The sequence below is a fragment of the Eutrigla gurnardus genome (assembly GCF_963514095.1).
Source record: "Eutrigla gurnardus genome assembly, chromosome: 5".
Lineage (NCBI taxonomy): Eukaryota > Metazoa > Chordata > Actinopteri > Perciformes > Triglidae > Eutrigla > Eutrigla gurnardus.
Window position 1 is genome coordinate 30,081,455 of NC_139919.1, and position 72,089 is coordinate 30,153,543.

The window sequence follows — 72,089 nt, forward strand, 5'->3', positions numbered from 1 at the left end:
TGCTCCCGCAAACTGTGTTGATAAATCACAGTGTTAATGAAAAATAGGCCATATCGCAGCGCAGCGCCGCTAGGCTGCAGCGCTGTGCCCGTTTGTTGAAGCAGCTTCCTGCGGCTTCGGTTTCCTCTGCACCTCTCTGTCTGCCGCTTCCCTCTCCTTCCATTTAACTCCTCTTCATCCTGCCTTGTCTCTCGGAGGTGGCGTCGGCAGCCTCAGGCTTCTGGGGCTTCAGGCTGTTTTCCTATCTTTATATTTCATGTTGTAATTGTGGTAGTTTGGCATATTCATACAATATTCTCATACAATCTTATATATTGTTTTGATGGGTAGATTCAATGCACTTTAAATGCAAATATTATTATATTGTGGTTCATATGTATATGAGTGTCTTTTTTTATTTATTTATTTTTTCATTTTGGGATTTATTTTCAGTGTTCCATACATTCTGACTTGTTTTTGCAACCAGAGGAGTCGCCCCCTGATGGCCAGCAGAGAGAATGCAACTTTAAGCCACTTCAGCTTTGGCTTCACTTCTTCTTATCATTTCTTTTTAAAATTAAAATGATATTGTATGTTACCAGTAGTCGTACAATGTGGTAAAATCACATAAAATTTTGGCCGTAGTGTTCCAGGGAAACTCCTCGCCCCCGCCTCTGTTTTATACTCACTCTACTCCCCCTTCCTCTTCCTCTCTTCCCCCACTCATCCCCTTCACTTCACTTTCATTAACTGGCTCGCAGCATCCAGTCACTTAATCTCTTTCCTCTCTGTCTCCCCATCTCTTCTTGCTCTCATCTGTTCTGTTGTTTCAGCTTCCCCGTCTCCCTGCCTCTCTCCGTCTACTTTGTTAACCGGAGGTGTCGTGCCGTGTTCGGTTCTGTGGTCTTTGTGGGAAGCCTGCATGGTGAATGGAGCTGCTGTGAGGAGGTAATTAACCGCTCCTCATTTAGACAACAGGCTCAATCAGCGGGACCGAATGACGACATGTGGGCTGGCATGCCGACTGCAGAGGGCCCCGGGCGTGCACACACACACACACACACACACACACACACAAAGAGCCAATAATGCAGAATCTACATTCATCCTGATGATGCATCGTTATTTGTTATCATGAGATGACTAAAATCTACGCATGGCAACTAAGCACATTAGCGGTTCCACTAACTGGAATTGTTTCTAATTGAACTACAATTTTCAGAAATCTAGAAAACATGCAAACATGCGACCTGTCGATTTCCAGGTAAGCCCCGCCCACTAAAGCATCCCCTGCTTTCTGGTCTGGTGGACTCTAAATGGACCATAATGTACTAAATGAACATCATGCTGGATTGAAGAAGACTTGAAACTAGAGATTGAAACTCATGTTTTCTCATAGACTTCTATACAACCAGAGAGGAGTCGCCCCCTGGTGGCCAGCAGAGAGAAGTAGGACCATTTTCTCATAGACTTCTATACAACCAGAGAGGAGTCGCCCCCTGGTGGCCAGCAGAGAGAAGTAGGACCATTTTCTCATAGACTTCTATACAACCAGAGAGGAGTCGCCCCCTGGTGGCCAGCAGAGAGAAGTAGGACCATTTTCTCATAGACTTCTATACAACCAGAGAGGAGTCGCCCCCTGGTGGCCAGCAGAGAGAAGTAGGACCATTTTCTCATAGACTTCTATACAACCAGAGAGGAGTCGCCCCCTGGTGGCCAGCAGAGAGAATGCAGGTTTAAGGCACCTCAATGTCAAGACGCCGAGGGCCACTGTTTAATTCCGTTTTTTTCAAACAGGTGGAGCCATGTGATTTAGGTGATATGAGATCAAAACAATTTGCACCAATACCATCTATCCATTTCAGAAAGACGGCTTTAATGTTCTGATTTGCACTAAGTGAACATACAGCAGGGATCATCCCTGCACATGCATGATGCAACACTGCTTTGAGTTATTTGATCCTAAGATCGGCAGATCAGCACCAACTGACCCTCTGAGAAATCCCTCTATAATCAAAAGCCCCCTAAACTGTGGACTGGGCTTGAGTGAATCACCCCAGCACTCCTACTGGCCACACTGAGCTCTGCCGCACTGCAAGACAAGGAAAAAATAATGCCGTCAGGCCTTAAAATACAAGGACATCTGTGCCAGCAGCTAAGAGGGCAGAAATGAACAGGTGCATTTAGTAATAAAACACTGAGGCTTGGTAGACACTAAAAAAGGCAGCATACGACCGTTACCCTCCAATTCCAGAGCAATCTTTTGATCAGACCTTTTTTTTCTTGTTAGCTGCTCTCAGATTGATCTGCCAAAGGGGCCAAGCGTGGCCTCCCCGGCACGACCTCTGTAAAATGAAATTCCCTGATGTGCTGATTAGGGATACACAACACAAGAGAGGGTCACGGATGCTTCGAACCAGCTGATCTGAACCCGCTCTGTCCTGCTGTTACACCAAGACCTCCAGTTGTACATTTCGTATCAGATGCCAAAAAAAGGACCATTTCAACACAAACTAGATATATCGGAGTCAGCTTGTTTACCTGCATTTTGGCTGAAACTCCACTGAATGTGTAGCATCAAGCTGAAGTATCAACCTTCCGTTTGGAGACGTATGAAACAGGATCGACAGGCGGGACAAAAAAACAGAATTTTATTTGATCGGTCAAAAGATTATCTCACGACCCTCTCCAGCTCTTTGCAGAGTCGTAGAGGCAGATTGATTTGCTGGGTAGTGTAATGATATTATTGGTTTAAAGTTGCTTGGTATTGGGGGATATGATGGGGATATGATCTAAAAGGGTTAAAAAAGCTTATCTTTAATGCCAGGATTGGCAATCTTGAGGAAGCAGCAAGGGTATGCACCAGATTTGACCAGATTTGTTTCCCATTTTGTCAGAGCATTTCTTAATTTTTAATGTATCAAACAAACATTTTTGAAAAGCATGAGTTCCCCAGTAAATGTATTATGTACCTTTTTATATGTGCAGTTAATGGTGGTAAGAACTTGGGTACTTGTACACGTGGCCCGGTCAAGGACAAACATCTGATTGGCAGGGTTGGAGGTTTTCAACCTACACCTCGAGAGACCGGAGCCTTAATCCAGACACACTATGAGACGAGGGTCAGCCTTTAACAGCTTGGGTCAGGGTTCTGTCAGATCTATAAACACATGCTGCAGCCATAATGAAGACAGGAAGGAGGTAGGATAGACAGAACAGCTTCCATCCTGCAAATGTAGATGGAGAATCGAAACTCCGGGAGAACAGCAGGGAGAGAGGGAAGAAAGTTAAATAATATATTATCATTTATCAGAATGAGATCAAAATAGACCAGACGTCAGAATCATCATAACGATCACTGAAGAACGCAAGCCTGATTTGTTTGCATGGGTGCCAAAAAGACGCGAAAGGACAGTGTGAACCCAACGGTAACTTATGGGACTTTAAGAAGAATTAGGAGAAAACTGGTAAAAAAGTTAAAAATAAACAAATATAGTCCAGAAAAGTCAAGCCAAGGTTTAAAATGCTCCTCCTAAATGGGTGGGAGGCTGAAGTGCACTGACGGCCGCAGAGCCTGGCCAACGTCTCCGAGGGGAGCTGGACCGGTTTCAGGACTGGGCTCCGACCAAACACACAGATTTCCATCTGTAGCTGCTGGCACATTCATCACATCTCTTTGTCTCAATTAAAACCAAACAGAGTCGCCCTCTGTCCTTTTTCTGTGCTTTCTGTCTAAACAAGGGCATCATTGTAAGCCAGCGTACCTGCAAGTGTAACTGCTGAATATGAATAGCCTACGCCCATGTACGACTTTATCATCAATAAATCTAGCCTAAGAACTAATATAATTAGATCTATAGAGCTGGATGGATGGAAGTGTCTTTCTTGGAAAACATTTTGAGTAACTTCTGCAGCTGCATTTAAAGCTCGTCCACACTTCCCCTGTCAGACGGACAAAAGGGAAAGTAGGAGGTCTGAGCCCTGCAGCTTTAATATTTGAAGACAGATTTTCATTGACAGTCGTTGTTGGAGGAATAATAACTTCTTCTAAAAACCCAGCTCGCCTTGCTCCGCTAAACTCCACATGAGCTGTGAGAAGCTGCAAAGGGCACTCCGGAGAGGATATTAGTCATTGTCAAAGATCTGATTTAAAATGCTGAAGTGGAATATTTTCTTGAATATATAAAGCAGTTGCCATGATACTGAAAACAATCCCATTAATGTTGGTTCTAAAGGTGAGCGGTCTTATAGGCTTTTCCACCCAGAAGTTCAGTTTGTCGCTGCTGCCTGAAAACGTTGTCTGTGTAAAACGTCTAATGCAGAGACACAGAAAAGAAAGTGTGGGCATCTTTAAATTTATACTCATTATACTCAGAACTTATAGGTTATAAGTTCTCTTTCTGTCGAACAGGCTTTAGACAGTAACGAATGGTGTATCCAAGGCCGGGACTAATGCACATGACCTGTGATTTACTCTGACATCGTGTTTCGCCTTTTACCTGCTATTCAGTTGTTTTATACACTGAAAGCACAAATCGATGATTTCATCTGTTTAATGCTTATAAATCTTATACCGGTAAGAACTGGCAGGCTCTTCTACTGTAGCACCACTCAAGCCTTTTCATTGATTTCCATTATATAAAGTTTTTCACTTAATTTTTTTTTATATATATATATACAAATCAGGCTCTCGCCTTAATTATCACTTTTCTCCAGAGGTGGGTAGAGTAGCCAAAAATTGTACTCAAGTAAGAGTACTGTTACTTTAGAATAATATGACTCAAGTAAAAGTAAAAAGTATTGTCACCCTGTGTTACTTGAGTAAGAGTAAAAAGTAATGGGTGAAAAAACTACTCAAGTACAGAGTAACTGCCGAGTAACCTCCTTTATTAATCAGGTCAAATAATGTCAAATAATGCACGGAGAATTCCCTTAGACAACTGAAACAGTTTATAATAAACAATAATAAATAAATAACTCCACTTGTTTCGGGAGACACAAATGGCAACGCATAATGTAGCTGTTTTTTTTTTTTGCCTGGAGTGTGAACATTTCTTTTATGTGGGGCCAGGGGTGTTGTGCCTCCTCCTCTTCAGCTTCTTCGGAATTGCATGCCGTCTCCATCGTTTTGTTTCTGCGCTCTTTTCCGCCTGTTTGCCGCGGGGAATGTGTGTGCGGTCATGTGATGGCTTAGGCTTTGCCTGATTGGTGAAACGGAGTTAGACGTCGCTAGTGGCTACATTTGATTGGTGAGATGCAGTCATGTGATAGTCACAGAGCCTCTGGGAAGTCCCGACCTTAAATCATTGCTCTGGTCCCCACATAAACAAAACAGACCATGCAGCAGACGGATCGATAAAAAAAAAAAGTAGCGAGCAGAATCAGCCCAATGTAATGGAGTAAAAGTACCGCTCCTTCTTCACAAATTTACTTAAGTAAAAGTAAAAAGTATGCTGCTTTGAAACTACTCATAGAAGTACAATTTTTCCAAAAAGTTACTCAAGTAAATGTAACGGAGTAAATGTAGTGCGTTACTACCCACCTCTGCTTTTCTCCATATGTCATGTAGGAAAAAAAAAATTAACACTGTAAAAAAACTACTTTACTACTATAAGGTAATAATTTTCAATGCATTTGCATTGGAATTATTCTGTTACAAGAGTTTTCATCCATTCAAACTATCCATATACATGGTTTCCACTGAATTTATTTTTCTTTTATATTTTTCTTTTCTATATATATATATATATATATATATATTGTACTTAAATCTTATATCACTGCAGAATTGTCCTTTTATAGGACAAGCTGGTCTATTTTCCATTGTTTTTTTTTTGCGTTCTGACTGGCAGTCCAAGGACAACATACTGAACATTACTGATGAATAGCTAATCAACGCGGTTCTTCTATGCCAATGAATCCCATCGTCCTCGGTCTTAAAACGTATTCAGCAGTCGTCTAATTTTCCCGTCCAGAAGCTGATAATCATTGTGGGCTTGGATTCATACGTGCACAAACGTACGGCGAGCCTCTGACTATGATGTATTCGCCTCTATAAGAACTCCATCACCCTATTTGGATGTTTATATTCATTCATTCACTGCCTTTTGAGATCCTGCTCGAAAGTAATTAAACCAGTCATCGTTCTGCATAATTAATTATAAAAACACTTGCCTCCTCCGTTATTATTCTACAAAATATCAACATAAAATCAAAGAGCGACCGTTTAAAGAAAACTAATGAATCCACCTCACCTGCCTTGTGGCTGAATTGCTTTGCATTTTTGCTTCTCTTTGGAGGCTTGTTGTGATTTATTATTATTATACGGTAAATCTCTAAGACTAAAGATCATTTTCAGCCCGGATCCCCAAAAAAAAGACATTAATCTACGTCTGCAGCAGCCAGAGTCAGAGTTAATAAAAAGAGTGCGTTTATAAAAATAATAATAATCAGCAGTCACGACGGCATCACTGCGACTCTAAATCAACGGCTCTGACTCAAAAAAGAAGTCACTTCTGACCATCTGTAGACTTTGGCACTGACCAGAATGATTCCTCTGTTTGACTTTGTTGTCTTGTCCAAATGGGAAATCTCTCTCTCTCTCTCTCTCTGTAGTAGTGTCCAATGACTCTTTCTCTGTAGACAATCAGCAATCACAACAGCCAGCACCCAAAATAAACCTCAACCAGATTTTCCTGTGCGTCATTAACCTCAAATGAGCATCAATATGGTATTTGGACACATGCAAAAAGGCTAAAATTAGACAAGGGAATGGGATATTTTCATCTCACATATCAGTCGGCATGAATAGCAAGAAAGTTACAATTATAACAGAGAACATCTGGTACTATTAAAGTACATCAAGGAAAGTTGGGAAAGCAGTACTTTCCTGCTTATTCCCCTTTTTCTTTGCTGTGATATATAGTAATGTATGCATGTTAAGATCAAGAGTCCAGTTGAAATCTTGACTTTTCTTTCGTAAAGTGGTGATGTCACCAAGTAACTAATTTGCATCAGTCCAACCGCTATTTGTCACGTCTTCAATAAAAGCTAGTGAGAAGACAAACATAAATGTCCCTCGTCTGGAAATCTTCCAAAAGTTGATTGGGCGTTGTCGGGATCATGTGACTAAAACGACGTCCGATTAACTCAAATCCACCGACGAACACTTTTCTCCTTTTAAATATCTCTCCTCTATTACCTCCCGCTCTGTTTTTCTCTCAACTTTTAAAACCGCTCATTAATTTAGATGGCCTCCTAAAGCCTCGATGATAAAAAAGAAATATATTCTCCGTTTGAAACGCGTCCTCAGGGGGAAGAGACGGGGAGCGAGGCTGCAGAGTTTGGATGGATGGATAGGCTGAATTAGCAGAGGCCATAAAGTTTTACTTCTCTCTTGTGGACAACAGAACAAGAGGACGGATTGATGGATGAAAGCGAGAGGGGCGGATGTCATGGGGATGAGTGATTGGATATGAGGTAGATGATTGGAGGGTAGCAAAAAAAAAAGATGAGTAAAGAGGGTCATTAGTGTTATGTTTCATCTTTATTTCTTCACTGTATGATTTTGATGTGATAATGAAAGTCAATATCCAAAACGTACATTGTTCCTTCTGGGTATGACGACTCTCGATGTGCCAGACGGTAACCTCCAGTTCTGTAAAGTACGTTAATGCTGCATTCTCTCTGCTGGCCACCAGGGGGCGACTCCTCTCTGGTTGTATAGAAGTCTATGAGAAAATGGTCCTACTTCTCTCTGCTGGCCACCAGGGGGCGACTCCTCTCTGGTTGGATAGAAGTCTATGAGAAAATGGTCCTACTTCTCTCTGCTGGCCACCAGGGGGCGACTCCTCTCTGGTTGTATAGAAGTCTATGAGAAAATGGTCCTACTTCTCTCTGCTGGCCACCAGGGGGCGACTCCTCTCTGGTTGTATAGAAGTCTATGAGAAAATGGTCCTACTTCTCTCTTGATGTATTATCTCAGTAAACATTGTAAACATGAGTTTTTGGTCTCAATCTCTAGTTTCAAGTCTTCTTCAATCCAGCATGATGTTCATTTAGTACATTATAGTCTTAGAGTTAGGAAGAGTTCACATGGTTCATTCCAGCGATACTCATTAATGAACCACATCATAATGCGCAGCAACATCACACACCTGACAGGTTTACTAGTCAGACGGCGGAGAAGCAGGAACAAACAGTCGATATTGCATAATGTCGGGTGAGCGGGCGTCATATCAAGCAGATCCACGAATCCACATCGACCGCTCCGGGAGAAGTTTGGAAGGAGTTTGGTTTTTACAGCTTGAGGGAAATTCGACCCCAACAAAAACAAAACACAGCGTTATACACGACATCAATCACTGACGTTCAATGAACTTCAGTCAGGATTTTGTGATGAATTGATGCAATTTAAATACAAAATACATGAGAAAGTTACAACTATTTAAAGGTGAAAATCAGTTTTATTTTTATTGTAGGAGCTTTGGTTTTGTGCTAAAAAGAAAAGTGTACTGGATAATGTGAGAAGAGCAGCACAGAAGGTCACAAAGTCAAGCCAACTAAAGTACACTCATATCTCAGCCTTGAGAACTCAGTTATGATCTGCATGCTCATACTTATGGAATAAAATAGTTCCAGTCGAATTGTGCCTGGGGGGGGGCAACTGAAATCCTCATCTTCCACTCCATTTACCAGGTTGCAGCTACATGCTCCCTTCACATTCACACATGTTGCCTCTAGAAAGCCATGAAATGATTCAATTATAGCAACAACAAAAAAATGACCAAGAGGGCTTAACGGTCCCCAGAACAGGACTCGTTTGGACTCCCGGCTGCAGCATCGTCACCTCCATGAAGCACCGCATGACACCCAGGTGTTCGATTCCCAGCTGAAAACACGAGCCGACACCTGCTCGGCTCCATGAAACCAGGTGCATGAAACCAGGTCTCCGTGAAGATCCTGCTGGTTCAACTTGCAGCCGCAGACTTATTGGCTAATCTGTCCGATTCCATTCCCTCTCCGGGATTACCAACAGGACACGTACATATTTGTTTTGTGCTAATCTCACACAGACTTCATGGCTAATGAAACTCCTCTCGGTCTGTTTTGGGGGTCTTGTCGGATCTCACTGACTTATTACAGGATCAGTGTGTTTCTCTGACGTTTTGTAACGAAGCTTGTACCGTGTGTTTTCTTTAATAATAATCCACTCGACTGCCTTGTGGTTTTTAGGCAGGAACTCTTGTCGCTACGCTAAGGAGCTTTTAATGCTATGCTTGGATTTTCTGCGACAGCGAGCTGACAAAAAAGTAGCCGGGAACACAAAGAGTGCGGGGATCACATTAATGCAGCAAAATACAGCAAAGGATAACATCGAGAGTGGCCTTAAGCAGCAGGGAGAGTAAAACAGGAAGGATACGGCCCGATGAGGCAGAATGTGAAACCAGCTTTTAGTCTGGAGGTCTCGCTGGTTCAACAAACACAGAAACATTATGTTCAAACAGCTAGAATTACAGTTGTGTTGCAGTTTGAGCTGATCCAACTTAATCATTCATTTTTCACTCGCATTAATGAATTATAACCTTGTTTTTATGTCAGTATTTTCCTGTTATAGTTATAGTTATACTGGTGGTGCCCGATCAGTGTTGAGATTCACAACACAGATGTTTTAATCAATGAATTACTGCTCTACAATCATTTCTGTACAGAGGCCAGAGAACAAAAATGGAATCAAACCGATCATGTCTTCTTGTTGGTCAAGATACCCAAATGTGTTTTGGATGTGTCCCCTTCTAAACAAAGCATCTCAATACTTTTCTTGATGAAGACCAAAAGACGTGCTGAATGGGGCTTTAGCTACACCGAAAATAAGTGTCATCTATCAAACCTTCCATCCATCCCTGTCTTCCACCTGTTTCTGTTCTCTCTCTACCACCCTCTCCACCTGTTTTCCCCTCTGACCTTAAACACCACGCGTTCCCGAACACGTCACTCCATATTAAGTACGACTCCGATTATCTCCAGCGTTCCCGATGGGATGAGGAAGGCACATTGTAGGAAGATGACAAAAGAATGAGGAGGAGGACAATGCATGTAAAGTATGAAAGGGGTAGTAAAGAAAACAAGCTCCAGCCAGTACTTCGTGTAGTGTGTGTGTGTGTGTGTGTGTGTGTGTGTGTGTGTGTGTGTGTGTGTGTGTGTGTGTGTGTGTGTGTGTGTGTGTGTGTGTGTGTGTGTGTGTGTGACCAAACTGGTGTAGCAGTTCTTTCTTTGTGTCTCGCTGGGCCTTTTTAAAATGATTCATGTTCCAGGCTTTAGAAGCAATATTCACTATATCCTCCGCTCTGCTCTGGTTCTCCTTGGCTGGCTTTGGATGGAAAAAGCTCCCTCGTTCCCCATAATGCAATGCTCCGACCCAGACGGACCGTATTTGTTCGGTTGATACTGTAAACACACGTGAAAACACAAAATGATATAATGGCTTATTTGAAATGATCAAAGTCCAGAGACTGAATGCATTCTTTCTTTAGAAGGAGCATCGTCCATGTGTTTTGTCTGCTCTGTATTAGCTCTATCATGCTACGATACGAAGCCTCTGGGGTGTCACAGGGTCCGCGGCTCCATTTTTCTTTTTGGCCGGTTTCTCAGAGGCAAAACGCCTGAATTTGCTGCGCTTGGGGAGACACAGGCAGCGTGTCAGACATGGATTTGGTTTAATGTGTCACGAATGGCTTCATTTCATCCTCAGCCCTCTGAAAGTTAGAGTCCGCTCAAAAAAACTTGAAATATAGAAAGGCATAAGCTCTTCGTATCTAACCTATAAAGAAGACTGTTGTATCGAACGGACCGCGGGGCTTAGGAAGAAATGATCAAACTGAGCCGGCCCTGACTCTTCAGCGACGATGCATGTGCCACTGCTGGCCATCATTTGTCAGGGAAAAAGGAGCTGCTTCATATTGACAAGAAGATTAAAACTTGAATTCCCTGTGTGTGTGTGTGTGTGTGTGTGTGTGTGTGTGTGTGTGTGTGTGTGTGTGTGTGTGTGTACAGTGTGTGTACAGTGTGTGTACAGTGTGTGTTGTCACTATAATGCATCAAACAATGCGGCTTGGTAGGAGCTCTGGAACTCCAAACTACGATGCTATACATAGCCTTCTAGCATCACATGCACAATGTGTCATTACACACGTATTACACGCACAGCGTCCTTTCAAAATAAACCTCTGTCTTCACAATAAGTTAGGTTTTAGGCAACACAACCACTTAGTCAGGGAAGTTAGCCACCAAATAATAGACTCGAGTATTTAGGCTGGGAACCCTTAGCATTATGCATATTTCTTCTTGTTTAGCTGGTCGTTTTGCTAGTCCTCTAGCTGATAATTTAGCTGGTTGTTTAGGTCGTTGTTTAGCTGTTTTTTAGCTAGTGGTTTAGCTGGTTGTTTGCACTGTTAGGGTTGTGTGCACCGTTATCTGCTAGCCGCTGGCTCAGCCGTCGCTATGTCGAGAAGGAATAGGAACGTTCCCAATTTTGTATTTATTCCATTTAAAGTGTCAGTCCATAAGATTTGATATGCGTTGCTTCTAGCGGCCTCTGTGGCGGTAGATGGAACTGCAGGCGAGCCTCTGGTACTCATCTCCTCACCCAACAGTGTGACTGTCTCTCATCTGCGTGATGCCTTCAAATGCTCCACACTGAAAGGAGGTCCGTGGTTTTCCCTTGTTGGAGGTCACTTCCATTAGTTTGTTGTTTCTTTTTCTTGGACTGGAGGTTGAACGGTCTTCTTTCTCTGGCTGTTGATCCTCCATTGTGAGTCAGCAGTAATGAAATGTACCTGGTCAAACACTTTAGACTAGAGGGAGCCTGACTCAGCAGTTGGAAGTTACTGATTTCCCATTTCAAGTAAACGCAGCATACTTCGGTGAGTAGCTCCACCTACAGACCAACCGATGCTGACTGACAGAAAAAGCTCAAACTCATTTAGAATGTCTTTGAATGTGGCCACAGACACGGAGATCCTATTTCTGGGCAAAGCAGCGAGTACAAACACTTTCATTAGTGGTCACATGATCAATCACCATTGTTTTAACTCACTATTTGATAGATAAGAACAAAAAGACAATTAAATAGATGAAAATGTTACGGACTGCCACTTTAAAACCAATGTTAAAGATAAGGGTTGAAGATCAAATATTCAGTCGTGCACACAAAAACCGCCTCCAGATCTAAACAAGAAAAGCGCTTTTAAAGCGACGATGGATTCTCATGAGGTCGGACTTGTCAACGCGACCATGATGTGAAGCCTCATTATCCTCAGAGTGAGAGTGATAGACAGGCAGAGACCGCCAGAGAGACAGGCAAGGAATGGAGAGTCGCTCTGCATCCTGGTCTTTGCTTAATGCCGGTTTGGAAGAAAGGCACTTTTTGTTTACACAGGCCAAAATAATTCCTTGTGTCAGGCTTCATAAAGCTTCTTTACTTCGCCCTGTTCCTTTCACTGAACTCCTCCCAAGGTGCTTACTGGATATCAGAGCAAAGCTTTTGACGCTGACATCGTCTTAGGAGCTGATTCTGTGGTTAACATCCGTCTGCAGGTAATTTTTCTTTTACTGCTGAACTCCAAAGACAGCTGCTGTGTGGATGTGAGGCTCTGCTACCATGGAGACCGTTGTTCATTGCATGTTTGTTGTCTTTGAGTTACTCTTGCTTGCTCATTTGTGTGTGAGAGTTACAGCACATTCAAATAATGACAAAATCTGGAAGGAGGGTTAAGATGTGATGTAAGTGGGACAAATGAAATAGACAATGGGGGTTTGTTTGACGCATCTGTCTGTAATGGAGCTTGATAATAAATAATTTGTTGCATCATTGCGTCAGCGTGCTTTATGGAAAACACATACACATGGAGAGGTGACGCATTCAAGATTGTAGTTTGTTTAGTTACACAATGAACAAATGCCCTCGTCATATTGAAGGAACAAAACTGAGTGAAACAATAACAAAAAGAGGAGGCTTAGGTTGTGTAGTATTATGTCATTTATATGCAGCAAAAACAGTCAGTCTTCAAGAAACGACATTTGCATATGAAATAATAAAATGATTATTCCTAAACTTTGTTTCTTTAACTTAAGTTTGAGACCAAATTTTATATTTTCAAACGTTAAAATGTTTTTCATTAAATGTCATTAAATGTCAATAATAAAATGAACTTTCACAAACTAAAATTACACAATGAAAGTCTGTGAAGTTGTCAATGCAGTGGTAGCGACCTGTCAATCAGCAGGTAAGCCCCGCCCCCTAAAGCATCCCCTGCTTTCTGGTCTGGTGGACTCTAAATGGACCATAATGTACTAAATTAACTTCATGCTGGATTGAAGAAGACTTGAAACTAGAGATTGAGACCATGAAAAATGATGTCGCCAGTGTCGCCCCCTGGTGGCCATGTACTCTCCTCTTACTTTGATCTCAACAATGCCGAACCTGATTTGCTTCGATATTGGAAAAAACTCATAAATAGTCTAATATTTAATCTCTTTTGAATGTGAACGATGTCACAACACAGAACAACATCTGTAAGTAGTCCTATTTAATTCAATTTGTCGCTCACAACACATGCACACAGTGAGTTGACAGGCTTTTTGCAAGAGTATTAAAAATTAACTTTCCTCTTCTGGGCAAATTCATAAACAGGATGTCAGATTAGGTAACAGAAAAAAACTCTGGCATCCGAGCAGATCAACAGATTGACAAGCACAAGGGCGAGTTTGGGACTTGTTCCATATCCTTTTTGCTTGTGGCGTCTGCTTCATATTCAGCATCTCATTGGAGGTTCTAAACTTTTCCCAGGTAGTTTATCTTAGCACTCGTCTCCCCACGCTGTCGTGCATCACCTTCCTCTCGTTTACGTTGACAGAAGGTGAAGGATAGCAAGCCGCCCACAGCAACACCTCCACTGTACCAACACAGAAGCAATCGACGTTCTGGTTCGACAAACTAAATGGCAGCTAGTTTGCAAAACTTTGGGTGTGAATCCGTTTCAGGATCTGATTACATGTTGTGTCCACTGTTTTGCTATGCTAGAGGCTAAAAACCTATAGATCTAAACCCTGAATTCCTCAATACGATAATCGGAGTGTTAGTTGGACTATTAATCAGCAGCAATTCTTAACATACCATCAAGCTTGAGTCTGGTGCACAATGTTAAAAGGGTTAGAAAGAACCTTGTTACTAAAATGAAAGTAGCAAAGTGAAAAGACGTGTTATTATAAAACAAAGCCTGCCGCTAACGCTACGTCCAAGATCAACAACGTACTGATACATAACTGCAAACTGTTCATCGTCATTCACCGTCGTTCCCTTTTGTTTATCTAATCAGGACTGTAGAACTCAAGGAAGATCCAATTTGCTGGGAGAGGAGGAGGTTCATCATCATGCTGAGTCATGTCCCCGAGGCTCCCTTTTATTGGATTTATCAATTAAACAATGAATGAATGCCATCAAATTTATTTTCATGTTCTGGTCATTTACACAACCTGTTCCGACATATTGATCCATCTTTTTTTTCCCTCTGGTCAAATCAACAACTGTTAAATGTGTAAAATGTTTCTCTCTAATACATAAAAAAAATGCATTTTAACAAATTCAATCAGGAAAGTAACCAAAAAGTCCCCTTCTCACTCTTTCTGCAGGTTTTTTGAAGTGTTTCCATGGCAACAAAAATGCAGCAGTGACTCGGTTGCTAAGGTGTGTGTGTGTGTGTGTGTGTGTGTGTGTGTGTGTGTGTGTGTGTGTGTGTGTGTGTGTGTGTGTGTGTGTGTGTGTGTGTGGGTCATATTAGGAGAGGTGAAAGAGTTTATTGTAAACACTTCACACAATAATTGGCATTCTACTCAAGTAGATTGCGTTATTTAACAACACAGCAGCCTGTTTGGACCCCGGGGCCCCGCCCCCAACAACGCTGCTTATTATGAAGAGAATATTTTATTTAAAAATCAACCATATAATTACATAGGAGCATAGGATGTTGTCCGTTATATCTTATCTTGTTATATCAAGAGAGAAGGAGAGCCTGCTGTGCACTTCCAGCCTTGTTAATTCCCATCAGGTCTTAGATGATACAAACTTCTGTATATTTTGAAGTGAATATGAGTCAGCGTCTGATTAACAAGGCAAGTTAGCGCATGAAAAACACTGAAACACCTCAACAACTATCAGACTAACAGACTAACAGACAATCGTGGTCCCCGGAGGATGAATCCACCCACTCCACTGTGAGGTCACGTCTGCCAATGTAAGCAGCATTTTACTAACAAAGGAAGTCATTTCCTCAGCGTTTAAGTGGTTTAAAGCTGGATTTAAGATGTCGCCCGACTCCACAATTTAACTTAACAATTTAACAATATATTCTGAAGGGTTTTGGACCTTTTCTTTCCTCTATTACAAAACCATTTCAAGAATTAAGCGAGGACTTGGCTCCTGCCGGGGAAGACTGTTGAGGATGAAAGGTCATGTTTAAACTCAGAAAGAGTTTGATGAATAAAGCTTAACTCAAGGTTCAACTTGCTGGTTAAACATTTCAACACACACACACAAAAACCCTTCATTTAATAAACTAAAACCATTTTGGAATCATGAATTCCTCCAAAATCCTTTTCACCTTTTTAATCCGTGTTAACATTTCCTCGAGGCGGCTCAAATGCATGTTGAATCGAGTCCTCCCGCACTAAACCATAGAATTTAAAAATTGGCATTAAGTTTGCAATTATCATCAGACTGAAAGAAATATAAACATGTGAGCTACATCATTGATGGAGGTTGCATTAGGGGTCTGGGATCAGTGTAAATCCATCACGCGTAGCTCGGGGTGACGTGATTGGCTAAGAGGTACCTGAGCTGCAGGCGACGTTACCGTGGTGATCACGATGAGCACCAACGGTCCATCCTCAGCATCGTAGCCGGCTCCCGTCTTAATCATTATTAAGCCGTTAGTTTTTACACTTTTGACCTGTGTGGCTTCTCATTCTCTTTTTTTTCTGCTGACAACACTGGGAATAAATCTTTTGTATGTATCAGTCAAGCTTCCTCGTCTCCACGCTCCACTTTTCATCTTTTGCTGAGCTTTGATGGGGATTTTAAAGTGTCAGCATCCTGCAGGTACCTGCTACATATTTAATATTCCTCCATAGAATAAACATCCGTTTTCTTCAAACATCATATGAAGGTTGAATTTGTGACCACGGAGCATTTTATGTAAATTAGCATTTTCAACAGTTCTAGTTTTTCTCTTCAAGAGCTTCAGTGTTGTTTTTCTGCTGCGGTTTGATAAACAATTATTCTGTGATTTTAAATCAGTCAAAGTTGTGTAAAGTGTAAAGTTGACCTTGAATTATGAAGCTAACTTTGTTAGCAGCTTCACACCAGAATCCACATGGATCCAGATCCAGTAAGGGTGCTTCTCTGCTGCTTGTGTTCATCAGATCCACCCGCCGCTCCTCCACAGTCCAAATATGGTCACTTCCGTCCCGTAGTAGTCCACCGTGGTCTTCATATCTGCATATGAAGGTACGTACAGATGCTGCAGCTCAGACAAAGGCATGATCATGAAGATCAATGCGCTCCCTGACACTCCGGATATCAGCGGCGACAAACGTCACCAAGAACAACATCAATAGCTGGAGGGAAGTAAAGTGCATCAAAGACGTCTGATGCAACACGGGGAACCATTGCTACTGTTATGAGCTGCACCGAGTTCAAACGGAAGATAAGACAGAGCAGATGAGAGACACGTCATGTTCATCAACCTGGAGAGAAAATATCATCCTGAACATCAGCATCCCCTTCAGGATCAACAAGGCGCTACTAGAGAAGGGGGACCGCTTACTTGTATCCATAAAAAAGTTGCTGAACTAGTTTCTTTAGAAACGTGTTGCCCATTTGGATGAGTTGCAAGCATCGTATGATTGGATTAAGCTGGGCAGGCGATGATTACACCAACCAGTCTTTTGAAAATATGTATCCATCACACATTTGGCAAGCCAAATTGTTGCAGCAGTGGATGCCGGAATGTTGTGTTGTGTCACGAAGCCGGGGATGAAACTAATGATTCCTATGGGAATGTTTTTAATGCTGCAGCTGTGGATGAGGAACAATAGATATCGGCAAATAAAAAAGTCCACAAAGAACCGATTCCAGGCACATCTGCATCTTGCTTTTCTCTCCTTATTGTAGAGCAAAGATATTATATGCAGTGTGGGTTAAGTGTACTGAGTCGTGGTATTAAACACACCTGTGAACACTTTCTTGAGTACTAAAGGCTCTACTGGGTGTTGTACGGACGCAAACGTTGGATTTGATGATACAAATTTAGAAATTTGCTCCAAAAAGGTGGATTATCGCCGAATTTGAAGACAATGCATAAACCTCGCAGGCTAATTATCTGCTATTAGCTGCAGCCAATGAGAGTGCAAGACGCATGCTGAGGGGAAAACTCGAGGGAGGGGTCACCTGTGTTTTTCAATTTCAATGGAAAAACACAGGGATTTTATAGGACCCTAATATTGGGGCCTATATAGTAATGTCACTCTGCAGTTTGTGTTCATCAGGTCCACCCGTCGCTCCTCCACAGTCCAAATATGGTCACTTCCTTCACTGGTTGCAAAAAATCCAAGATGGTCAAACCATGATGCCTCACTTTGGTTTCAGTAAACTTTAACATGATGAATTCAAACAAAAACAGTTGCTGAGGCAACAAACCACTTATTTAGGTCTAAATGATCTGTCGAGTTATTTAAAAAACGCTTCGGGACACAAACCCTGGTCTCCTGGGTGAAAGTTCTGTTTGTCTGACCCATCCCCCCTCCCTGGGTGGGACCGTTACGTCTTTACACCCCATCGTCTCACTTCTGGAGGATTTTCTCTGAACGTCTTTTAGACAGACGCCGAAGGGATGCATTGTGGGTATCGGATGCAGAGCATACAAAGCGTTGGCGTGATGAAAGAAGAAGTAGAACTCATAGATTACCGGACAGAAAGATGATGATGTGATGGTGATGGAGACTTGGATCGCAGGAGAAGAGGCTGTGAAGATAAAAAAAAAGAAATGATGTTTGATGATCAGAACTGAATGCTGTGGTGGAGATGATGAAACCGTCGGGTAAGCAGGACGCCTTCCCGTCGCCGTCACAGTCAGAACCGAGGTGACAGCAACGCCAGCCTTTTATCTCCGTCCTCACAAGTCCTGATGAAACCGGCCTCAACGTTCTCGCTGCTTCCAGTCGGTTCCTCCTCCATTTATTCTCCTCCTCTGTTTTTTTTTGTTTGTTTGTTTTCTGATTCACCATCTAGTTTAACATCCAAGTTAATTGCCGGTCTGAACAACAAAATGACCACAACTAACTTTATTATTTCTGAGGAAGATTTTTATTTATTTTTTCATCTGCCATTTCCCCCCATTCATCACAGATATAATTTAAGTGGAATCCGCCTGTCTGCGATAAACACGTTTTACATCATTTGTCGTCATTTCCATTCACTCACACGAGGCTGAAGATTCCTGAACGCCGCCTTTGATTCGAGTTACATCATTTCAGATTTCCCCGAAACATTTAGTCTAATAAATAATTTTTAATCGTATTCTGGGTTGCACACGTCACACGTTGTGATGGATTCATTAGAAACAGAAATGTACATTCATGGGACGTTAGCTGCATCATAATAAACTCGCAAATTTGCCACTTTTTTTCCCTGAATATTGCCCCCCCTCTCTCGGCTCCTTTTTGTTTTGTTTTTTCCTACAGTGGCCCTGATACGTCATCGAACTTGATCCAGTCTACGACGATGATTTTAAAGACTTTGTGAGATTTGACGTAGCGCCACCTTCCACTCTCGGTTTTATTTGTGTGTGGTGTGAGTGAGTAAGATGCTTCCTGACATTTCAGCAAAGGTTAATAGAGTCCTGCTTCACACTTTCTCCCAGCATGTCGAGAGAGAGAGGTGGGGTAGATAAAGATGTAGCCTGAGATATGAAGCGAAAGAAAAATGATAAGAAAATCAAACGTGAACATAAATAGCCTTCCTCCTGGTTGCATCTCATCATCTCTGTTCACAAGCCGTTCACACACCGGCTTCTACACACGACTTAATATTATCAAATACAAAACGATGAGTTGACTTTTAATCACCTTACTTTATGAAATAGACTTCACATGGGCTCAGTGGGGACTTTTTTTGGGGGAGCAATAATGATTGCAATTGGAATCATTAGCGTTTCTATTTATTGTTGCATTAACTGGACGTTGTTATTTCAACTGTTTCCATTAGGATGTAACGCATACAGAACTGCAGCGATTAGCCTGAGGAGGAGTATGAAATCATAAGCTAATTAAAGTCCCGAAATTAAAGCCGCTGAATAAAATATACATCCTGACCTCTGTGGGCCGAAAAGAAAGAGAGTGAAGAAAGAATGTCTCTTCCTGTTATCTCCCGCCGGTCATATTGAATATTTTATTGGTTTATTAGCGGGGAAGTCATTTCTTTTAATGATAGAAAATTTTTAAAGTCCCAGCCTGGAATTGGACGATATGGAGTGTCGGGTTTTAGAAACCCACTAATAAGGATCTCTAGCAACAAAATAGCCAAATCCTGACAGTAACAATCAAAAAGTATTTAATAAGAACTGGATAGCAAAAATCTATGAGTACAAATATACTTTGCAAATGTTGTTTGTAGCTCTACGGTGGCTCTGAACAGTCAAACAACTCCATTACTCCACGAAATGCACGAACGTCAGTTTGAATGTCAATGTCAATACATGGAGAAAATGCTGATTTGTAACTCAAATACACTTCGGTTCTCTTTAATTGGAAAACAAAAGAATTAGTCGACCATTGCTGAAGCTTCAGAAGATCTGAGAAGCTGAGTTGTAGAGTGACACTGGAGGGGATGAAAGAGAGAGACAGGGGGAGGCAGAGAGACAGGGAGGCAGAGAGACGGAGAGGCAGAGAGACAGGGGGAAGAGAGACTGGGAGTTGAACTTTATTATCACCTAGATTCTGGTGGTAAGATGTGACCCACAAAAAACGTAATAATATATAATAAACTTAATTATAGAGTGTTATTAATATTACATTCTCCATGAAATCTAATATGCTGTTTAGGAAAAGTAAACCGTCTCAGCTGGAGGACCTGTAGAACCTGTCTCACTGGGTTGTATCTGTCTCACACACCTCCACTTCTGGTGTAAACTACAGATATTTCCAGTTTTTTAGCCCCGTTACTTCAGTGATCATCAACTTTAATTCCCAGTGTTGGACGTGCATGTATGAAGCCAGTTCTCTCCTCTTAGAAAGGCCGATGATGCAACTAACGGCAAGACTCATTACAGCCACACGGCTGCTAATCACCCTGAGATTTAAACTCTGAAAGCAGAAAGAAAATCCAGAGATTGGCATTCAGACCCCTTCACTTGCATATTTGTGCTAAATTCGTTTGAATTCTTCTACACTTTTGAGAATATTTTGCCAATTCATTTTCACGTGAGAAACGACATCCATAATTTAGGAGGCGACTCCACCGGGTACCTTTTAAATTCCTTCCAATTAACCGGAGTGTAACCTGGTTTTGTCTGAACGCAGCTGCAAAAATATGAAATGTGTCTCAACGTACAATTCATGAATAATCCTCCGAGATCCCTTCGTCTGTTTATCCCTCCTATAGTTGTATTGTGTTTTACTATATCACAGATTATTTTATAAAATCTGTTTGCATGGGGAGAGTTCTACTTTTACAAAAGCCGGCTGAGTTGTGGGATATGATGCATGTTTTTAGTTTCTTTTTCTACATCTAAGTTCAACTTTATTATTTTTTACCTTGGTCTGATGGTAAAATGTGAGAACAAAGTATGTATAGGGCTCCATAAAATTCAGGGGAAAAAACATTATTAAAATTATAATAATTGTCACCGACAACACTAATCATCATTAGCAATCTGAGCCAACTCTATTGGACTAGATGGGCTGGAGTCGGGATGAGTAGTAGTATAACTAGGAGTAGTAGTAGTCGTAGTAGTAGTAGAAGCAGTAGTAGTAGTAGTGAAGTAGGAGTAGTAGTAGCAGCAGTAGTAGAAGTAGAAGTAGCAGCTGTATTAGTAGTAGTGGTGGTAGTAGTAGAAGCAATAGTAGTAGTAGTAGAAATAGAAGTAGTAGTTGTAGCAGTAGTAGCAGCAGTAGTAGAAGTAGCAGCTGTATTAGTAGTAGTCGTAGTAGTAGTAGAAATAGGAGTAGTAGTTGTAGTAGTAGTAGCAGCAGTTGTAGTAGTAGTAACAGTAGTAGAAGTAGAATATACTATTTGAGTATTGAAACTAAAATAATAGTCAGAGAATATCAGTTTAATTTGTATCAAACTGTGAAGTTACTTTCTTCCAAATAATGATTGAATAAAACTTACACTAAACATATAAAACACAACAGTGAATCCTAAAATAGCTCCAGACGTCGGTGCAGAAGGTGACAAAGTTTCCTCCACCTGCCCTTCTATCACCTCGTTACCTTCCTCTCCACACCTGGACCTCGTCATCATCGTCAGCCACTCACTCTTATCCACAGACCCTCTGCCAGGTTGTCTGTAGACCTCCAGACCCAGTGATCTGGTCCACAGCCTGGTGAGGGTTTTTGTCTGCGTCCTGCCTTCTTTTCTTACTTTTATCATTTAGTTGTTGGGACTGATTAAAGGGATTTGGACGCTCGGCTGCTTCTAAATTGCTGCTCTTTGCTTCTGTGATTTCAGAGTCTCCTTTTCTTCAGGTTCAGCAAAGAACGAGATTCATGCTCGAGTGAGGGAGATAAAAAATATAATTAAATTAGATTCTTAAGGAGAACGTGTTCCTTTTTATTATCACACATGGAGCCCTCTCTATTATCGTACAAAGAGATGGAATCAACACAGAAAATCTTTTAATATTTCTCTGTGTTCGTGTGTCTCAAGAATTTTTATCAATTCTATCAAGATTTGTTGCTAAATTCAACACTTTACCTCTTCTTGAGAGGTAAAGTGTTGAATTTAGCACCAAATCTTTAATAAATGGTCAAAAAAACATCTTCAAAAACTGACATTTTACTCTTTCTCAATATATAGAAAGAATAACATAAGAATATAACTCAATATATGTTGTCTTGTTTTATTTCCAATTTATTACTAGAACAACGCGACAAAATGGGTCTATGTGGGTTAAATGTAATTTATTCGGGTCCGACCAATCCCAATTTTTGATATCGTATCACAAAAGATTCATCTGTTGTACAAAAGTGTCTATTTATTATTTCTGAAAAGTATTTTTGTGTAAAGATCATTTGAAAGTACCTCTTTAACTTGTTTTTAATGCGGCCCGGTGAGAAGCGCCAGATCCCATTTCTTGTGTAGCGGTTCTACGAGGCATTTCTATTCTGAATATTCTTCAGCCTGTTTAATACTGTCTGCTATCCTCGTCCATCTGCTCACCCATCTGCTCTGATTTTGATGAAATTATGAAGGATCCTCCACAAGCATATTTCCTGCCTTCAACGATGATACATTATCTCCTCGCCAAGTCCTCTGATCATCGATGTGGGACATTTAGTCCTCAAAACTACACAGAACACTGCAGACTAAGTTTAGAAGATTAGTTTAAAGCTGAGTTTAGTAGAAAGAGAGATTCTCTCTATCCATCATGAAGTTGAATCACAGACTATATATATGAAGTGGATATCGTCATCAAGATTTTAGGCCTTGAGTTTAGCAATTTGGCCATCACCATCTTGGATTTGTTCAACCAATGAAGGAAGTGACCATATTTGGACTGTGGAGGAGCGACAGGTGGATCTGGATCCATCTGGATTCTGGTGTGAAGCTGCTAACAAAGTTTCCTAATTCAAGGTCAACTTTACAGCTAAGTAATCTTAGTAGCTAACTAGCATTGGTAATGTGGTAGCGACCTGTCAATCAGCAGGTAAGCCCCGCCCCCTAAAGCATCCCCTGCTTCCTGGTCTGTTGGACTCTAAATGGACCTGTCAATCAGCAGGTAAGCTCCGCCCCCTAAAGCATCCCCTGCTTTCTGGTCTAGTGGACTCTAAATGGACCATAATGTACTAAATGAACATCATGCTGGATTGAAGAAGACTTGAAACTAGAGATTGAGACCATAAACTCATGTTTACAATGTTTACTGAGATAATACATCAAGAGAGAAGTAGGACCATTTTCTCATAGACTTCTATACAACCAGAGAGGAGTCGCCCCCTGGTGGCCAGCAGAGAGAAGTAGGACCATTTTCTCATAGACTTCTATACAACCAGAGAGGAGTCGCCCCCTGGTGGCCAGCAGAGAGAAGTAGGACCATTTTCTCATAGACTTCTATACAACCAGAGAGGAGTCGCCCCCTGGTGGCCAGCAGAGAGAAGTAGGACCATTTTCTCATAGACTTCTATACAACCAGAGAGGAGTCACTCCCTGGTGGCCAGCAGAGATAATGACAGTTTAAGGCATCCAAACCGGAGGTTGCCGCATCGGTTTAATCCTTCTGTCCTAAAGGAAGTGGTTTCTGACAAAGCTCACCCTTTCATCCTTTTATATAAATAGACGGATAAAAGTTTATTGTCCACTAAACTGTGTGCAATGGAGTTTTAAATCAACGTGACACATATAAATGGAAAATTGATGGAGAATAAATGATGTGACAATACTTAAACACTTCATAAAACCACAGACCGCATGACATCAAACATCCGTTTTGGCGGCGGGAGAAGAACCAGGAGGAAGGGGGTGAGACGGGCACAGAGGTCGATCACCTTTATCTTTAAAACCCTGTATATGGGGATGTGGAAATGCCTTCGGAAAAATTACTTTGCACACCTCACTGAGCATCAGTCAGAGAAAGGGAAGGAAGGGAGGTAGGAGTCAGTGTGAAGGGTAGGGGAAGTCGAATTCAGACACCTGAAGAGGCAAGCAAAGACGAGGGCTGAAGCAGAGGCCGTAGTAATGCCACATGTTCCTTAGCCGGACCTGAACCTTCCTCCAGACCTCATACCAGGACAAGTTTGCTTCCTCATCAGAACGGGATTCAGGATCCTCTGAAGGTAGAACCACTTGGGCCACTTGAACTAAGAGGGCAGGCCAAGAGGGCCACATGTGTGTTGACTGCTTATTGACTAAAATATTGCTAGCAAGGAAAGATACGGTGTAAGTTAAATGCAGTAAATCAAACGTTCATGTTTGTGGTGTGGAAGCTACTGAGACAATGTTTTTGATATGACATGGTGAAGCGATGAGGGCCAGGGGTAACGTCCCTTAAGTACCACTGATTTCAAAAGCTTTCCAGCTCCTCCTGTGGGATCCCAGGATCGCAGAGAAGATGGGATGTATGATTCCCTTCGGGGTTTTCTGGGTATACCCCACGGCCTCCTCCCATTTGGACGTGCCTGGAAAAACTCTAAAGGGAGGTGTCTAGGACTATCCTGATCTGATGATCGAACCACTTTGACTGGTCCCCTCTCGAAGCGAAGGAACAGTGGCTCGGCTCCTGAGTTCCCTCAGATTCCTGGACCTGGGAGGGGCCACGATCCCGAAAAATCATCACAAAGCTATCGGCCCTGAGGGTCCACCTCCTGCAGGGACAGGCAAAGGGGGTCTGGTGCTAAGCCGGCAGAAGACAAGGACGGGGACCATGGTGGGTCGATCCCTGGCATCCGAGACCTGGAATCTCACATCTATGAGTCATTTTTGAATTACAGAGATCATCTGGATGGAGTTCAAGTGTGCAACCCTCTTGGTCCTGCCAAAATGAACTCATCTTCTTATTTATGGAGAATAGAGTGTAGTTAGAACTCCTTCACCCACAGATCAACTCTTTTCTTGGTATTTTTGTCTGTAATTTAAATGGCGTCTCATTAATGTAAAATCCCTTTTGTCATATTGACATTATGTTGCCCTTTCCCCTCCTTTTGATAATAGCACTTAATTAACCTTATGATTCACTGCCACACTTACACACATGGTGTCAGATTAGTTTTATCTTCTGGCTCGCTCCGTCACGTGTTCTCACGAATGCCTTCAAGGAACATAACATACATGAATGTAGAAATATATCTGTTCATATGTATATGTTGATATTCAATATGGTTTAAATGGCAAAATGAAAATCAAATAAAATTGCTTTGTCCACCCAAAATGCAGCTTTATTTGAGTTTATTTAATTGTCCTTTGTGGGATTTCTAATAATAAATAATTTTACTTAGGTCAAAAGAACCCGAGGGCAGTAATTATCAATGATAGCATCATTTTATTTTATTCATTTTTATTTAATTTTCAGTGCTGCTCTGTAAAACTCTCATGGCACCACACAGCCTTTGTTCTCTGTCATCTTTAATTTATGAGAGACGCAATTATTTATCCTTTTTTTACAAACGTGGGCCCGAACGCCACGACACAGTACGACAGTTAACTCGGTGTTTTTTTAGGACGTTTTCTATTTACAGAGCAGATCTTCGGGGACGGGGGACAACAGACCTGCTCCACTCTTAACTTTTAACTCCAAAATGTTTTTTTATATTCCTGGTTGTCACTCAGAAATAATTATAATTTGTACACTTTTTAAAATATGTATACATTTTTATATCTGAGAGCATCAGCAGGAACTTGATTTTACTTCAGATGGGAAATGCGCCCTTGTGCTTGTTTAATATTTAATACATGTGTCTTTGCTATCTTTAATTGAATCGGGGGAAAAGTCTTAACTTAAGTCAGAATTCTTGATCAGTGTGGCGACGCCGTCCCCCCGTCATGTTTGTTTTTAATCTCACACTGTGCCTTTTTTATATTTTAATTTATATCACATCTATTTACAGAATAGTTCTCTGGAGTGGAAACGGGAACATTGTTTGGGTCGCAGGAGGCTCGCCGCTGTGGTCTGGTGACGAGTTTAGACACCGAGAACAGAACAAAACTCTACTCTTGTATTTCTTTGCATGGAAATAAAACTTTAAAGCACAACATGTACTTAGGTGCATAATGTATCCACCAAGACTCAGAATCAAAGGGAAAATATTCAGATATTCTGAGATATGGAAACAGGAAACATTGTTTCTCGTTTTTTGTTCAAACTGTGCTGATTTGATGGACAACCTTTGAAGCTGCACTTTGTGTTTTATTTCATACAAACATGGGTTTCTTTGTTACCATGTCGACCGTCTGTCTCTAATCGTACAGAGTGCAAACATATATATATATATATATATATATATGCAAAGTACCTCTGAGAACGTATGAATGGGGTTTGAACCAGAGTGAACCGCTCACAGACTGTTTATAAAAGTCGACGTTGTCATGGCGACGTCACCCATTGGTTTGTGGGACCACGGTTCTGAAGCCTCGAGTTCAGCATTTTTGCAACCAGTGAAGGAAGTGATCATATTTGGACTGTGGAGGAGCGACAGGTGGATCTGATGATTGAGACCATAATGTTATGTTTACAATGTTTACTGAGATAATAAATTAACAGGGAAGTAGGACCATTTTCTCATGGACTTCCGAACAATAAGAGAGGAGTCGCCCCCTGATGGCCAGCAGAGAGAATGACAGTTTTTGGCACTTCAGCATTGATTGAATGAAAGTCAAAATGTTCACTCTCTTTGAGCTCTGTTTTGGTCTCCACCAACTCCAAATATCTGTTTTTTAGCTATTCAATGCTAAACTGTTTACCAGCTAGTCTGCAGTGTTTTTTTCTTTTTCTTGTGCAAACCTAAAATACTTTTTTCAGTCTGGAACTATAACGTTAGTTAATGTTAGCTCAGCAACTACAAAGGAGACTAAAAGCTACCGGAAGAATCTCTTGACGTGTCTGACATCATCAGCTTTCCTTGTCAGCAGTTTGTAATTATTACCATAAGCAGAACTACTGTATACACAGTCCATTAAATACAATTTCCCATTTGAATGTAATAATTGCAATATTAAAAATGGTACTTTCATTAACTTTCTGCTTCACTATCCAATGAAATTAAAGTGAGAAACGAGGTTAAAGAAAAAATGAGTTTGTAATGTGCATCATTGTGCAACTTGCTGCAGAAGCACATTTGTGTTAACCAGGCAATTAAAAATCCATTTGAAAATGCGAGCATGCCAACTCCGCCGGGACCCCAAGAATGGAAAAAGGAGGGGGGGGGGGGGGGGGGGGGGGGGCTCTGATTGCTTTAGACAGTGATCACAACAAAAGCACCGTATTGAACAGCATTCCCTCGGTACGTAGCGGTCTCATCTCTATATGTGCAATTTAGTAAGATGGGACACAGCGGTGCTCGTGGTGCATATCATGCATTCAGCTGTGTTAGAATATCGGTGGCCATTAGTTCCTTCTATATATACATCCTCCATCTTCTGTATATGCATATGTTTATGTGTGTGTGTGTGTGTGTGTGTGTGTGTGTGTGTGTGTGTGTGTGTGTGTGTGTGTGTGTGTGCATCAAACAATAGAATTATTAGTGCACATGTGCTGGTCACTTCAATACATCACATCAATACAGCATCATGGGAAGAGCAGCTAGTTTATGTTGCCTTGCCAAACAGGTTAATGTGTGTGTGTGTGTGTGTGTGTGTGTGTGTGTGTGTGTGTGTGTGTGTGTGTGTGTGTGTGTGTGTGTGTGTGTGTGTATATATTGTAAGTACTCAGTTCATTCTGTGCATGTTTATACAATACTTTAAAATGCATTTCCCCCTGATTCCAGAAGAGATTCACATCACAGGTAAATGGCCGAGGCTGCAGCTGCATGAGTCGTGCTAAGAGGGAAGGTTATTGCTTTAATGGACTATGGACTTTTACCATCAAGACTAATTGAACGTCCACATAAAAAGCTGGCAACTTTTGATGGACAGAAAAGCGGTTGACACACAACAAATCCTGCAATGACCCTTCAGTTATTGTAAGTGAGATACGAGGTATGATGATGACACATCTCTCCGCTTGTGAATCACTGCTTCTCCGTGGAATTACTGTTATTTCCATGTCACATCAACGAAGATGGGAGGAAACCTTAAAGCCAAACTTGTGCTTGCGTTAATGCTGGAAATGGAAGGAAAGGCTGGAGGAGCGGTTCAACACATCGTTAAACGGTAATTACAATAAAGAAAAACCTACTCAGGAATGACTCTTGACTCTGCTGATTGCACAGGTGCCTCCGCCGGAGCGTTTGTGGGTTTCTCTGCTCGCAGGTGGCTAATTGCTGCTCTCGATGTGTGTGTGTGTCTCTCTCTCTCTTCATCCGTTAACTCGTCCTTCTCCACTCCTGTCTCATTAAGACGTTTTCAAACCGAGCGAGGAGAGAAAAGCTCATCTTCCTGACTCATTATCTCCAAGACGATTAAACTCTTTGTTTGGTAATATAAATCACCTGTCTGTGTGTGTGTGTGTGTGTGTGTGTGTGTGTGTGTGTGTGTGTGTGTGTGTGTGTGTGTGTGTGTGTGTGTGTGTGTGTCTGTGTGTGTGTGTGTGTGTGTGTGTGTTTGTGTGTGTGTAATCCTGTCTGGCTTCAGTGAGATACATGCTCAAACATATATAGCAAATCCCCAAACATCTGACCTTCAATCAATCAACCATTTAATTCCTCCTAAGCCAAACTTGTGTGTGTGTGTGTGTGTGTGTGTGTGTGTGTGTGTGTGTGTGTGTGTGTGTGTGCGTGATTACCGAGCTCTTTAATTCTGAATGTGTGTGTGTGGTTTCCTGTATATGTGATTACTGACGCCGTTAACAGCCTGTGTTGGCATTTGGTGGTGTAGGTTGTTGGCAAAACACCTGTTAACAGAGACAGAGGTGTAAAGCCTTTCAGCACACACACACACACACACACACACACACACACAAACACACACACACACACACACACACACACACTGTGGAGTAAACAAAGCCATCCAGAACTCGGCGAGAGCAGCTGGGAACTTTATCGGGGCTCTTACTCAGCAGGATTTGCATATGAAAACATTCTGAGTGGTTTCAGGATCCTCCTAGCTTCATTAATCCATGTGTGTGTGTGTGTGTGTGTGTGTGTGTGTGTGTGTGTGTGTGTGTGTGTGTGTGTGTGTGTGTGTGTGTGTGTGTGTGGTGATGATGTCATCCTGAACCTGTCTGTCTGACATTGCTTGTCAACTGTAAATATTGTGTGTGTGGTTTGCTGTGTGTTTCTGGAAGCTGTTCTCTCTCTCTCTCTCTCTCTCTCTCTCTCTCTCTCTCTCTCTCTCTCTCTCTCTCTGCATCGCCCACACGTTGATGACAGGGCTGAGCTTTAATTATGGGATGGATTAGCATGCGGTGCTAACAAGCGTGCTCGTGCATTCCATCACAGCGGAAATGAACAAATCGGGGTTTTTTTTAGTTAGTAAAAAAATATGAAGCGTGAAACTAAGAACTTGTGACATGAGGTAATCATTGAAATCCTCATCATAACGAGGCATTACAGGCTGAAACAATACTGTTTTAATTATCACTATATGATTGTCATGTTTACCACGAGGTATGATAATAAAACGGGCCGATGCCGCATCTCCACTTGCTCTTATTCCACTTTATATTGGCAAAAATTATGAAGACTACCTGGTTCATGGTACTGTTTATTTAGTATCAGCTCAGTCAAGCTGATTTTAACATTTTCATCATCACATGTGTTTTAGCAGGACAGCCGAGGCTGATGGGAATGTCATTGGTTTTGCAGGATTGGACAAACTGACATTTCGTCCTGATGATGGGGCTCAATGCAAATTTGTTATGAATTTATGTACAAAAATTTGGGGCAATCTTTCCAATTATTCACAAAATAAAAATATTTTTTCAGACAAGCAAGGAGAAAACAATACCACCAAACTGTGAGGACTCCTCAGTCCGGCTCATCTCATTATCATATAAACATTAGGAGAAGTAGAATGTGGTGCTCATTTTAAAATTCAGAGCATACTTTCTCTTTTACTGTACTTCCAACAGTTATACTACAAAATGTGACTTTCTTAACTTGCAAAATTATCTTTTAATCAAAATAAATCAGATCTGTAATTCATGCCACAATTCATTCTGGATACAAGGAGGTTATTTGTCTCTTTGCCTGCCGAACATATTTCTTACCAGAATGAGGTCCGATGATGGGAAGGGCCGTCACTTAGTCTCCTAAGAATCATCCTTTCTGAATTGAACACAGATTTTCTGCTTCGGCAACACTCGCTCTAGCAAACTCGCCGAGACATCCGAGGCTTCGGGATTAAATGTGTTTTTAATTGACTTAACGTTACGGCGAAGTCCAAAAAACGAGACTCGTTGCAGCTCAAATTTGTAACATGAGAAAAGACATTCAGCTGACATATAATCAATTAATAATGGCCTCCAAAGGCAAGGAGATTCAATATGCCAGTTATGCTATTGAGGAAACATTCTTTTCACACATTTGCATGAATTAAAGAAAAAATGATAAGTTAAGCTCTTCGGTTGTTGACACTTGGGCCGTAATGAAGTCACACTGCCAGATAACCGTGTGTGTGTGTGTGTGTGTGTGTGTTTGTGTGTGTGTGTGTGTTGGATTCACCACCACGACATTAAGCCCTCCGTCAACTGAGTTAAATCTTATTTGGTCGTCATGTTTTTTCCACAAAGTCGAATGTGCAGACTGAGTCTTACTTAAAAAATAAAAAAGGCCCATCAAATGGAAGATGCTTCATAAGACAGGATTTTCCTTATTTAGAGGAAATAAGCCGTAAGTGTAAGTGTAAGTGTGATGATGTATCAACTCCACCGAAACTAAAAGGCAGCAGCACTTACGGAGGTAATTGACGGCGCCGCTAGTTTTCAGCATAAAAAAAAGAAAAGAAAGTAGGAGCGTGATGACTCACAAATCATTTTCGCTTCAGATTTTTAAGGGTCTCAAAGTGAATCCAACTTTTATTTTCACATCTATGAAAATAAAAGTTGGATTCACAAACATCATGTTTGTCCTTTTCAATCTGCTGCTGGGATTTATGGGTAATATTGGCCCTGCTGTGTATTAAAGTGGTTGCAGAGGCGGCATGAATCACCGCCATCACTCCTCCACTGTTCAAATATGGTCAGTGGTTGCAAAAATATCCAAGATGGCTTCAAAACCGTCCACAAACCAATCATACTAAATGAACATCATGCTGGATTGAAGAAGACTTGAAACTAGAGATTGAGACCATAAACTCATGTTTACAATGTTTACTGAGATAATACATCAAGAGAGAAGTAGGACCATTTTCTCATAGACTTCTATACAACCAGAGAGGAGTCGCCCCCTGGTGGCCAGCAGAGAGAAGTAGGACGATTTTCTCATAGACTTCTATACAACCAGAGAGGAGTCGCCCCCTGGTGGCCAGCAGAGAGAAGTAGGACCATTTTCTCATAGACTTCTATACAACCAGAGAGGAGTCGCCCCCTGGTGGCCAGCAGAGAGAAGTAGGACCATTTTCTCATAGACTTCTATACAACCAGAGAGGAGTCGCCCCCTGGTGGCCAGCAGGGAGAAGTAGGACCATTTTCTCATAGACTTCTATACAACCAGAGAGGAGTCGCCCCCTGGTGGCCAGCAGAGAGAAGTAGGACCATTTTCTCATAGACTTCTATACAACCAGAGAGGAGTCGCCCCCTGGTGGCCAGCAGAGAGAAGTAGGACCATTTTCTCATAGACTTCTATACAACCAGAGAGGAGTCGCCCCCTGGTGGCCAGCAGAGAGAAGTAGGACCATTTTCTCATAGACTTCTATACAAGCAGAGAGGAGTCGCCCCCTGGTGGCCAGCAGAGAGAAGTAGGACCATTTTCTCATAGACTTCTATACAACCAGAGAGGAGTCGCCCCCTGGTGGCCAGCAGAGAGAAGTAGGACCATTTTCTCATAGACTTCTATACAACCAGAGAGGAGTCGCGCCCTGGTGGCCAGCAGGGAGAATGACAGTTTGAGGCACATCAGCTTCGGCTTCACTTTAGAACCAGACGATGGCTCTACAACTCTGTTGGTCATTGATTACTTGATGATGCCATTATGTCATTGGTTGAAATCAGTATGTCCAAGCTTAAAGGAAAACACCACCGCATTTCCATACTGAACTATGTTCTGCTCTGATGTTAGACGAGGTGATACATACCTCCCTCTCCTCTGTGCGTGCACTCAATGGCTCTTGCGCGCACTCCGCGCAGCGCTAATTTGCTAGCATGTAGCTTGTCCTTAGGATCCAAAGGGGGGTGAAGTTAGAAGCGACCAAGCACTTCCACGTTGTCCCTATTTAAATACGGTTACGTGAGTAGTTACACGACCCAAGTTTGGTTACACAAAATGAAGCATGCCAATTTTTCTAAGCGGATAACAAGGATAACTGTATAGTATGGCGGAATAACAACTGGAAGCACTCCGACGTCGGCGCAGTAATATCATCACTCAAAACATGACGGGACTACATACCTTCTGCTTGTTTTCACAACCCTGTACGATCCACGTTATAACCATGATGTTTGATTGTTCACAAACTATCTTACTACAACCTGATGATTCCTCAACTGTGCACAAACTACTACAGGTAGTGCAGGCGGCGGCGTGCAGGTCACGTAGGTTCTATTGACGGAAGTAAGAGGGGGAGCGGAGTGATGATATTACTGCGCCGACGTCGAAGTGCTTCCAGTTGTTATTCCGCCATACTATATAGTTATCCTTGTTATCCGCTTAGAAAAATTGGCATGTTTCATTTTGTGTAACCAAACTTGGGTCGTGTAACTACTCACGTAACCACATTTAAATAGGGACAACGTGGAAGTGCTTGGTCGCTTCTAACTTCACCCCCCTTTGGATCCTAAGGACAAGCTACATGCTAGCAAATTAGCGCTGCGCGGAGTGCGCACAAGAGCCGTTGAGTGCACGCACAGAGGAGAGGGAGGTATGTATCACCTCGTCTAACATCAGAGCAGAACATAGTTCAGTATGGAAATGCAGTGGTGTTTTCCTTTAAGCACACTTAACATTTTGCTTAAAAAGACGAACAATGAGTGTGATCTAAAAATAAGATGGAATTTTTTTGTTGTTGTAAATTTGTATTTATATAGTGTTTAATTGGTGCAACATATGTGTCAATAATATGGTATGCCCAGTGACACATTAATAAAAAAAACCTTGATTTCTGTTCTCCCTTCCGTTTTTTTCTAATGTTAAGCATGAAACAGCGCCCTCTACCTGCGTTGTGCCCTAAAGATATCGTGCTGAAAGATGGTGTGAAGAGCAGTGAGTCTCCTTGCCCAAGGACCTCTTTAATTACAGCAATTAACCCGCCTCAAAAAAGCATGTGGAAATAAAGAAGTATTGCTACACGACCAGTGAGGTGTGTGTGTGTGTGTGTGTGTGTGTGTGTGAGTGATTGAGGCAGACGTTACAGAGATCAGAGGATGTGAGCGTGCACGCTGCCTAACATTCACTGACACCTTTATGACATCATAAAACAGCATTCTGATCCAAAGAGAGATCTTCATCGGGTCAAACAGGACGAAGATCTGTCTGCGAGTCAAAACATTGGTTTATGGTCCAATAAAGGCATCAGTGGGGAATTACACTGAGCACTGATCTTGTCTTACTGCCCTCATATATCAAACAACATGTGCATTATTATTAACATGAATCAAATTATTCGGCCTAATGTTCCGACTTTTTTCCCCATGACTGCCCACTATTATTATTTCTGGAGGGAACAAAGAGGAATCTTAAGAAAGAGCAGGAGGCTGAAGGTGTACCGTGATTTAGGCAGACTGGACTGGGCTGGATATCTATCTATATATATATATATATATATATATATATAGATAGATAGATAGATAGATAGATAGATAGATAGATAGATAGATAGATAGATAGATAGATATACTGTATATTTCCCACAGTAGTAAGTTCAGAGGATTAATCAAAGTATAGGTCAATTGACCCTTTAGCAAAGCCCCGCCCCCATGCAGCCCACACTGTCACCATCTGCACTGCCAGAAAAAAAATCTATTTATTTGAAAAACGTTTATCATTTGAAGGATATATCCAGGAAAAATACATCACTAGCTCCAGAGGTTACATAGAAACTTGGATGCGTCTAGTTTGTGTATCCAACATGAAAAAAGGATCAGAATTGACTTTCATTGGATATTTTCAGATAATTTGTGTCCCTTTGCAATAATATTTAGTGATTATTTCAAAAGCTGCCATGAGACTGGACTGTGTATATCAGCATACCTTCATCAGCTAGTGTAGAATGCAGGTGCTTATGAGTAAACCAGGATTCAGACATGAGTTTTACTGGGTGAGGAGGAGATCAAGGACTTTTAGGAGCCGCAGGAGTTTCAACTTTGAACAATATGGAAACGAGAGTGCTAGTGATGATGATTTAGGACAAACTGTTTTGTTGAAGCAAACTGTTAGAATAGGTCAGGAAATTCAAACAAAACCTGGAAAAGTCACAATAACTACACCATCAAGAAGAGTTTTAGGTAGGTTTTACAGACGCCACATCATCCCAGATTAAAAGCAGAACAAAACTCAAAAGCGATCGTCCTCATTTAACTTCCAGCCGGAGCTCCACGAGTGTGAAGATGCTCCACGCTGCTGCAGCTCTAATGACCCGGCTGAAACTCGGGAAGGCAAAAAAAAAAAACTTTTGGTGTTGCTCCCCTTCTTCCCTTTATGATGTCAGACTTTCAAGCAGCGTTGGACACGGAGGGTGACTGTGCCTTCATTAGTCGGCTTGCATAAGGGTGAGTCACACTTCCCCACAGTCCTTCTGCTGCTATTCTCCATGAATATGAAACATATTTCACCCGTTTAAATTGGACTTCCGTTGAGTGTTTATATTATTTTTTCCCCGTAAATTGCAATCTTTGCTATTTTTAAGATTTTCACTTGATAACTGATGCAGTGTGCCGGAGGAATTGTCCTCATTTAATGTGTTTCTATGTGTTTGTGAGTACGGTGTGAAATATGCATGAATATGAAAATTGTTCCCATAAATAGGCTTTACTTAAAGTTCTGTGCAACTTTAATTTAGACCCCCCGTGGCACATGAATCTCGTCTCCACGTCTTCGCCCCTCGAGGACTCTCTCCGTCGCCGTGACGCTCGCTCGCTGTCGTTCCCTCTATTTTGGTTTTTCCATCTCTTGTTCCGTCTCTCTGTTCATCCGTCTCCTCTCTACCTCGAAACCTTTTTCCCCTCCTCCTTCTTTAACTCTCTCTCGTGTCTCCAAAACTCAGTTGTTTTTTTTTGTCGGCGTTATAAGCTGCACCAAGATGGAATGAGAGACATTAATAATGACGCAACAGCCAAAAATATTGAAGTGGGAAATCAATCCATGCAGGAAGTGTGAGATATGAGTGTGTTGATATCACCACCGGAGAGCATATTAGCTTCCTTTGCATCCACATTCCACAAAAAGGAGAGTGAAGAAATGAGAAAGTGGGAGAAAAGAGAGAAACGCAGGATGGATTTTTAGGGCATCAATCAATCAAATGATGTTGATTCGATCATTTGTTTGGCTGGTTATCAATGACTGTGGAGAAAAGAGAGATTTACACGAATACCTATGTGCACTTATCTTCTTATGATACGTCAATACTACAGACTACTTCTACCTACAAATAGTTTTTTTTTGGTGTCATTATTTATATTTTATACTTTCATACTTGACTACTTGTGTGTGTAGGTCTTGTCACATTACTATATTTATAGGGACTTTATTTATGAGCACATAGATACTCTGCAGCTCTACATTTCCTGTGGGATTAAAAGCATTTTCTGATTTTGATTCTGATACATTAATTTGCCTCTGAGACATTCAACTGCATTCTCAAATACAATTTTAGGGGAAAATTATTTTTGGAATAAAAAAGCTGCTGCTATCATGTTGGAGAAATAGACCCTCATTTAAAAAAATACGCCTCCAGGAATTATCAGAAAGAACAGATTGAAGATTCTATTTTAACAAAAAAATGTATATTAGATCATTTTTATTTTTCCCCTACGATCTTCATAAAAAAAGGTGAGGTTTAGTGATTCTGGGATTTGCTGCCATTTCAGTGCTAATCATATTTTGAGGATTATCCCAATAATGTCGTGAATCTCAAAAATTTTGTCCAAGATAAACGTGATATCTTCACATCATCCTGTATCTACCTGAAGAAGTGCAAAATGTAGTAAGTTATCACTGATATCAGCTGCACCTTCAAAATCTGACCAAATGTGGAATATTGTGCAAAGAAAACGGCCCGACCGGCGAGTCAACGTTGAACCAAAGCAGCCATGAAACCACTTTGATCCCGTGAGTAAACACTGTAAATCAACAAAACCCTCATAATGTTGTCAGACTCCTGGAGACGGATGACGGAGAGACACAATGGCAGAATAAAAGAATAGAAAAAAAACACCAGTCCCGGAGACAGATGGGAGAAATATTGTGTAGGGCTCTCAGGTAGCAGGAGAATCATTACGTTTGACTGCGGCCGACCTCAGCAGCATTTGTAACATTTGGGTTGACTGGTGGAGAGGGAAAACGATAACGGGAGGAGGAGGAGGGGATTGGGAGGAGAAACAACTCGCCTCCAAAGACACGCCATCGTTCAGTTCATATTAAAGATCAGAGCTGCAACGGCAGAGAAGAAATATGGGTGTTATCATCATAGTCGTCTCTGTTGTCTCTCCTTCACTCTCGTTCTCTTTATCGCTCTTTTGTTATCTTATAACATCCTTCCCCCCTTCTGTCGACCTGTTAGATGACTCTTTCATTTTGATCGTGGTTGTTACTGCTCAACGATATTGAACCATAAATACCATCTTTTCTTCAAAAAGTCTCATATCATGAGGTGCCTCTCTTACTCTCTCTCTCTCACACACATCGACTCACACCTTCACTCTGAACTGGCACTGCACAATTAATCGAATATTAATCGAGATCACGATTGGTACCACGTCCAAGGCCAGAAAACGGTGGGTTTGGAGGAAATCGGTGCCCCGTGTGAGGCAGTTCAAGGATAAAAACACTGGAAAACAATATTAGTTAAATATAAAGTCTACTTTTGCTACGTTGGGGGAGACTTCACAACTTGACATCACACAAAAAACCCTTTAGAACTAAACGCCAAACCGAATACAGCTTGGTGAAACTTTCAACCAGTTTCCCGGCGTATCTGGAAAGCAGCAATACTCATGATTTTGGCCGTGATGGATGAAACCTGCTTGGGGTCTATGTGAAGGAGGGAAGTGCCCCGAGCCACACAAATAAACACAAATGATCAGATGTGTAAAAACAAATTATTAAAGTTTAGTGGAAGACTCTTTTTTTTAAAGCACCACAAGAAAAGCAATGAGAGAGGGAGGATTAAGTAGTTTTGCTGCCGGGTGGCTGATGATATCCCATTGTGGTCCAAACATTTTGTGATATTTTCCCTTCATTTGAATTATTTTCCTTTTTTTGTTATCCTTGTATTCTTCACAAATGTTGGAAATAAGCTAAAATGTATTTGAAGTCGGACCACCATACCTCCGTAGACCCCAGCGGCTGCATGGGTAAAAACCCTGATATTGACCCTGGAGCAGCTGGACCTGATGAGTTCTTAAGGAGGCTTCAGTTGTTTTTTTCCCCTGAGAAATATCATCATTAAAGAACATCAAAAGTGGAATCCATCTCAGGGAGACGTCCTGTCATCACAGCGCGATAGGCTCTTTATTCAAAGGAAGCCCAATTTATCATTGAATATTATGGGATGGAATAAAACCCTTTGATGTTTTTAGATGCGATATCCAGGAAGAGCAAACGAGGACACTTCAGCCTTCTGTCTCCATCACTGCTGGGCTCTGACATTTCCATCTCCTCACCTCACATTTCTGTCCTCACACCGATTGACGTCGTCTCATCATCAAATCACATTTATATCGACTGTCCTCCTCTCCCTCCTCCCAGATATGATCCTTCCTCACCTCCGTTTAAAGAGACACATTATTCAGTGTCACGGTGACCTCATACTGCACTCACCGCCGTGAACATGAAATCAATCAATATCACTTCTATCACATCAAACTGTATTTCTTTTGTAGCTGATATTGGTTTGATCTTTGGGTGGATTTCTTACTATGTTTGTCTCCAACTGAAATTAAAATATCAGTAAATATATATTGTCCTACTTTGTTCTGACTTTAATGCATATTTGGTCAAAATTGAAATTTGCTAAAATGACTTACTTTTTTTCTGTTCCAGCTTGCAAGTCTAATTTCTTTCTATTTTCCTTTTTTTCATAGTATTACTTAAACTTAAAACTTTATTTATTTATATAGCACCTTTAAATTTCAATCCAAGGTGCTTAACAATGCAATGAGAATACAACAATACAGGGAACATGCAGCCAAACCATGTATAAAAAATAAATACATAAATAAATACTAAAAATAAAAATGTATGATTAAGAGAATCCTAAACTGAAAAGGTATGTTTTAAGGTTCTTGACCAGCTGAGGTATGCTGCTCCTAGTTTCTCTGTGATTTGAGGACCATTTTAACTGAAATCCTTCTGGAGGAAGGAATTATATGCTTATTATGATTCATTATGTAATAATGGCCACGTGTCCCTGCAAGATATAATGTGACTCTCTCGAGTGGCACGCATCGTAATTTGTCATCATACTTCCGCGATTTAACAGAGAAGCGAGCACCTTTTCCTGCTTCCCTTCACCACCGATGTTGGATTTAACGATTATTCAGTACCTGGTATTTCTGCTGGAATAATATCCTCACGCTGCATTATCATTATTACTATTACTGTTATCAGTCAATGAGTCAGTATCAGGGCTGCGAAGCTTAATCTCAATACTTTAAACTTGGATAAAGAAGATTTAACTTTGCATTTAAACACAGTTTGTTCTTCATGATTATTTGTGTTTCTGCTCTGTATTCAGGACCGGGACGGAGTGGAAAGAGTGAAAAATGACCCTGGACTTTTGGACTCGGACCGACACACAACCACCACATAAACAAGGTTCCTGAACATCATCTCGTAAAGTAGATGTAAATATGTGGGCTTTGCAAATGCCATACAAATGAAGCAGAATAAAGCTTCTGCTCACTTCTTGCTGGTCCCATCTTCATAAAATAAACCCTTCAGAGGTAGCATTCCAGCAGTGCATGAAACAAAGGACATATTAACACAAAATAAGCCTCATCTCTTGAAAGGAACACGGGACACTATTCATGTTATACAACAGTTCCGGACACATGTGTGACTTTCATACAAAATCAACATACTTGCTTGAATTTCCCAAATTATGCACAGACTGGCCACCCACATGTCTCCTGTGTGAACATGAACATGCTTGCTACCAGCGTGCACACCTACACAGTCGTGTGTGTGTGTGTGTGTGTGTGTGTGTGTGTGTGTGTGTGTGTGTGTGTGTGTGTGTGTGTGTGTGTGTGTGTGTGTGCTACCAGCATGAGAACATTTGTACAGATGGTGTGTTGGTGTTTGGATGAATCTGTGGCGCCACTCTGGATAATCTTAATAAATCACTAAGTAAACCATCAGTCATCATTCATCAACACGTTTCCGTGAGAAACGCCGGAGACGGAGGAAACGAACGGCTGGAACTGGAAGGGCGCCGCGGGGAGAAGCAACGTTCACCGTAATTAAGTTACGGTTTAATAGTATTCTTCTGGAAAAAACATTTAGATTGTTTTTCTGAACGTCAAAAAGTAAACAAATAGAACATTTCTAATTAGACAAGGATTTGAATGCAAAATATATGAGGCTGGGGATATGTGTTCATTATGCCATGATTCTTCTGCAATTCCGTGTATTTTCTGCCTTTTTTCATGTAAAACAAAAGTAGAATGCAGATCTCAGCCGGCTCTGTCTTCTTTTCCCCCTGGTGAAGACAACGAAAATGGGGATTAATTAATTTTGTATCTAATTGTGATCATTGCGTATCAGATATGGAGCTAATCTGCAGATGCTTCTGGCTCAAAATGAAAACCAAGCTCTTCTACAGATATCAGTTTTTGAGCCACAACAAAAAGTCAAAATGTGTCTTGCAACAGATTTGGCAATTAAGCCTTGTTCTTAGCGGAAGATGATGGGACAAAACAATCAGTTAGGTGGAAGGTTTTTTAAAAATGAATCACAACGACCACCAGAGGTCCATGAGCATACAGTCTTCAATGATCACAGAAAATATTAGACTGATGAGTCCAGTAGTAGGCGAGTTTAGCCGTGGATAGACACAAAGACTCAAATAGGTCACTAACCTTGTCTCCAAAAATATAGCCCAAAATATTGGAGCTTAAATGATGAGAAAATACAATGAAACTCACAATCATTCAAAAAGAGAAGAAAGTAGCAAAAATAACATCACAGTGCCAGAGCTGAGGCCATGCTAACATGCTAACACATTCTAAGCTCCGAAGTTCAAACTATAACAGGCAGAAAACAAGGCAAAAAAAAGAAGAGAAAGCTATCAGATATTTACGGGATTGCTCTCTTCGAGAAGTCTCCGATGCGATATGGTATAGTGGAGCTTGTCTAATTAGCTGGATAGCCCTGATTATATTGCTTTTCACCACCGTCTGTCTCCGTGGTCTGATAACACTGATAACCCTCTTTAACACACACAGAAGCTGCTTTGAAATTCAGATGTGGTCTCTAATTCATGCAGCGTGTTGATATTCAGACAGTTATTTCTATCCAAACTGTCATCTGGAAGCTTGACACCTTTGGAGGAATTCACAGAAACAAGACCAGATATATTATTTTTGCAAGTTGATTATTACTACAGCACATAAACTAAATTTCCATGCATAACATCTGCAAACATTTAAAAATACAAACGTGTTCCTGATTAGCATTACTCAAACCTGTCGACTTAAAAAAAACAAATCATAGGAGGGAGAGAAGCTTCACCTTAAAGCTGAGTTCATTCATTATGTATGGCTCTACAAGAGCAGCTCCAGGTTCAGTGATGAGACTGGCCGTGTTTATCCCACAGAGAAACATCTAGAACCATCTCTGATTTCTCCGCCTTCTTCCCCCCAGGACGTTGCTACATATTAGACCGAGATATCAATCAACCTTCTATAGCCACGATGGCTATAAATACTGCTATAGCCGTGTTTCCACCTATTATTTATCATTTCAATCAGGAGATAAAAGGGAGGAAGCATGAGCCAATAAACTGAGAACGTACCGAACCCCACAGGCAGCGAAAAATCACAGGATCTTTTCAAAAGATAGTAGGAAGAAGAAACCAGGAGATGGAGAGGAACGGGTAAGAAATGAGGCAGCAAACATCATCACGGATGCAGGGAAATGAGTGTTGTATTTTTTTTTTGCACATGCAGTCATGTGGATACCAACTCTTAATATTTCATATAAAATATATTTATCATTGTCTTATATGTCCTGTATGTCGCAAAATAATGAGGAAACCTCAATGAAGCAGATATTTGAGTGCACTAGCCCCTTAAAACCATATACTTATGAAATAAAAATACATACATATACTTTTAAACATTTTAACCCGGCGGCAACCTCCAGTTCTGAAGAGTGTAGCCAACTCAAGTGTCTTAAACTTGCATTCTCGCTGCTGGCCATCAGGGGGTGCTACCGTCGCTAGCAATGCAGTTAGCTGCTAAGATGACTTTTACACTTAGCTGTAAAGTTGACCTTGAATTATAAAGCTAACTTTTTATTAGGATCTTCAACAGCAGAATCCAGATGGATCCAGATCCAGTAAGGTTGCAGATCCACTCGTCGCTAACTTGCGACGGCAAAAACTGCCGAACTGGAGGCTCCTGTGTTTCTGGACCCAGTCAGACTTGAATATACTTTGAAATGCGTTACTTGTTGTAGCTAGAACTATGACCAGAGAAGGAAGCATCCTGGATAGTTAGATGGACTACTTAAACCAGAAGTCCAGTTTAAACTCCACCCTTTAAAGTTACTCACCTGAAAAAAAACCTACTCTTCATTCCATCATGTTTAAAACATTTAATTTAGTCTTAGAAATAAAGCTGCACTCAAAAGTCCAGCTTTGACTCGGTGAATCCTGTGTGAGGTCTCGGTTCTCTGGTGGATGTTCTAAACACTTGCCCATAATGCAACTCAAAGATGGATAACGACTCTTGCTTTAATCTATCAAAAGGTCAGATGTACATGAATGACCCAGGTCATATTTGACTGTTCATGATGTATGAAGAGTCCGGGGGATTTGTTCTCCGGCCGCTCCCCCCCGGGGGACAAGAGTCACCGGCATGTTAGCAATGATGAGGTGACCTGGCAGAGAGAGGACGACCTGCAGTGCAAAGCGATGGAGACAGATCCGTCGCCACCCTGTCCGTTTAATCCTCAAGAACCGCCGAGGTCCGGCTGTCAGCAGGAAGCCGTATTAGCCCGCATATTTAAGGTCACTGTTAAATAGGATTATCTCCATGTTGTCGTTGTTGTTTTAGTGGGGGGATTTTTAATGACATTTTGCAATGCATTATTGGTGCCCAGTCATTAGGCAAATAACAGCAATCAACTGGCTGTTGCCTTCTAAAAGAATATTTATAATTATTTTGCCCTAATTAACAAGTGTTTACCCCGCTGAACCTATTAAACAGTAATTAATTCACCTTAAACACTATATCCGTGTGCTACGTTCACTTTATTGTGAAATCAGTGGATTCAGGCAAGAGGTGATATTAAATAAATCAAGTAATTCTGTCAAAAATAAAAAATACACTAAGATCTTTAAATGTGATGGGAAAAAACCTACATGTAACACTGTTCTTTAGGTCTTGATTCACATCGTCATGCTTGTGCTGAAGCCTCGCGAAGCTAGAAGTGTAGAACAGTGTGTGATCAATAGATCAGAGTGTTTGATGTTTAGTCATCTGCAGGTTGGACCTCCGTTCAATATCGCCGATGTCCGACAGCTCTACAAACACAGAGAACAGCGGTTTAATCACAAACGTGTCCACGACGCTGTGAACACAGATGTTAAGTCACGTTGGTAGTTGGTAACGTTTAGTGAGCGAACGGCAGTCAGAAAGTGGCATGCTAACGTTGTTGTTAGCAATATCACGCTAGCTGGCTAGCTAGCCGGTCAGCTTACATTACCCGAGGAAGCAAAGCCACTAGTTGCTGCTGTTACGAACGTAATCACTAGCTTGGTAAACTAAACAGAAATGTGTCGTTGGTTTGCAACGAGGTGAAACATTTTAAAAGTGAAACTTACCGGGAACAGTAACGTTAGTAAAACTCCGCAGCGGCGTATTTTCCCCCGTTGCCTCGAGCGTCAACCCCGCCCCCAGCCCCTAACGTAAGCCGGGCCCAGTTCCAGCCCAGTAAGGAGTTGGGGCCGCTTGGGAACCAGTTTTCCAGGCCGAGAGCCGGCTCTTTGTCTGGGGAAACAGGAAGAACTGGTTCGCGATTGGGCACCGGCTCCGAACCGGCCCTCAAAATGCCTCGGTGGAAAAGGGGTAATAGAGACATTTATTGACAGGATCATGGAATGAAAATGAGCAAAGTTACGGCCAAAATCACAAGCTTGCACATAATTCACTGCAAATAGTTGAATTTAATTTGCTAACTGTTACGATCGCTATATCACAACTTCCTAAAGGGGGCCAATTAAGTCAAATAATATGTAAATGAAGTGCAATCTTAGTTTAACACAGGATGAACTGCGTCTTTATCGCTTGCACATGTGAGTTCAGGAGGTCGCAGTGCTCTCTGAGGAATTACTTGTGCGTTGCCACGGTTACCAGGGAAATGGTGACAAAGGATTCTCCATCAGTCTTGGTCTCTCTGTCCTTGGCCACGGCGTGATTCAGACACTCTGTACAGGGTTTTTCTGCTTCGGCTTCTCCATTAAACTCTGATAGGATGTTCACTGCATTCACTTTTCTGGGTGTTTCTGGGTTCATAGAGAAACACGTGAACTCGGCTGTGGGCGTCTTTTAGCTCCGAGATAGAAAAAGACGAATAAGGAATTCCTTCCAACACTTTAGCTTTGGCTTTGTGTCGTGAGGAGGATTTTTCCTCAAGCACACGGCCTCAAAAAGCTTTTATTTCACTCCCCATCATCCAGACTTTTTCCTGCAGAATCCAGAGCTAGAGAAGGTCGTGAGTTAATCTTTTCAACCGTTAAATCGAATCCCTCCAAATGTTGCTGTTTCACTCATAGAAACGTCACCGTACGGAAGTGAGATTCTCTTAGAAAAGCAGTTTAACAGCAACATAAAGCTGGGTCATGAAGCCAATGCTGAGGTGCCTTCAACTTGCATTCACTCTGCTGGCCATCAGGGGGTGACTCCTCCGGTTGCATGGAAGTCAATGAGAAAATTACCCTACTTCCCTCTTGGTGTATTACCTCAGTAATCAGGTGGACAATGGCTGTTATTATTATTATTATTATTATTATTATTATTAATATTTACACTATGCTGCACTCCCCCCCCCCGCCCACAAACACACAAGGGTCCTTCAACGTTTACTTGAGGGGGGGTGAATAGTTTTGAAAGGCTAAATTCGACTCCCACCCTCCCAGATGGCGGCGACTTGCTGTGGCTTTTTTTTTTCACAACTTTCGGGGAACAAAAGAAGTTTAAGTGAATTCCATCTGGATGAAGAAAACAGCTGCTCGGAGAGAAAAAAAGAACAGAGGCAGAATCTCTAAACCAACACTGGTGGCCAAGAACGGCAGCAGGAGACAAGAGATGATGCTGTCGTCTTATTGGCCGAGAGTTGGCGTCTTTCCTCTTTATCTGCCTCTCACACCTTTGATGGAGGAAAGTGTTACCATGACGACAGAGAGGTTGAGTTAAGTGACTATTTTACTCTCGTGTTCTTGCATGTTACCCCGAGTATGCGCAAAAGTTTTTCAAAATCTGCTCATGAGGTTGTTTTTTCTTTGTTTCTTTTATTTGAAACCTTCATGTTTAGTGCTTCCTGTTTTATTTTGATAGTCTCCCATCTTTCTGTTTCAGGTCTCTTTACTTCCTGCCTTGGTGTGGCTCGTCTGATTACTCTCACCTGTCTCTCGTTAGTCCTCCTGCTCACCTGTTCTCCCAGGCTGCTTGGCTGAATGAAGCCTGGTGAAGCTTTGCTTTCTGATGGTGCAGGAAATAAAAGCTTTGGGGTTTCAAACTCAGCAGCTTGTGTCTTGCGAAATGTAGCAACTCTTTCTCGCTACCAACACGTCAAATATCTCGGTCTCTACGCTTTAAACTTCTGTCTCCACAGGAAATTATGTTAACGCAATAAAACTACTTGGTCAGGTTTAGGGAAAAAAGAGCATGGTGGAGGTTAAGTTGACTGTTTGGCCTATTTTCTCTGTTCCAAATGAATGGTTTAAATGGGAATTTGTGATGTGATGATGAGGCCTTAAACCCTGAATCCTCAGTAATTTACCTGGGGCCCGTTTCACAAAGCAGGTTCAACAAACTCTGAACCTAACACTGAACTCTGAGTTTATCAACTCTGAGTTTTCGGTTTCAGAACAGCGGTTTTGAATTAGTTCAGTCAACTCTGAGTATGTAAACTCTGAGTTACGTGCGTGCCTGCCGACTCTATAAAGCCATCATCAATGGAGCTCCGATACTACGATTCACCATGGCAACCGGGAGAGCGTTATTAGATATTACTGAGTGTTTATGTAGAAAACGAGCTCATCCTGAGAAAGCGGAGCAACGTAACTGCAGCAAAGTAGCGATAGTTGGTGTGGCAGACAATTACTGCCCGATCTAATGTGTGTAACTGAATGAAACAGTCTATTGATCTAAAGGTAATAAGTGTTCTTTTTCCATTTTGCAGAGCGACACTGTGGTGTAATGGTTAGCAACGCTGCCCACGGTGCAGGCGACAGGGGTTCAATTCCCGTAGTTCACAAAGTAGCGCACTGAATGAATTATCATTTTCATTGGGTTAAATCCCAAATAATAAATAATAAATAATCTATTTATACATTTTTTACAAAACTGCTTCAATGAGAGTTAATTAACAAGAATAAAAAAATGTTTCATAAATAAAACGTGTGTGAATAATCATTCCTCTGATCTCACATGTTTTATGTTCCATATTAAATCCTGTAATGTCCTTTAATAAATAATATGTATACACCAGGCCCATCCGTGTTTAACGTCACAATGCTATGACTTGTGGGTAATTCCCTCAGGAACGCAGACTCACAGAAAGTTGTGCATGAAGGGCTCAGAAAGAGTGAGAGAAGAGTCCACTTGATTTAAAGGTGGAACAGAAGTAAAACCTTGTGGACTTTGCATGAACACGCCTCAGATTCTGGATGTGGACTCTGGGATCAGGTCTGACTGTGTTTGGTCTTCCTGCTCACACAGGTTCCCTATAGGAGGACTTTAATTCCCTGACCCGCCTGACCTTTAAGAAGGAGTGTGCTTCATCTTCCAAATTACTTCCAGGAGAAGTTTTACTTGCAGTTACTTTTTTTTTAAGGAAATTTTAACTTCTTTCTCTTCATCAGTAACAATATCTATATTTGTTTCTGCCTTATACATTTATTAATATCCTTCATTTGACTACAAATGAGGGAAATTTGATTCCAGAGCTGCTCCCTGATTGGTCACAGACAGACAGGTGACAGGTTATAAAAGGTCTTGGAAGGCAACAAACTCATCTGTTGATTTCACTGAATTCACTGAAAATAGAGGAAGGACATTTTTTTGTTTTTCCACATTAATTATCTACAGAGAACGTTAAACATTCAACTTGCTAAAATTAGTTTTTGTTTGTTCTTTTTGAATCACTGACACCAACCAGCCACATCGTTTCTGTGGAGGAGAGGAACTCTGGCTGGAGTTATTTTACATTGAGAACAAACTTTAACCTCAATGAAGGAAAGAGAAGAAGCAGACAATCATAATATGGCTGATATTTATGTATGAGTCACTCGTATGATGTGATTGGAGGACAACATTCTTTAAATTACTTTTATTAACCTTAGTGTCAGGTGGAAATGATGACTATTATTATTTTTATTACTATCTATTTCTATATTTCTTATTATCCCACTAAACACTTTGAATTGAAAGAATGAAACACATGTTGTCTGAAGCACCAGTGGCGCTGAAGTTGTTTCCCTCATTTATCTGTTGATCTGCACTTGGGCCGAAACTTAACAGAAGTATGAAATTCATTTTGTTTTTTGTTTTTATAAAAATGCCAAACGCCTACATGCTGTGTGTTAAATCCATTTTCTGTTACTATGATTGAGGCTTGGTTAAGTCTTAACAAGACGGTTGAGGTCAGAGAAAAAAGATCATGGTTAGTTTCTGAATTACTAGATGACCTTGGTCGCCATGGTTACACTAATAACCGCTTGAACAGAGCAGATACGTCGTCATGGTTAAGAGAAACGGAACTGTCTTCATCCTGTCTGTTTTAGTTTCTCACTATAGAAACCTCAATATCTAAAGAAGTGTGTGTGTGTGTGTGTGTGTGTGTGTGTGTGTGTGTGTGTGTGTGTGTGTGTGTGTGTGTATGGCAGATTAAGAAGCAGAGATGATAAGAGGTCAGTCACCATTAAGCTAGTTTAGCTCGTGTATATGCAAATACAATTCTAAGCAGTGCGGCTGTGGGCCGCGTTCGTATTAATCCCCTTCTTTCAAACTGCCAGCAGCTTCTCTTTTTGTTACCTCCCACATCTCCAAAGTGAAAAAGAAAGTGTGTGTGATTGGGAGGGAGTTGTGCCGCCAGCCTGCTGGAGGTGGAGCACCGAGCTTTGTAAAGTTTGCTGATATTCAGGGTTTTTTGGAGCGAGGTCTGAACTCCGAGTGTTTGTGATGAAAAGAAGTGCAAGAAGTTTATTCTGTATTCACAACTTCTTTTAAAGACACATTTACAGAATCTATCCGTGATGGGTCATGGGGGAGTAAATCCTATTTATCGCTACACGTGAACTCAACCTGAGGGTGAAACAGGAACATCGTTCATTCTAACGCGTTCTTTTGCTCGTACGATGACGTACAATGGACACTTTAAAAGTTTGACATTCGTCGAAAAGGAAAGGTCAAGGAATGCTACGAGGAAGAAGTCAGAGTCACCAACGTCATTATGATTCTGTTTTTATTAGTTCAGCTCCCAAAATAAAATATTTGAATAGAAGGATAGCAAAATATCAAATCATGTACTTTTCTTTTCTCCTATTTTTCTGCAGAATGCCCGTCCTTGGGCGTCTCTTCTACTTACTTAACGCAGAACAGAGGCTCTCTCATGAATCAAATATTAGATTTGGTGTGTTTTTATCGATGGCCACTGTTACACAAGTTTTAATACATGCAGGTGGATGTTTGTGTACCGCGTTACTAAAAAATACCAACCTTGTTGTTGTTGTTTAATATGGATGAACTAAAAGCTTTAAAGGGATTAAAGGAAAAAATAACACGGAGCCGAGAGAGGGGGGCAATATTCAGAGAAAAAAAGTTGCAAATTTGCAAATTTATAAAGTCGCAACTTTGGGAGTTAATTCCGATGCTAACAGCCGGCATTTATGCTTACTAACTTCCCATGAATGTACGTTTATGTTTGTAATGAATCATCCCAATGTGTGACCACGCTGAGAAAAAAAAGTCACAAATTTGCCACTTTATAAACTCGCAAATTTGCGACTGTTTTCTTGTATATTGCCCCCCCCTCGGTACCATTTTTTTCCCCTACAGTGGCCCTGATACGCCATCATAATAAAGAGCATCAGAATCACAAAAACGTAATTAGTTACTCATATACTTCTTGTTGTATTTGTGTCTTTTTGTATCTGTTTTTCAGTCTTTTAAGAAAGATGAATTTTCATACAAGGATTTTTTTATTCTAATTTTAATTTCCCTCCCTGGTTGTGAAGCAGCTCCGGCCTCCCGGCAAAGCTTCTTTATCTCCGAGTGAACAGAACGCTGTGATGTCGAGGAGAAAACAGGAAGTTTAATGATCAGGATTCTGTCTTCAGTATCTTCTGGCTGACAAAAATCTCCAAGGGTCCACTTTGTAATCTTTTTTTTCTAAAGCTGATGACTCGGACATTAATCTTTCACGAGGAGTAGGGAAGTTAAAAGTTTTCTCTTTTTCTATTTAATCCCAATAATGTCCAACAAAATCCTTGTCTTGGAGCATTTTGTGGGCTGCACTTCAAAGTGCAGCTCGGTGGAAAATAAACTTCTTGCATTGTTTGCAACTGGCCTTTATGACAAAGAATGATTCATCATGAAATCACATCCAATATCCAAAGGATTTCTACACTGCTGCCTTGTTGTTTTGGGAAAGTTTACAGTTGCAGAAGATGCTTTGATAAATATGGGACAGTCCAAGTCTCTTATTTGGTATCTCCTCTCTTGAACTGTTTCGATTTGACTTGAAGTCGTTTTTAAGGCCACTTCAAAATGATGACCGAGCACAGACTGGATAGAAGGAAATGTACATCGCCATCATCCAGTTTTGAAGCCTCAAGTTCAGCATTTTGCTGTCGGCATCTTGGCCTTTTTGCAACCAGTGAAGAAATACAAGCAGCAGAACGGCACCCCAAACTGTCATTCTCTCTGCTGGCCACCAGGGGGCGACTCCTCTCTGGTTGTATAGAAGTCTATGAGAAAATGGTCCTACTTCTCTCTACTGGCCACCAGGGGGCGACTCCTCTCTGGTTGTATAGAAGTCTATGAGAAAATGGTCCTACTTCTCTCTGCTGGCCACCAGGGGGCGACTCCTCTCTGGTTGTATAGAAGTCTATGAGAAAATGGTCCTACTTCTCTCTGCTGGCCACCAGGGGGCGACTCCTCTCTGGTTGTATAGAAGTCTATGAGAAAATGGTCATACTTCTCTCTGCTGGCCACCAGGGGGCGACTCCTCTCTGGTTGTATAGAAGTCTATGAGAAAATGGTCCTACTTCTCTCTGCTGGCCACCAGGGGGCGACTCCTCTCTGGTTGTATAGAAGTCTATGAGAAAATGGTCCTACTTCTCTCTTGATGTATTATCTCAGTAAACATTGTAAACATGAGTTTATGGTCTCAATCTCTAGTTTCAAGTCTTCTTCAATCCAGCATGACGTTCATTTAGTACATTATGGTCCATTTAGAGTCCACCAGACCAGAAAGCAGGGGATGCTTTAGAGGGCGGGGCTTACCTGCTGATTGACAGGTCCATTTAGAGTCCAACAGACCAGAAAGCAGCAAAATATAGTAAATGTGACCCACATTTGTAGCAGCAACGTTCCGTTATTCAGGAGCAGAGGATGGGCAACTGAATAATGGTAATGAGTGGAGAGAGCCAAGAGCCAAGTCCACCAGGTCTGTAGGGGGGCTACTTTGAGAGTATTTACCACATTCTGTGTTACGGCAACGCCGACGTCATCAGAATACCCTTTCTCTTCTTACATATTTATTCTGTCCTCTTCTGGCTGAGATGCTTTGTGATTTTTCTTTTTCAAACACATGACACAACACATCATGAAACCGTTAACTGATCACCTTTGTACAGAGCCTCTGCATTATGTGCAGTTATTTATGAGTTGCTTCACGCTAAGAGACGGAATAAAATCTCCATTTAATGTCTATGATGTCATAAAGATTATTTCAAGACATAATCAATATCCAATTAGTCTCAAATGTGCAAAGAATCTGATATGAATGTTACTGCGGTAACTGTGTGTGTGTGTGTGTGTGTGTGTGTGTGTGTGTGTGTGTGTGTGTGTGTGTGTGTGTGTGTGTGCGTGTGTGCGTGTGTGTGTGTGTGTGTGTGTGTGTGTGTGTGTGTGTGTGTGTGTGTGTTAATGATGATGTTAAGCATCATTAAAGCCAGTTAATGGTTTTGTTGACAGACAGAAGTGCTGTTCATTGTTATGGAAAGGACAGTCGGATCTGCCTGACTCTCCCATCTCTCTCACTCACTCATTCTGTCTCAACATGTTTTTGAAGTGAATTTTCTAGAAGTCAAATAGAAATCCTCGCTGGTTTTTCTTCATTGCTTTCTCCTTTAACACGTCGACTACATTTAATGTTGTCTTTCCTTTTTGACAGTTTTTCTCAGAGGAAATCCCCCAGCCGATAACTAAGGGCTGGTCCAGGACCAGCCTCAGCCGGCCCTAACTATAAGCATTACTCTCTCAATCCTGTCACACTACCACCTACATCCTCGACAGAACTGGCAACTGCTTGTTTATATTTTTGTGTATGAACATGTCAATATCAGTATGTAGGGTTAAATACTGAATGAAGATCCTTGTATGGTGGGATAAAGGTCTCGTTGCAGCTTTGCCGAGCCCCAGCATGAGTTGTTGTGTGTCAAATAAAGACTGTTTTCCACCTTCTATCGGGGAACACTTTGACAAAGTGGCGTCCCGCTCCGCCGGGCTTCAGGTGTTTCACACATTTCTCTCACTCTTTTGTTTCTTTTCTTTTTATCTCAATCTTTTTTCCTCTTTGTCCTTTTGCACCGAGGTCTCCCACCTTCTCTGTATGTATCCATCTCCCCCTTCTCCGTCTTTATTTGTCTTCCTCTTTACTCCGACATGCCGGCTTGTCAGAAGAAAAGCACCCACCATTACTCTCACGTCCATCCTAAATATACCCCCGTCCGACACTCCATCACCCTGGGAGGCATTAAGGATGGAGCCGAGGAGAGAGAGGTGGGGAGGGGGAGATGAGGCATTTCAATGCAAAATAAAGACATTCATCCACAGGGAGCCAACAGCTTTCTACATGATGTATGCTGAGTTTACAGGAACTCTAACCCACTCACTCATGCACACACACACACACACACACATACAACATATCATTTCCCAGAGAGCATTGTTTTCCATCACGCACTAAACCGACAAACACAACTGCAATACATCACCTGGTGGGGGGAGGGGCTTAGCAGGTTGATTCCGGTACATTCCCCCTCTCAGACATGTTTTGTGACATGATAGTGCATTCATTTTGCGTGGGTGGTGCGAATGATGCAAGCGCATGAATCAGGCAAACACACAGAATCTGCATACGCACATAGGTATCACTTAATTTTGTGCAGTAAAACAAACAATGCAGCTCTGCCGGTCCAATCGGCTCCGAGGTTGAATTGTGTAATCAGCAACGTTCCTCCACAGATGTTTGGTGATCAAAAACAGAAAGCAAAGCAAATGAATGCTGGAGTTTTAAACTCATCAGGTGGACACGAACACAGCGCCAAATCAAACGACCGTGCACTAACAACGCCCCCGTGTCAACTTGAGAGTTGATAACTGTGTTGTGTTAACTGCCACGCTCACCAGCAAATCAGTTATTTCAGTGTGAAGATGCATCATGGATTTCCTTTTTTTAATAAAAAGCACAGTTATGTTTACATTCATGGGCGATAAATAAAACTAATTTATAGATTCATACACATGCAGGAGCTGCCTGCGCATCAGGATCTAATCAAATTCATACACATTCTCAGCCTTCGGGGGCCAATTTGGGGTTCAGCATCTTGCCTGAGGACACTTCGACATGCAGACCGGAGGAAGTCCGGGAATCGAACCACAAATACAAATTCCAGGCTACAAAACATTATGCTGCTAATTTGATTTCTGAAGAACCATGTAGAGTTTGTCTTTAATTGATCAAAACATGAGCTGGATCATAGTCTGGATTTGATGGACCCCTGAAAGAAAAATCGAACGTAAAGGTACCTTTTTTTAAGAGCCAGGTTTCTCAACAGGCAGCTAAAGTTCTTCAAGAACCCAAAGATATGTCCTTCCATCCACCTCAGAGGTACAATACATCGCTGCCCCGGGCTCTTACTATACAGCTACACCAGATCTAACCATGAAGGGTTTTTAGCGCCTTAAACTCATGATGGCGGGAAAGATGATGATGCCATCTGCTTCATTCACCACTCGTCTTGGAAAAGAGACTTATTATCTCACTGGTCACATTCAGTTTCCTTACTAAGGCCTTTTTGAAAAACCAACAAAAGATACGAGGAGCATCCTGAAATAGATGTTTTTCTTCCTCATGTTGGCTCCATGCAGAGAAACAACCTAGAGAACAGCAGGGGGGGCTGAACATGGAACAGCACTGCAGTGGCAGCAGAAAATCATCGGAGGCACCAGTTTAAAAAAAAGTTGAAACCACAGTGTTGGTTTCTGTGTCCGGACTCAGAGAACTCTGCTCGCTGGGTCCCGACCCCTTATGAGCGGACTTGACATAAAGTGAACTGCGGATAAAGGGGGAAAGTGTAACTCTTGATAGCTGGCTGAGTCTCGGTCAGCAAAATGTTTTGCCTGGGGGAGTGTATGGGTGAGAGAGAGGGAGGGCATGAGTAGAAATTTTGCTTAGAATGAAGTTTCTACTGATGCTGATCATTCCTTTAAAAGTTGTGAGGTTATTGTTCTTGTAACCGGGGCAGAGAGCTAATAAGAGCTGTGTGTGTGTGTGTGTGTGTGTGTGTGTGTGTGTGTGTGTGTGTGTGTGTGTGTGTGTGTGTGTGTGTGTGTGTGTGTGTGTGTGTGCGGGGCTGGGAGTTTGAGCTAAGTCGGATCTTACAAACTAGGAAGGGATTATATTCCTTTTATGCGATTTGTAAACCCGAATTAGCCTTTGCATCATCTCAGATGTTTTTTTTACCATAATTCAAATAATTCTGATGTTGAGCTGGTTTGCATCTGTTTCCCAACTTCATGAAGCAAGAGTTATTTTTATAATAAGTTTCTGACAACATTACACGGATGGACCAACGTTTTTCTTTACCTTTTGCTTGATCCAGAAAAGTCTCTTTGGAAAATCTGAACATCTGTAAACTATAATATACACAGGTGAGCATCCACATCCACATTGTGGAAATAGACATAAATAACATCCGTAAGACACAAAAGCATGGGAGAACATGGTCCAGGTTGTAGAAGAAAACCAAAGTTACCTTTTTACAAGTTGTTCCATCCTAAACTTTATGATGGTGTTTTAAATGTGTACGCTGTGAGGAGGAGACATGAGGATGCAGGATGGAAAAGGAAAAGACTCAGTGTTGATCTTCTTAATGGTAGTGGTTCCGGTCCTGACCCGGAGGACTTCAGAGTCCTTTAGGTTACGGTTTGATGTGACCCTCTTTTACCTGCTTCACAGGACCGGGACTACGTCACCTGAGGGGGGTCGGGTTGGAAATAAGGAAAAGACTCTGCCAAGTCCAATAACTGCAGATATTAACAGGAAAAGGAGGAAAATATATCAGTTTATTTTATACGAATATATATATTTGAGTGGAAAAAGTAAAGAGACTTGTTTGCAACTTTTTGAAATTTGCAATTCATGACATAACGATATACATAAAAGGGGAAATTGATTTACAAAGAAAAGCACAAGAAAAGAATCAGTTTGATAGGAGTGTAAATGATTCCTCCATTTGGCAATCGAGGTCGCAAAAACAGCAAAATACGTTTCTGCTTTTGTAATGATTTTTTCTTTTACTGTGTACAACTATATTGTCCAGCATAAGGGTTTTTTTTTTTCCAATGAGGCAGAAATCCAATTTGAAACGTTTTGAGTTGTTAATGATAGTCGAAGGCAACGAGGGAAGGAACAAAGTGAGAAGGAAATCTCTACATCTCCACTAGTTCATGTAATATTAACTAGTAATTAAAAGTGCTGAGCGGACACGAAGCAATGAGACGGAGAGAGAGAGAGAGAGAGAGAGAGAGAGAGAGAGAGAGAGAGAGAGAGAGTGTATTTCACTTGGTCCAGCCCACAACATTAAAGCAGCATCCAGGACCTAAACAAAGAACTGTCAGCTTTAGTTTACCTCCTCTAACCTCACAGCCGCTGCATATAATCAGGCTGATAAATGAAGGAAAACTCACAACGGTGCACTTGTAGAAACCGATGCTGTGACGTGAAGGCATAGAAAACATTTATTGGCTTTAAGATTTGCTTGCTTGCACATAAAAGTTTTTAATTAAATGAAAGAGAAGTTCCACAGTAAGTATGAAGCATTCGATCAGGTGTTCTTAGAGAAGCTGGCTGTTTTATGAGCTAAGCTAAAGCACAATACAAGATCTTTGTATCTTATTGACGGTGTCACTTTAATGCTGGACTAATGTGAGCTACTATCTAGACCTCTGGGGGACCACAGACAGTCTCTGGTTCCTCCACATAGTCTGGTCTGGTCTCTGGACTAATGTGAGCTACTATCTAGACCTCTGGGGGACCACGGACAGTCTCTGGTTCCTCCACATAGTCTGGTCTGGTCTCTGGTCTAATGTGAGCTACTATCTAGACCTCTGGGGGACCACAGACAGTCTCTGGTTCCTCCACATAGTCTGGTCTGGTCTCTGGACTAATGTGGGCTATCATCGTAGACGTCTTGGAGACCACAGACAGATAAATACAGAATGAGTTGTGTTTACATTTCTGCTGGTTATTTGAAACATTTCACAGTCCAGTTCTTTCAAGGGCACACCTGGTTTTAATATCGACCCTTAAACTCCGTTTTCCTTAAGATCAGAAAACAGATGAAATGAAGATGATTTATTCATACCTGTCAGAAAGGCGAGTCCGCGGCAGCTTACGGAAGCGAGGCTTGAGTTCGGGTTTAAATAATGCAGGTAGACAGGAGACAAACATCGGAGCGACCCGGGTTCAATCCCCAGCTGCAGCTTCCCGACACACTCTCAGTGTATATTGATGCGGAGCCAGGGAGGGAAGCCAGTGAGGGGTCATGCAGGGTTTGATCAGAGGCAGGATGATGTGACTGTCTGCGTGTGTTTGTGTCTCCCAGAGCGGCTCCTCGCTGGCAGGTAAGAAAGAGGCAGCGAGTGAATAAAATCCGACCTCGGCCTGATCGCAACCTCTTGATGCTAACGGAGGGAAGTCGGCCACGAAGCAAAGGGGCTAATTGAGCTGGAACCGTCATTATTTAACAGTTCTCCATACAAAACCCACCAAAAATCATCTTTATTCATTCTTGAAAACCATATGAGAAATAAGATTTCATTTATTTGTAATGTAACATTAACAATGATGCTTTTGCAAATTAGGATAAAAAGGGGAACAAGACCCAATGTTTGGAGATAAAGATCATACTTGAAATACTACAAAATAAAACTCTCACAATCCTTTTTTGCAACAATATGATCTGTCTTCTGGTGTGAAGTAATGATTCAACTTTATAGGGTCAATCAGCAGGTAAGCCCCGCCCCCTAAAGCATCCCCTGCTTTCTGGTCTGGTGGACTCTAAATGGACCATAATGTACTAAATGAACATCATGCTGGATTGAAGAAGACTTGAAACTAGAGATTGAGACCATAAACTCATGTTTACAATGTTTACTGAGATAATACATCAAGAGAGAAGTAGGACCATTTTCTCATAGACTTCTATACAACCAGAGAGGAGTCGCCCCCTGGTGGCCAGCAGAGAGAAGTAGGACCATTTTCTCATAGACTTCTATACAACCAGAGAGGAGTCGCCCCCTGGTGGCCAGCAGAGAGAAGTAGGACCATTTTCTCATAGACTTCTATACAACCAGAGAGGAGTCGCCCCCTGGTGGCCAGCAGAGAGAAGTAGGACCATTTTCTCATAGACTTCTATACAACCAGAGAGGAGTCGCCCCCTGGTGGCCAGCAGAGAGAAGTAGGACCATTTTCTCATAGACTTCTATACAACCAGAGAGGAGTCGCCCCCTGGTGGCCAGCAGAGAGAAGTAGGACCATTTTCTCATAGACTTCTATACAACCAGAGAGGAGTCGCCCCCTGGTGGCCAGCAGAGAGAAGTAGGACCATTTTCTCATAGACTTCTATACAACCAGAGAGGAGTCACCCCCTGTTGGCCAGCAGAGAGAATGACAGTTTGGGGTGCCGTTGTGCCAGCTTGTGTTCATCAGATCCACCCGTTGCTCATCAGTCCACATATGGTCACTTCCTTCATTGGTTCCAAAAATTGGAGGCCAAAATGCCAAACTTGAGGCTTCAAAACCAGACGATGACGATGTCGTCGTCCACTTCCTAATATACAATCAGACTTCTTTTTGCAACCAGAAGAGTCTGAGGTCGCTGCCTGGCAACAACACACTGATGTGTGTGTGTGTGTGTGTGTGTGTGTGTGTGTGTGTGTGTGTGTGTGTGTGTGTGTGTGTGTGTGTGTGTGTGTGTGTGTGTGTATTAATTGCTAGTTAAATCGAAGTGTTTTGTAATTATTGGATAATTCTTGAACATCTGTCTCTAATGTAAGAAACTGTGTGTTGATGCAGAGCGAAGCAGAAAATGTGTTTTTTGTTTTGGTGAGAAACAAAAAGTAAAGTTTTGATGATTTTGTCTCAGCAAAAAAAAAATACTGAAGGGGTATTCTTCGACGCGGCAGTCACGGAGCAGAAAACGCGTGAACAGCAGCTTTTATTGTTGAGGTTCAGGCAGGTTTCGGATGATCTGTTACACATGCAGAGAATTCGTGTGAGGAATGGATACTCGAAAGAAAAAAAGACTCCATTTGAGCCCATTAGGCTCCTTCTGTAGAAGCCTTCATTCAGAATTCATTTCTCTTCAGGCTAAATGAGTCAGGCTCGTTAGATTGCAAGTATTTGTTAGGAAGTAGCTCACTCTCCCAGAGACTCGGAGGCTCGTCTCTGCCTCGCTCTCCCTCCCCGGCCCATAATAATCTGTCCAACCCTCGGGGCAAAGCCAACCTTTAGGCTTCCAGACACTCGCTGCATGCTGATGTGTGTGAGTGTGTGTGTGTGTGTGTGTGTGGAAATGTGTGTGTGTGTGTGGAAATGTGTGTGTGTGTCCACACACTCAAGTTTTTTAAAGTGCACTCGTGTTTGTGTGTGTTGCTTTCTTTAATACTTTGGAGAGTTTACTTGACAGAGTAATGAGGAGAAAAAATCCTCTCTGGAGATGAATTTTGAGGATTCGATTAAGCCTTGTGAATTAACACAAGGTCCATATTACAGAGAAATAAAGGAAACCCCTGTTTAAATAAGCTCTACCCTAAAGGGCCAAACACAGCAACTATATATTTGGTCAAATTTTAAATTAAGATCTTTCTGACATTTACATTACGTTTATTTTTTTCTGATTGCTTCGGCATTTTCACTTTATCGTTATAATCCAGATGATGTGGTGATATGTTGAGACGTCATACATGAGCTCCCAGTTGTAACAGTAAAATGTCAGATCTTTGATGTCTTCATGCAGATACCACGGCAATAAATCTCTTCGTTGTCTCCAAAGATCAGAAAGCTTTTTAACTCGTAACCTACATGAGTAAGAAATGTTTCCCCACAGGCCGTGTTTGCGAGTTCATCCTATTCTGCTTCTGCACAGAATGAACATCTTTCGCTGCTCAGCTGTTCGGACACTTTCCTCTATGGCCAGAAGCAACCTGACCGATCAATCACTGCTATGGATTTCCCATCGCAGCACTCGTACATCGACCAGTTGTTAAGCTTTAATTTGGCCGATTGCACCTTTTGTGATGAGAAAAAATTAAACCATCTCCTGATGGATGCCACCGTCACAGATAGTGATATATAAATACACAATCTTGCCTCAGTCTCCACCTTAAAGTGTAATAACACTACCATTTAATGATTTATCTAATTACTTACTTACTTACAAAATCAATAATTGTGAACGTGGACAATTCCTGCCTGAGAGACAAGAATGTAATATCGGGTGGACAAGATACAGGGCAATAATAACAAATAATTGTACAGTTTGACATGTCAAACTGGTCTCAAGGCGTTTATAATTCTGGGATGAGCTTTCTTTTGTTCATGATGGGGCTTGTTGAGGCATAGAGGAACTGGAGAATGAGACCATAAACTCATGTTTACAATGTTTACTGAGAAAATACATCAAGAGAGAAGTAGGACCATTTTCTCCTAGACTTCTATACAACCAGAGAGGAGTCGCCCCCTGGTGGCCAGCAGAGAGAAGTAGGACCATTTTCTCCTAGACTTCTATACAACCAGAGAGGAGTCGCCCCCTGGTGGCCAGCAGAGAGAAGTAGGACCATTTTCTCATAGACTTCTATACAACCAGAGAGGAGTCGCCCCCTGGTGGCCAGCAGAGAGAAGTAGGACCATTTTCTCATAGACTTCTATACAACCAGAGAGGAGTCACCCCCTGGTGGACAGCAGAGAGAATGAGAGTTGAAGGCACTTCAGCTTCACTTTTCACAACTGGAGGTCGCCGCCGGGTCCAACCTGTAGAATATGGATATGGTCCACGGTGTGATGAGAGCATCACTATTAACGGCTGCTTGATTAACTGTGGAGGAACGATGGAGGTGAAACAGACAATCTAATGAATGACCTTCTCACAAAGCAGCGAGACCTTGATTCTGCATGTGTGTGAGGGCATTGTGTTTTGTGTGTGTGTGTGTGTGTGTGTGTGTGTGTGTGTGTGTGTGTGTGTGTGTGTGTGTGTGTGTGAGCAAGGTGACACACAGATGGGACCATACATCAGGTATTTTTACGGCCAGGGCCCATTTTCAAAATGGCCTGGCGGGTTAAATATCATTAGGACCACAGTGAATCAGATGGAGGGAGGCTTTCAGAGTAATGGACCACACACACACACTCACTCACTCTCTCTCACACACACACACACACACACACACATCTTGTCAGGCCTGCCACTGCGGGTACAAAACGTTGATCTATTTAACCCTGACTGAGAAAGAGTGAGTGAGTGTGTGTGTGTGTGTGTGTGTGTGTGTGTGTGTGTGTGTGTGTGTGTGTGTGTGTGTGTGTGTGTGTGTATGTGTGTCCTATAATGGAAGGGTAAAGGACATATACATTACTATTGAGAGGGAGAGGCCGCTGAGCACTTCATAAATATAGAAGGAGAAAAGCCATACGCTGCACTACATGAATACTGAGAAGAGACATAAAATAAAGTGTGTGTGTGTTTGTGTGTGTGTGTTGGTGGTAGTATAAAAGAGAAAAAGAAGGGTGAAATAGGTTAGAAAATGGCAGAGAGAGAGGAGGCTTACGTAGAACCACATAAATCTGAGCTTTCAGAGGTTGAATGCTGCGATAAAAGCCGGAGAGCAAACTGCAGCTGGGGAAAGGGTCAGGCTGACCTCACAGTGGACGGGGCCAAAAGCATGATGGGATTTATGGGAGCATACATACACTCTCATACTGACAGCAGTCAGAAACATGTTATTACAAAAAGAAAAAGATCTCTACATGAAGGTTTTAACGTAGGTCTATTCTTTGTTTTTTCAGCTGTAATGTTGTCGGACGGTTTGGTTTAAGACCAGAATTCAACCAGCAACTGCAGCCGGACTAGACATTTGTCTGCAACAACAATGTAAGTTAACTTTAATGAAGTGAAAAAAACACTGTGTGAAAGGGTTAAAGTTCTAAGCAAGGACCAGACAACATAATAGACAAAATAATAATAACACAATATGTTTATATGTGAAGTACCTTTCATTTCTTTTATTTATTTATTGGCAAGAACAAAAAAAAAAATAGATATAACGCAGTTATTATTTCAGTAAGTGTTCTGGGGAGATCCATTATAAAGCTTGTGTTTAGTGTGTGAGTATGGGCAGAAGAAGTATCTATCAAACAGGAATTAGACTTCTTCTTGCAACCGGAGGAGTCGCCCCCTGCTGGCTGGTAGAAGGAAGGCAGGTTTCAGGCACTTCAGTGTTGGGTTCACTCTTCAGACCCGGAGGTTTCCGCCTGGAAAACACACATTTTAAATTACATCTGTTGAGAACAAAAAAGAAAACAAGAGTAGTTATTGTTTAGTCTTTCTCCTAATGTACAACCAGTTTTTAAGGTGGACTGTTTTTACTGAGAATTTAACAGCAGCATGACATGACATCAAGTTGCAACCTGCGTTTTTAGAGCAATCATCTCCTTAATCCTCCCTCTCTCTCGGCCTCTCCTCACTTTGTTTCTCTCCCGTCTTGTTTTTTTTTGCCTCATATTCATGCAAACGGCGTGCTCGCACAAACACCGGCTAATGCAGCCGCCTCTCGCTCTCGTTTCCGGCCGGCACTTTTCTGACTGACAAGAGTATTAGGGGGCGAGTGACGGATGGAAAAGTGGGGTGGAGGGAGAGAGGAGGGAGGAGAGTCACCTTGGGGGAAGAAGAATGAAGACAGAAGAGTATTTAACTCGCTACTGTTATTTCTTATGCTGCTAGATCGCTAGAGCTGCTGTTACTCTGACTTATATCGCCTTCTTTAAAAGTAAAACCAATTAAGTTGAGTGGCTGTTTATATTTTCTAATTTTTTCTTGAAAGAAAATAAGCCGTCTTCATCCAAGAAACGGCCATTCAGGTTGTTGTCTATTCATCTTTAACGGATCTGCAGATGAATTGGTTTTGCGCTGATCAACAGTGAGAATGAAGGTGAATGTGAGCAGGAACTAGAGGTTTGAAAGGATCAATGTGATCGTGTTGTGGTTCAAGAGTGCTTTCAATTACTTTCTCTTCCAATTGTGTTTAATGAAAAGCGATTTCTCTGGGAAAGAGAACAGAATTCTGCCATTAGCCTGTAGCTCCCATTAAACAATTAGAGCAAGAAAAACAACCGGAGAACAACTACAACACCAGAGCAACTATTCACTACCAGAGGAAAGGATTAGATATCCACCCGGTTCGCTGAAACCCCGATCACCTGCTGAAGACCGCTTTGTTTTCATCTTGATAAATTAATGCATTAAAAGCTACAAAAATGTGTCACCTTCATCTCGAAAGGAAAAGGAAGTCCCTGCTGATGTCTATTTTTTTTACCCTCTGATCGTCCAGGTTGGAATAGTTTTGTCTATGAAATACAAGAAAAGTTCACATGCATCATATTTCATTCACCCAAACTCACAGTCATGGCAGCTTTAAGGGAATTACAGCTTTGCTCTAAAAATACCATTGAGTCATATATTACTGACTGAGACAAAGGCCACAAATCTAAATGTCATTATAAATAATTTAATCAACTTAATTAGCTACAAAGGTATTATTTTAAAAATCTGAAAATAATATCAGATGGGAAAACTAATTTAATAATACGTTTCGAATAAACATCATTAATATAGCAGCTTTCAGAAGATAAAATGCAGCTCAAACTGCTTTACAAAAACCAATCAAAAACACAAACCGGTATTAAAACAGAAGACAATACAAAATAGGAAAAATACTAGTAGTAAAACAGGTTAATAACTCTATAAACAACTTTTAAGATACAAAAGTATGGGAATATATATATTGTATAAAAACAATAAAAATGAAAAGTGTGCTGGGAATTTGTTCCTAAACCCAGCTCTTCTGGGACCTGTTTGACCTGGTGAACCACCTGAAGACATTTGAGCATCGAACCGTATCTGATTCCCGGACTGGAGAATGTCCGGATTACCTTCGAGTTGTAGAACATTAAGGCGACAGAGATAGAGGCTCCCAATGTGTCGACGTCGGGATTAACACTGGATTAAGTTGTAACGCAGGTCCTTCCAGGTCACTGTGTGTGTGTGTGTGTGTGTGTGTGTGCGTGTGTGTGTGTGTGTGACTCACCTTTCCTTGGGCGGCGAGGTAGAGGTTTGTCTGAAAGAGAAAAACAAAAACGACACACATACCAATGGAGTTTGCTGCCTTTATTCAAGTTTATTTTAAACTTGACTCACACGTTCCATCGTTAAACTCAATTAACTTAACATCCATCAAACTGTTGCATTCATCTCAAGGTTTCTTATTTTCTTCACCTATGGACGGATTGCAAATGTATTTTTGAAGTGTAACTGTGAACTGCATTCAGGATTCATTTTTTTGATAGATTTCTATGGAACTCATAATTTTCATATTATCATAGATGTGTGGAAGCCGAAGTCTCTTCCATTGCTATGGGAGTTATAGATTTAATTTTCACTTAAATTCATCCACACTGGTCAAAAGATGTATTTACCAAAAAGAATCCATCCAGTCGAGTCTCAACTCAGTTCCAAATGAGTAAATATGAGACATTCATCACATTTACTTGAATTGCAGCTTTACTCAAGCACAACTTTCTTTAGCAATTAAATCGGACAAAACCTGTAATCGTCTCTTTAGGTGGCCTTTAGGTTCGTATAGGACCCTAATACACCTTAATGACCGACCTGTGTCTTCTTTAGATGTCACTCCGTATCATAGTGTAGTGTTTTTGGTGAGGCAGCCTCTCTAACTGGCTACTCCAGCCATATTTAATTAATCATCAGCAACGCCCGTCATGATCAGAGGTTCCACGGAAATAAATGAAATTAACAAAAGAAGAAGAAAAAAAATCCTGTCACGATACAAAGGTTAACAACTATGTTATTATCATTGTAAATGGCTTTTTTTTTTTTTTTTTAGGATTAAAAGGCATTTTTCATTTCATCTGGACTCTAAAGAAAGACTAAAACTACATGTAGCAATATGTATATGTATATGTAGCAGCTAGTCTTTTCTGACTCAATGTGATCAAATGGTTTTCTTCTCTTGACCCTGGATGCATGACTAGTCTGCGTATCCAATGGCAACATGTGCAGAAGGAAGACATCAGTAGGCTACCAGATTTAAATGTTGAAGTTTGAAGGTATCATTATCTGCATACATGTCGACGCCACGTGATGCTTTATTTCATTCTGCTGTTGCTCGTGTAACACGATGCATCACACAGGCTGCATGCTGAAAGCAGCACGTTGGCATAGCAGCAGCTTTACTGCTCCATCTGTGTCCATACAGGCTGCATTGAGGCTCCGGGTGAAGGTCACACAGGATTTGGCAGCACTCAGAGCCCAACACACACACCTGTAGATGTGCCGTCAGAGGTGTTTTCTCTGTAATATTCTGGGGAAACACATTTCCATTCTGGTTTTTTTTTTCCTTCTTGTTCCTGTATTGTCTCTCATTGTTTACTACTAGACATATTTTATCCAAATAAAGCCTCATGGGGGGCACCCATGAAATGGAAATTAGACAAATTCTTCAACAATAGTCAAATCACCAATGTGCCACTGAGTTGAATGCATGTAAAATTATCTTTTGGATTGACAAACATCACATGTGTTATTCCTGTTAAAATTGATATGGGATAAAACATTTTTTATCATCGTTTACTACTATACATATTTTTTCCAAATAAAGCCTCACGGGGGGCACCGTAAAGCCTCACAGGGGGCACCATCTCAGCCTCTCTATAGTGTTCTCTGTTTATGGAGGACACTTTTAAATCTGCATCAGGGTATTTAAATCAGATCCATAAATATGCACAAAGCCTAGATAATAATAACTGTATACTTAAAAGGCTTTTGCTCATATAATGTTCTACTCCACATCGTCCACGTGGTAGAATGGATGCAGTTATAATGTAAGTAAGGCCTTATGTGTATAGAATCGCTATACGTCAGTCTACTTTGCTCACGTCCCACTGTGTTGACGGAGGCAAGTTATGATAAAGATCAACCTCAGAGCTAATATCGCTAAAATGAGTGAAGATATAGCAATTGCAAAAAGGAGACAATACAGAAAATAGTATTTGGATGAATTCCCATGAATGGCTAACAATTTAATAGAGGAAATTAACATGGCACACAAAAAAAAACCATATAAACTAGCTCTCGTGCAACATTGTCATTGAAAATCACTTCCCCAATAATCCCAAGCATGTCTCCCATGTACTGTAAAGGTTCCAGCTGGGTGGGGGAAAGACAAACACTTTAATGACTTTTCAAAAGTATTTATTTTCTAAATGAAATCCATATTTACTTGAATGGAAGCACGGCAAGAATGTGAGAGAAATATTCATGATGAGAAACAAAGGGAGAATAAAAGATGTGATACCGCAGATAGAGAGGAAGTCTTTCACAGTCATTTAAGACTCACCCAAGGGCACACTGAAGTCCTCCCTCTTTTATTGCAAATGCCAGCATGCAGAGGTAATTTCCCCCTGACAATCTACTTCACTATGGGCAAGAAATGAAAATATCCGGACACATACATATCATTGGGAAATTAACTCCAGTGTCTAGGCTACTGATTCGTTTAACAGAGGCAGACCAATGATAGTGACAGAAATATGTGAAAAACAGGAACGAGACGAGATTGATAAACAGCGGGCTTCCTTTTCTTTTCCTCAACTGTGTTGGATAGTCCCGTCGGCCTTGCTCCATTCCCTTTGTTTCCACAAATCAGTTTTCAGCCCGCCCTCATGTCTGCCCACCTGTGACTGATTGTGTAATGGTGTTATTTAGTCCATGACTTTCTCTGTCTTTGTCAGGTCATCCGCCAGAGTCTGCTGTCTCTCTACCTGCAGATGTCACTCATCTTACTCGTTCCATCCTGTCTGTCTGCCTCATGTCTCTCTGGCTTTTGTGGGACAAGTGGGACCGATACGTCACAGGGCTTTCAGTCAATTGAATAAGGTTAACTGATCCGTCTCACCTCCTTGTTAAATTTAACAGATGCTTTTGGCATCTGATGTTCATCCTTTTGAGAGCAAAACTGAGCTTCGAGGCAAAACATCATGAATCCGGAGCCCGGCAGGTCAAAACCTTCCTATTAAAACAGATCGATGCTACCTGAGCACGTCGTTATTTGTCCGCCTCCTGATGCTAAAATTCAAAGGAATAGAAAACCCTCATAGTGGCATTGGGTTCGGCCAAAGGGAAAAGCCAACCATATTGCCAGTGAGTACATCTGAATTAACAGCTTACTAGGATAGGCTTTTGGTTAACAAGTGGAACTGATATGCACCAGCATGTGTCTCAGACCCAGATTAGCAGCAGATGGAGGGACCTATCTGTGGATCAGCAGTTTTGCCTGCTGAAGGACACTCGACAGTTCAGACAGAAAACAATTGGCCAAAGAAGCAAAATATCAAATCTGGAGCAGGAAAGAAATTGGATTAATTGTTAAAATCTCAATTTAATTTTGAAAACACGTACAAAATTATTAAAAATGGTGCCCCGTGTGAGGCAATAAATCATATCCACTATGGTCTCATTCGTATCACATCAAACACTGCTCAATTAAACTTTATTGTTATTTCCACCAGACGACCATTGATTGACTGCTGACTCCTCACTCACTATGCTCTCGGCCAATCGGGGGGGCAGTTTGCTCACTTTTATTGTTGTGACTGGGGTATGTTTTGGCTAATGGCTAAGAGATTAAAATAATTAATAATTAAAAAAATGAGTAGGAAACCCGGATAAAAATCTGAATTTTCTTTCTGATAAAAATGTTTTTACAAGAGATCTCCGGGAAGTTGTTCCAGACCTTCGGGGCCTTGATCTTGAAGGCTCTTTCCCCTTTAGTTTCCATCCTAGACTCTGGATCAGCATCGCTACAAGATAAGAAATTGATCTTATTTTTGCAATATTTTGTCAAGCGGTAGAAACTTGATTGGACCAGTTTCGTGTTGTTTCATGTTGGTTAAAAAAAAGACATGTAGATCCTGCACCCAACCACCCATATCCACACACACACACACACACACACACACACAGCCTGACCTAAGCTGTCACTGGTGTTATTGCGGGTGTTTGTTGAACGAGCTCTCTTGTCTTGGCCTGCGGCTTTCAATTCCACTTAGGACATCCTGTCAGTTGAGCCCAGAAATGCCATCATAGCCTTAAGATATAAAAGATGCAGCAGCGGCTGCAGTGCCAAGGTGAACGCCTGGTCCGACAACGGAGGGGAGTGGAGTGTTACCATGTGGCAGTTTACCGTTGTAAAGCCGTTTACAGTTTTTCCCAACATAGCTGAGCCATTGGCCCTGTTAAGAGGTTGTTGTAATTTTACACATTTCTTTGAAATCACATTGTAAATGTTTCTACCATGTCATACCGGATTACTTTTGGGATATAATACTCGGTGTTAAGTACAGACACCCAACACTACAGTATCGAGTATTAACTCTTGGTCTGGGTCTGTCTCTGACTAATCGTAACAGCAACATGAAGGATGACAACAGTTTGCAATCCTGCTTTTGTTAAATTTACGACTAGTCAGGATGCACTTTATGGAAAAAAATATATTAGGCACCTTCATTATAAAAAGAAAAACGCCTTACAGGATGCTTCAAAGTGTTCCTTCAAAAGCATCATGAAAGACTGATCGTTGCTCTTTCCTGAGTTTTTGATTTGACCTGTATTGCTGAAAAGATCTTCTTTTGATGCATCAGCATTACATTTCATTATTTTTGGCTTGTTTTCTTGTCAACACTTAGAGATTTACAACTCCTCCAGCTCCATGTCTGACTGGAATATGGATTCCCAATATTTCTCTGATTCTGTCATGAGTCCAATATAGCTGGAAGTGAGAACGAGAGATGGAGGGGGTGGGGGGTCTGGAGGTGTTAACCCCCAATAGGTTGAACACAGATTTTACAAGAGACAGAACGAGCAGACGAGGGGGGGGGGGGGGGGGGGCAAGTGAGAGGAAGAGAGGGAGCTGTTGGAAAGAGTGGAGCTGAACGGTCAAGGGGAAATCAAAGTTGGTCTTGACACAGCACTTTGTCTGTTGGCCTCATAAAACTACCAATTCTACTCACTTGGGCCAAATATTCCAGTGATGCACACACGCACACGCACACACACACACACACACACACACACACACAGACACACATCTGTGTTTGTAAGGACAGCAATTGAAATAGGTTCTTCCTTTATTTCTTTATTAAGATATTCTTCCTGGGGTCTCTATATTTCCATTAGAATTTTACATGAGTTGGATTACATATATCCATTACATTCATCCTCACAGTACATCAAAAATACAACACAAACAAAAACATATTCGTAATCACAACATAACAAAAAAATCAACACAATACATCACACAACAGACAAGACCGATCTAATACATATGAGATCTGTCAACGGAAAGTATTGTGTAGTGTTGTGTGAACGTGGCCTTAGAATTGAATTGGCTGTAGTTGACCACACACACACACACACACACACACTGAAATTCTGCTGATCCATCGTTACACTTGGAAACTTTAGTCAGTCAGGACAAAGCACATATAAACGCTGAGCATCAGATTCCGAGTCACGACGTGATGATCGGACACCAACCGATGCTGCTCCCCTCCCCAGGAGACACTTCCTGCCCCGAGCTGTTTGTGTGTGTGTGTGTGTGTGTGTGTGTGTGTGTGTGTGTGTGTGTGTGTGTGTGTGTGTGTGTGTGTGTGTGTGTGTGTGTGTCAGCTTGTTTGTTTTTGTTGTTTGTTCCTTTTTTAATGGGTAAAATACAGAATATTTACTCTAATTGCAGAGACTTGTTTTCTTTTTCTTCTTTTTGGTCTTCTACTTCAAGGATAATTTCTTGTCATTCTGACCACAGAAACGCTTGCATGATAAATTTGCTTACGCTACACAAGAAGATCAGGACAAAAACAAACGCACTAGTTACTTTGTCTCGTTTTTTACTTTGTATGAACAGCAGCTACAGAAACACTGGTGAAATCTGTGTGCAGAAAAAATGGCCGACATCATAGAATTAATAATTGGACTTCAGGGAAACATTGTTTTTTTTTATTGTTTTTTTTTTCCTCTATTCTTTCTTGTTAAAAACAACAACAAATAAGACGCTTAAAAATGAGAAAGTTCATTAATTGTGCTATCGCTGATGGTAATACACGTCAGCCAGGAGCAGACTGGGTTAGTTGTTATATTTTTTTAATCTATACACACAAAAATGTACAAAATGCTTTATTTTTGTGTTTAGGAGTAAAATAACTAAAGCATCCCCAACTTTCTGGTCTGGTGGACTCTAAATGGACCATAATGTACTAAATGAACATCATGCTGGATTGAAGAAGACTTGAAACTAGAGATTGAGACCATAAACTCATGTTTACAATGTTTACTGAGATAATACATCAAGAGAGAAGTAGGACCATTTTCTCATAGACTTCTATACAACCAGAGAGGAGTCGCCCCCTGGTGGCCAGCAGAGAGAAGTAGGACCATTTTCTCATAGACTTCTATACAACCAGAGAGGAGTCACCCCCTGGTGGCCAGCAGAGAGAAGTAGGACCATTTTCTCATAGACTTCTATACAACTAGAGAGGAGTCGCCCCCTGGTGGCCAGCAGAGAGAAGTAGGACCATTTTCTCATAGACTTCTATACAAGCAAAGAGGAGTCGCCCCCTGGTGGCCAGCAGAGAGAAGTAGGACCATTTTCTCATAGACTTCTATACAACCAGAGAGGAGTCGCCCCCTGATGGCCAGCAGAGAGAAGTAGGACCATTTTCTCATAGACTTCTATACAACCAGAGAGGAGTCGCCCCCTGGTGGCCAGCAGAGAGAAGTAGGACCATTTTCTCATAGACTTCAATACAACCAGAGAGGAGTCGCCCCCTGGTGGCCAGCAGAGAGAAGTAGGACCATTTTCTCATACACTTCTCTAAAACTAGAGAGGAATAGCCCCCTGGTGGTGAGCAGAGAGAATGCAATCGAGTGAGAATTGGCTTCATTTTTCAGAACTGGTTTCCATCTTGTTGAAAGTTTTATTTTGAAAAGATAGATTGGCATGGATTTTCCCTTTTTTGTTTTTTTAATTATGAGTCCATCGTACTCTGAAAAGTGTTGCATCTCCTTTGATCTCATAACCATATCAGACTTTCTTCTTCTTCATCATTTGGCATCCTGACACACACACACACACACACATTTCACATATACAGAAATATAGCAGTGAATGAAGACCAGCTTTGGATCGGCTTTCAACAGGTCTTCCTCATCAGATAAACGTCTCTCTCATAGCTCTTTGAACTACGCCACTCAGAAAAAGTGCACCGAGGGAGACGTCTCGCTTTATTTCCCCGTCTGTGTATGTCTCCGTCGCAAACTAACACACACAGTTCACACAATCGTTCCCCCAAGGCATTTTCTAAAAGTCTCAAAGATGTTTCAAAGAGTTTCTCTTTGAATGTCTGATGTCTGGGGAAAAATCTCTGGAAGTTTGGAAATCACACCCGTGAAACTTCAGAACGGCTGCACAGTGTTGACACATACTCACACACACACTCACACACACACTCACACACACACACACACACAGACACACGCACACACACACACAATGATTCCTTGTCAATAAGACATCATCTTGGTTCAAATATAAAAAAAAAATTTGCAGCTGAAGATTCAGACTGCCTCAGACATCAATCAATCATCAACGCAGCAGCAACAGTCCTGGATGACATTACATGAAGATGCCGCTGTTTTCATCCCACAGGATAACACTTAAATGAATTTCTATAGGACAAAAATGCATTTCAAAGATGTTTTAAACATCAGATGAATTATTGTATAAACTTGTCCACCAGAGGAGTCAGAGGTCTGAGAACAAATGGACAATAATATAGTGCCTTGCTTTGTAATCAAAAATGAAAAGCAAAAAGATAACAAAGATAAGAACATGTTCTCGCTAATGAGAAAGCCACAATGTTGTAATTGCAACTTGCAACTATAGAATAAATGAGCACTAAGGGAGGTGACACACATGTCACATGATCATGTACACAGGCATATTCCTTCAAAATGTTTTAAACCAAACAATACGTCGTTACCACACATCATTAACCGTCACAGAAGCTGAGCAGGAGAACAGACCAGAAAGATCCAAACATGTTGTTTGTGTGTTTCAGAGAGAAAGGAAAGTGTGTGCGTGTGTGTGTTTGTGTAAAAATCCCCCAGAAGACATTCTTGGCTTTATTAGGGCCAAGTGATTATGCCATAAAAATCACGTAATTAAACCCCAAAACACACATGCACAGGGACCGAGGGATTGCAAGTGTGTTTGAGTGCGGAAAGAAAAAAGAGTTGGAAACAGAAATAGTGTGTGTGGTGTGTGTGTGTGTGTCCCTTGTGTTCTAGTTATGGCTGCCTTCCAGTGGCAGGCACTCTCATTTAGTCCTAAGGGGCTCGAACACACACACACACACACACACACACATTCTCTCTGTTTAAACCAGTGAGACAATGGCGCTAGCGCTTCCAGCACCGACGAGCACATGGTCCTCGCAGGAAGCCAAGGAGGGACTGAAGTCTTGTTTATTGAAGCTGGTGGATCTATTGTTGGACGGCCAGGTATTCTTTCATTCTCGTCCATCCGTCCTTCAGCCACCAAAACACACTTGAGGATATTCATTTGCTCTCTTGGCTTCCTTGAGACAATGTGCTATTGTGTTACATTTCAAAAAATATTTAAACTTGTGTAATTATATAAATTAATATAGTTTTTCTCCATTCTCTGTGATCGATGAAGTAATTCGACCTCCATAAAAGTTTTTTTTAATAATTTCAAAAGTAATCTGGCCTACGGGAAGTGATCATTTTTATTTATTCTATTCATTTCCTTTTTGGAAAAAGCACCTGATTAAATGGCCAGTAATAGTCTTAGTGAGTAGTTTTTTCACATTTCAAGATGGAAATTAGACTAATTCTTCAACAATAGTAAAATTATCAATGTGCCACTGAGCTGCATGCGACTTACTTGGCATGTAAAATTATCATATGTCTTATTCATGTTACAATTCATATGGGATAAAAACGTCTTTGTCTCTCGCCGTTCACTACTATACATATTTTTTCCAAATAAAGCCTCACGGGGGGGCACCGTCAAGCCTCACCAGGGGCACCGTCTGAGCCTGTCTATAGTGTTCTCTGTTCATAGAGGACACTTGTAAATCAGCATCAGGGTAGTTGTAACTGAGACATAAATATGCATAAAGCCTACATGATCATTTTAAAGAACGCACATTTTTCCTCAGTTATGTCAGTTTTGTGTTCTCAACTTGCATGTCAGAAAAACAAGTTTCTTAGTCTTTATTCCACCCAAACACATCAAATGATAGTGTCTACATGTCTGGTCTCGTAACTTGTAACTAAAGATTTCTCACCGCAATCATCACCACGCCGACATTGACTGTTGAAAATTGTTGGATGCACTCGCACATTATCCTGGCCAGTAAAAGCCTTTTTTCCCCACTGAAGTTGAATTTAGCTTGAATAGTGCAACGCTAACAGCAGCCTGTAGTGGAGGCTTTTAGTGGGTGTTTATAAATCCTGTCAAACACGCAGGAAAGGAGAAGTTATAAAGAAA